The sequence below is a fragment of the Cyprinus carpio genome, chromosome A9 (genome assembly GCF_018340385.1).
Source record: "Cyprinus carpio isolate SPL01 chromosome A9, ASM1834038v1, whole genome shotgun sequence".
Taxonomy (NCBI): Eukaryota; Metazoa; Chordata; class Actinopteri; order Cypriniformes; family Cyprinidae; genus Cyprinus; species Cyprinus carpio.
The window spans coordinates 31,279,624-31,351,712 of record NC_056580.1 but is presented as its reverse complement, the minus strand read 5'-3'; the positions used below and the strand labels follow the sequence as shown (position 1 = coordinate 31,351,712).

General features: G+C 36.8%; 1 protein-coding gene, 1 long non-coding RNA gene and 1 pseudogene across 2 annotated transcripts; 2 read left to right on the top strand and 1 right to left on the bottom strand.

Annotated features, from left to right (window-relative positions):
- The first annotated feature begins 15,517 nt into the window (after positions 1-15,517).
- On the top strand, positions 15,518-36,593 carry LOC109103172 (fibrous sheath CABYR-binding protein-like). Its single transcript, XM_042764481.1, has 17 exons — positions 15,518-15,523; positions 15,782-16,115; positions 17,629-17,655; positions 17,744-17,779; positions 19,304-19,357; positions 20,631-20,654; positions 20,745-20,777; positions 21,308-21,373; positions 22,750-22,782; positions 23,535-23,585; positions 23,681-23,716; positions 24,381-24,407; positions 24,572-24,622; positions 25,149-25,181; positions 31,513-31,629; positions 33,866-33,913; positions 35,977-36,593. Exons 1-17 carry the CDS (start codon positions 15,518-15,520, stop codon positions 36,036-36,038), a joined length of 1,038 nt encoding a protein of 345 aa, XP_042620415.1. The 3' UTR covers positions 36,039-36,593.
- A 1,336-nt stretch (positions 36,594-37,929) lies between these two features.
- LOC122146184 lies at positions 37,930-42,228 on the top strand. Its single transcript, XR_006160881.1, has 5 exons — positions 37,930-38,058; positions 38,254-38,354; positions 38,524-38,667; positions 39,635-39,755; positions 41,945-42,228. It is a non-coding gene; the product is annotated as an uncharacterized LOC122146184 (long non-coding RNA).
- Positions 42,229-61,602: 19,374 nt separating this feature from the next.
- Positions 61,603-67,027, bottom strand: LOC109068467 (annotated as a pseudogene).
- Positions 67,028-72,089: the final 5,062 nt, after the last annotated feature.

The following is a 72,089-nucleotide window of genomic DNA, read 5'->3' as shown; positions in this document are numbered from 1 at the left end:
CACCAAACACAACCTCCCTGCCGTCAATCCAAAGCAGGGATTGAAACACACATCGCCGAGCCGGTCAGACGCTGATCTGATGAAACACACTCTTATAGAGAAATGACTTATCCTGCACCAAGATGCATTCAAATGAAATTGTGTGCATAAATGCCACCCACTTTTTCAGCAGCATTGGTTCTGTATTTTGCACGTAGGGATTTAAAAAAAGTCTTCATTAAAGCACTATAAGCCATGAATCAAACCAACCAGCTACGAGGAGAATGACAATATTACAAACTTTGATTTAAAGAAAGTAAATGAAAATCGGACAAAGATACAATATTAAAAACTTAGCGGCTTTAACTCTCTGGTGCCACTCACGTGATGATCAAAAATTATTGCAATGAAATGATTATACCACATTTTAGTTCAAAAATGTTTCTTGTTTAATATTTTGTATTTTTAGGTGATTTATGCTACTAGACTATATTTATGGAATAGTTATGATGCATTTATTAACGGTTAATCACTTTTAGAGCATAAACCTGAAAACAACATTTCAACTTTATCGTAACTCTTGAACGCTTTGGAGTACAGACTTAAGTTTGGTCTCTTTTTAAAGAAGACACTTGCCAGATTATTGCTGAAGTGAAAAAAGAAAAAAAAATATTATGATAATTGTGCAAAAATACTAGTTTTAAATTTTTTATAAAATATATACTGTATATTCCTAAAACATATTTTTTTCTCTAAAACTGCATGAAAATCAAAGCCATAAATCTAAGCAAGTTGTGTTCCGAATTTGAGGTTGATATCACAAAAAATTTTACATTTTGTTTGGACGCATTACCAAATGTTTCCACTAGACGAAATTCACTTCCCAATGATTTGGAAATGCAGTTATTTTTGACGCTGAAGAGTACAGGTGGCCAAGCCTTTACATGGGTTTTGTGCAGTTCTATTTTTGAAAAATTAAAAAAAATGGCCAAACAGCAACAGATGGTTAATTTGGGAAAGAACTAGGCCTACAATTCCATGAAGCCTGAGAACGACAGTAATGAAATTAATTAATAATTTAAAGTAGTTGTTTTTAATCTATAGAAACAATTTATTTTAGTTCATTGCGAAAATATGCACATACTCAACAAAACATTTAAGAATTTCAACAAATATTTACTTAATTACACCATTTGGAGTGGGCGGAGCTAAAGATCTCTTTTGGCATGCCTTGCTTTTTTTTTGGCATAATGGTTGAGCTTTGTGTCATGCACTCTTAAAAATAAAGGTTCTTTATTGGCATCAATGGTTCCCTTTATAGTGGAAAAAGGTTATTAAAATGTTCTTTACACTAAACTGTTCACTGAAAGGTTCTTTGGGAAACTAAAATACGGCATCACTGAAGAAACACTTTAATTTCATGAGTGCATGAGTGAAGCATTGATATTTTCTGTTCCACATGACAATAATAACATAAACATAGTCCATTATACCTGTGTATTATATTTCCTGAAGAACACAATAGCTCTGTGTGAGGGACAACCTGAATTTAAGCCGTCATGTCCTCAAATACTGTAAAGCCAGATTTATGACACCAGGGGGCCTAAAATGTAACGTTACATGGACTACTTTTATGACACTTTTCATTTCTAGAATAAATTATGATTTGTGAATTTACGGTTACATTTATGTGCATGTTATATATATTTAAAATATGATAAAACATATTGAGGTAAAAGTCACTTGCATATTTTGGATCATTGAAACTTGTGAAACTAACCGATTGCAAGGCTTTCCTAATCCTCTGAGTTGAGATGAGAATGTATAGCACAATTACATTTTTATGGAAGCACGTTTCCACTGTGATTAAAAAAAAATGAAAAATCATAATTGTGACTCTTAATCTTGCAGTGTTTAAGTTTTATATTTAGTAAATCTGGCTTTTTTTTTTTTTTTAGAATTCTGAATTTACATCTTGCTATCCTGTTTTTTTTTCTGCAATGGAATAAATAAAGTAATTGAAACACAAAGCTGAGTTTTTTCGTTGTGCAATTTGCTAGTTTTATATTTACAAATTTGCCCTTTCTTCTTCAGAATTGCAAGAAAAAAAACATAATTATTTTCTTATAAATTTGCAATTATTTTTTTTAAATCCCATGACGGCTTTCGTACATTTTAGTGATGCACGACCTACAGCAATGCTTCCTTTACAACACTGCATTGATGGCACAAATACAGATGTTTTCATATATAGTCTTAAAAAGCATTGCCATTAAAGTGTTGCTTTCTGTAAGGGACTGAATGAAGGAACTGTGATCAAGTGAACTTCCCAGACATGCCCATCCAAAAACCTGTTGAGCGTGACAGAACAGACGGGCAGGCAGTGGACTAACAGGAGCGTTTGATATGATTTGTCTGGATGTTCCTTCTTCAGTCTTTCAGTGTGACACTTAATTCTACTGTCTGTTCCCATTCCAACCCACTCCCAGAATGACAATGTAACCATTCACAACTAAGATCCATTCTGCCTTTTGGGCATGGTTTTTGTTCTTAATTAATACACAAATCAGCACATCTCACTCAAAAGACTTTTGACATCTGCATGAATAAATTGGCCCAGATTACAATGTCTATGGTTCTGGTGTAAATGCGTAAGTGACTGATGATAATTTAAGGCGTAGAAAATGCCATTTTCCTCGTGAACCCTGCTTGAGATGAGTTTCAACAATCCTCCTCAAACACACTGCAGTGGCAATTTGCATATCTGCCCTTGGGTTCTCCTTCACAAGCCATATATGGCCATTTTAAACCATATAGAGCGTGAAATGTGTATGGTTTCACTTCGAGAGCTGCCATTCGATAGCTCATTAACCGAGAGATTAAAGGATTCAATTAAGACAGCAAGGGTAATATTAAAAGAGAGTGTTGTTTAAGTAACACTCTACAGGGAAGCAGGAAAACCATTACCCTCAGGTCCCAGAGGCTTGGCAAGAATGGAATAATGCTTTTAAACAAGTTCAAAGAGCACAGACTGCATAAACTGCTGCATAAAGCTGCGGTCCCAGTGTCTCAGTCTCTCCTCAGCTCAGCTGAACGTTATTGCCACAAAAGTGCAAAAAATGCGTGCTAAAAAACAACGGCAACTGTAAACATTGGCTATCAATGAATCAAGTATTAAATCTTCTTTACAGTAGACTGCATCTAATAAACAGTTCGTTTATTTCCTAAAAACCTTCGTGCATGATTATGCTGTTTTGTTTGCGTCCGACTTTTGTTTAACTAGTCACTTGGTCAACAATGGAATCTGCGTTTTAAATGCTTGGGAATTTAAATTTGGCTATTCCTTCACTTTTAATGCGACGCGAATGTAAATCTATTAAACGCATGAGAGCGTTAGATGTAATTTTTTAATAACCATAACATAACGTTCCCAGAACGTGTCATGAAGAACCAAAACGGATTGAACATCTAACCGATTCCCGATGTTCTTCGCGACTTCGCGGGCAGATGCGCGCTATAATGGATGAAAACGAACGGACGCATAACTCACATAATGATGATTTCTATCCACGGTTGTTTTACGAAGATAAACGTGTGAATGAAGGGCATGCGGGACGCACTTACCGGGGTCACCCTGACGTCTTCCGCGGATCGCAGCTTCGGTCTCCAAATTCAAATGCCGTGATCACAGTCCACGTCTCTGCATATATACCACAGTATCACGTACAGGATGAGCAAAATGGCAAAAATAAACAGAGCTACAAGGATAGCCTTAGTCACTGGTGAGATGAGAGACTGACCATTTCAGCAGCCGGCGGGCACGAGCACCAGCTTCATCTTCGCAACAGTCTCGCCGAGGCGCATGGATGCTTCGACCGCCCCGCTCGCATCCCTCACCATCCTAACCAGGACCTTCGGCTTTTGGAGCTGGATTCTCCCGCAAATCTCCAGCGGATTATTCACACGGTTCCGTCGTTTCGTGGTGGGAGAAGCATCATGAGCGGTCCTCTGGAGAAAGCCGGCTGGCTTGCGACCGGGGGTGCTCGGATTGGAGAGCAGACGCTCGCGGCTCTGTCTCTGGTGTGGAACCGGTTCGTATATCGCCTTTTTTTCACGTCATCAAGCAGTGTAAAGGTCCATTGTAAGCCCTTGTGTGAAGGGGGGAGACCACAGAGTGTTTACCCTCATTGATAGAACTGAACAAACCAAATGAGCACAAGACTTACGTTTATTGAAGTGTAAACTAACTCACATGTGTCCACACACAACACGAGCGAGCATAAATACGCTTATATTTAAACTTCTTTGAGTATTAGTACTAACTCTGGCCACTGATATAGCTATAACTTTCAAAGGGTTAATAATTGTATGTTTTTGAATCTTTATTCATTTTTTTTTTTTTTTTTTGTGGCAGAATCCAGTTAGCCAACATGTTTATCTTTAACAAATACTGACATTCTTAGCTAGTTTTTATATAGTAAAACTAAGTGTCGAATATTGCACTTTCCTTACGTCCATCCGATTATTGTAAAGCGCTCCGTGAGTACTGTTGCTAGCTATGGTTACCCTCCTCATGTGATAGCAATTCCAGCTTGTTTGACGCCATGCTGAGAAATTTTGATGCGTCGCTGTACAAACCCGCACTGACTGTTTGGATATCCAGTTTGTGGTAACTAACACTATACCAGTGTCCAACTAGTGCCACATTTGTTGTTAATGTGTTAGCAGATTATAGCGCTCAAGTCACATTACGGTTGCTATGGTTAACTCTTCAAGCCATAGCAATAGCTTGTTTGATGGCATGTAAAAAATTGGTGTACTGAAAAAAACTTGTTACTGACTTTTTGTGATAAATAACACTATGACAGTGTCAAATAACGGCCACTTTTTTGTTAACATTTATGCCGATAAATCGCTCACGTCAAATACTGTGGCTATGGTTACCTCTGTCAGCGCTGACAAAATTGCTCATTTTGCGTAGAGCCTGTTTGATGCCAGGTAAAATTATGTTCGCTCTGACTCTAACTTGTACTGACTTGTTTGCTAGATATGTGATAAATAACAATATACACAGGTCAAAACTAAAGGTTATGTTTTGTTAACTGTTTTAGCCGATCAAACGCTCAACGCGCGTAACTGTTTAATCCCAGGTCAAATTATCCGCCCTGACGGACTGCTGTACGTGACTTTCTGAGATAACGTTTAGGATAGATTAAAACGATAAATTGTCATATATCACACACTGTTTTTGTCAGAGTTACACCCGATGATGACACTTTCATAAAGCGCTACAGACTGGGTACTGTTGCTCTGGTTCTACCTCCTGAGAGATTGCAAATTCTGTTTGCTAGCTTAACAATAATGCCAGGTGAAACACACACCCCTCGACTTTCTATTTGAGATAAGTTTTTATATAAGTAAGAACTATAAAGTGTCAAATATTTGTCACCTGTTGATGATGCGATAGTAAAGCCACTCAAAGTCATATACCGTTGCTAGGGTGACCTCTGGCTCACGCATATGCATTTAGCGCCAGTTTAAATTGTAATGTGATAAAATACTGATTAATGAAAGTTTGTCTTATCGAGCAAGTCATACTTCTGTGTAACATCAAAAGATTTCAACTTTTAGTCTATTTAATGGGTACTTTAGTTTTCTTTGTAGTTAGTTGGTGGAATGTTACTAAAAGTAAAGCTTGTTTTCTGTTGCTGCCAGTGTACGCTTTTTAGTGCTTTTACGTAAAAAAAAGAAAAGAACCTCGAACTGTTTGTGTACTAAAGTTGGGCAGCTCACAGCCTCAATAGCGTCAACGCGCCCCTTCTGATAAGTTACCCGTGCTAAACAAATAATTAGCACAGTTGTAGCGTTTCTGAGCGACGAAAACCTGCCTGCAGACAGATATGACATTCAGCTCCTGAGCCCGATCTGCAGTGCGTGCTGCTGACGTTCTATAGTTTGAAATTTTTCCTGAACGTGACAGAGGGATAGTTCCCCAGCAGGTCCGAAACGGCGATGACTGGCGACTGCATTGCTCTCACAAGCCCGAGCACCTTCTGGCATAGTTGGGTTTTCTAGCAAACTGAAAAACCACATGCTGAGAGCCCCAACCGCTTTCCTAAAAAAGAAGCCAGCTTGCTTGGTTTTTCAAAAACCAACTCGTTCAATTTGCGTTCCGTCCCGCTCTGGTTACGTTCAACGTATTAGGAAACCTTCGAGCCCGCATTCGGGGGACTGGGTGGGTGTTTCACGCCTGCTAACATCGTCAGGAGGTCAAGAAACCGCTATGAATTTTAAACGCACCGATTCTTAAGGAAAAACAAGAATGAATCAAGTAACAGTAACGTCATGCAACGAGCTAAATAGCGTGGAAACCCGATGTGCACAGGTGCGCGCTTTTGTTCAAACCCCAAGAAGCGTCGGGCGGGGGTAGGGACGCTCGTGAGTCATCCGTGTGCACGCCTTCAGTGAGAAACAGCGAGACAGACCTGCAATTGGATACCAAGTCAATCCCACATGTGGGTGGGCCGGTGGATTCAGAGCTGCACACCCAAGTAAAGTTGTGCAAAAAAAAACAGAAAGGTTGCTGGGAAAGTGCGCACGAACACGAGTTCACCCTACACCGAATTACATGCGCCTAAAAGCGATTCAAGCAAGCTGCCTTTAACCACGACGATGAGCTTCAGTTTCATTCAAGCCACAATGAGGTCATACTTGTGGATTTTCGTACTTGTGAAGTTTAATCGTGGACTGGAGTGACGATGCAAGGTAAGAGTGTATTAAGATAGTTCTAGTTTAAAATATACCAACAATCACACGAAAGTTTTTTTTTTTTCTACACTTGTTAAGTGTTACAAATGCAATTTTATATAAATTAACAGAGAATTCTGGATGAAATGGGAAGCATGCATCCTTTTTTTTTTTTTTTTTTTGGATAGGGTGAGTCGGGATATCAGCTCACTAAGATCACATGTTTTGGAACAAAAGCGCAATTATTATACTTGCGATGATTGAAATTCAAGCATTCTGAGTTTTGTGGTGTTGGTCAATTAAATAAGACCCCTCAGGAAGTGCCCTGTGGAAGCTGAAACACCTTACCCAGCTCGGGCCAGCAGCACAGCTCACTGCATTTCCCTCTTTGTACATTGTGTTCTTGACTAACAGCGTCGGGCTGCTCAGAGTATCAATGACTTCATCCAAAAAAGTTTCCCACTTCTAAAACGTTTACAGGATGTAAACCCAATGTTCAGGATCGGGAGAGACGGAGTCGTTTAAAGTTTACGTCTGCTATTAAAAATCCCATTCCTGAACTCCTGAATGCACAGGCTGTTATGCTTAATTCTATCTTTTATTATTTGCTTAGCGATTGGCATTCATCCAGAGATAGTAGAGAGTGAAACATGCATTTTTAGTTCACATCTGTAAACTGAGGAAAGGAATGAGGTGTAGTCTCAGAATTCAATCCAGTCCCGGATTAAGACCACATCCTATAGGAGCGAATATAGTGGAAGGGTTACGAAAAGGATGACATTCTGAACACACCCGGAGGGAGTTTGTGTATCTCTGTCCTGGTAAATGAGGAAACGCAGCGAGGAGTCACTATGCATGTGCCCACAGCTTGGGATTTTTTGTATTGTGTTGGACATGGGATTGCGCAGTGAGAGGCGCTCTTGTTCTGTGTTTGTGTGGACAGGTGTGTTGCCAGTGTCCTCGTCTCTTCTGCTCTAGAGCAAACCTCCTTGTGTCTCCCCCCCCCCCCCCCCCCGTTCACTGCCAACTAACTGCGCCAGCCACGACAAATAAAAGGCCGGCTGTGGAAATTAAAAGCTTGAGGGAGAAAAATCGTTAGCATTTGTGCAAATACAAGTAGGATTTCACTCGAAAGCTGCTGAAACGTGCCGGCTGTGGAAATTAAAAGCTAAGTTACATATAATGGATCTGTGTCATTTTACAACACAAAAAGCATAGGAAGACTTGAAGCAGGAAGCATTAGATGTCCACCGAGCGAGCTGACTAATAAAGCAAACAAACGTCATGTACCACTTCATTTGCATTAAAACCGAAGAGACATCTGTTCAAGAAAAATCAAAGATAATTTCAAAACATATCGCAGAAGTTTGGACGCATCTGTGATGGTTTTTCCACATTTTAGAAAAAATAACAGTAAATGGAGATGCAATGAAATCAAAAATTTTTATTTTTTATGTTATTGCTTTCATGTTATTGCAGCTTTTATAACCAATAAATAGCAAATATTAAACTGTTTTATTGTTCCATTTCTGATATAAAATGAAAAAACAAAAAACACTAACAAACTTAAATCAGTAGTTTTAAATGCACATGACTTCTATGTGAACTTTCAGATATGATTTTTATTTTGGTATACTATGATTGTTTATTTAATATTTTTTTACTTTTTATTTTATTTTATTTTTTACATTTTCTGCTTTAATGTTAAACTTGTAGTAATTTTGTTGTGTGTTTTAGTCATTTCTATTAGTTTAGTTGTTTTTAAATATTTTTAAATTTGATTTCATTTTAGTTATTTTAGTACATGTAATACAATAAAAAAACAATAAAAATTAAATGGTTCCTTTGACACATGTAGAAATAAAATGCATTTAAGTTGCTATTTTATAGCAATGTTTTTATGGGTTTCGTTTTAGGACATATAATAACCCTGTTCTTTACTGTAGTGCATCAAAGATACGTAAAGGTAAAAAATAGGGGAAAAATGAGCATGAACACGTAAATAAACCCATACAGTAGAAATATTACTGTACATCTATATAGACAGTCATGAATCAAACCGACGAACGTGTGACTGGGTTTCTGAATAAACAGAATTGATGAACATACGGTAGGTTAAATCTCACGTTATAACCGTCTTTGTTTGGTTTTTCAGACGATGGAGTGGATAGGCGCAGACAAGAGGTCAGTTTGCTGTAAAACACTATGAACACACCCTTCTTGCTGGCAAAATTCCTCTGTGACGTGCCAAAGCAATAAAACTGCGCGATTGCAAGCTTTTACGGCTCGCCACATTCGGGGCTTATTTTTTACAGTTCCTCTTAACAGTGACCTCACCTGTTCACGTGTGGTCCAGTCACCACCGTGTCCGCCTTTTTGGTGTCCCTGATGATAAAATGATGATAAACGTGGCTCTTGCTAACTCACCTTTTATCTCCATATGCAGATTCTCCGGCAGATAGTTGAGTCGCTCCAGGGGAAGGACCTCAACCGTGTCCTGCTGCAAGTGATGATAAGCTTCATATGTCCCGCGTGCAGTTGAATTCCACAGCAGTGGATCTTGACGCTAAATTGCAAAATAGCAAAAACCCATGGCATAATTAGGATAAAAAGTAAACTGAAGAACCACTCGTACTTCAACGCTGACGTCAGAAACTGTGGATGTTGTTTTTACACAAATGTAGTCAAATTGACACAGGTGTTGAATGCCCTCAATGCTCCAAAACCATCAACAAAACACTAAGCAGAGTAATATCGACCCGGACGAAAGTAAATATGGGGTTTGGTATTTGCCGTTACTCGAATATCCAACATAAAATCTGAGCCCTGAAAGCAAAAAAAGCAGTTGAGAAGCAGTGGATGTACATACGTAAACTAGCAGCAAGAGATCAATTTTCATGGCAGAATCTGGGGGTGTGATTGGATTTCACAGGAACATCACTGTTGTGTTTCGGTTCCTCACCAACCTTTGTTGTTTATAGGATTTACTGTAGATCTCTTTCTGTATGAGTAGAAATAATGAAACCTACACAATCCAGCTGACAAGGAACATTCTCACAACTTTCACCGAAGTTATATTAATGTGAGGACAAAACGTCTTAATGTAATATTTATGGAACGTTCTTATAATTTTTGTCAATATTTTGATATGCATTCTCACATGATGCGAATGATGAAAATGGCCTTATGATGTTATTGTGTACTTGATGAACGTTCTCATAATGTTGAAGAGAAAACGCTTCTTAGAATATTAATGGATAAAGGTTCAAGGGAACATTTTAGTCTTGGGTGGACAAACGTTTTAGGAGGAACTTTCTAAAAGAAAACTGGACATTTTAGACATTCCTGATAACATTAAATATAAACATTCAAATTACATTTTTGGGTGAAAATAAAGTTCAGTAGGAATGTTTTTAGAAAAAACGCTTTTTGTTAATCTTTAAATAAAAAAAAAAAAAAAAAAAAAAAAAGTTTCCACACAACTAATAAAATACGTTTCATTGAAATGCAGGTAGAGGAACCTCATTTGTTAGTATTTGCACAAATTTTTCAAGTAGAAAAAAACATTAATTAAAACCGACGGCCTTGGAGGGGATTACTCTGATCTATTATTTAGATCCAAATGAACAGGCAATACACACACTTGTTAACTGTAACCTTATTTTCAGATGTAAATTTTAATAAAGTGATCATTGATTTATCACTTGGTAATTAGTGCACTCATTGCTCACATGATTAAAATGTGATCTAAACACTCCATGCAAGCACAAAACACCATCATAACCACAGAACCGAAATTATTCAAAGTCAACTAACAGCAGCTCTCTCACCGTCACTAAACACACATCAGATAACACTTAACTTCAACATTTACTCGCATCATCCAGAGGCCCTATGCAAGCATGCTGGGAACGTTAAAATCCACTGACACAGTTTTCAAAGTTACAAGTTCATTAAGTTACTAAAACTACTTTGTTTTGTACTACTACTTACTAAAAAAATAACAATAAAAAAAATAAAAATACCAATAAATGAATGCGAGAAATTTCAGTGTTAAATAACACTTTAAATTGCACAACATTAAGTTGATGTAACAATCAACCATTATTTGTTAATCAGAACTCATCAAAATGAACTTAAATGTCATTCTAATTGAAGATTTAAGTTTTATTAAAACGATGCATTTATTGAACGTTGTGGTAGTAAGCTCCCCATTTTTTTTTGAGAGCGCAGAGAAACCTTCAGGGCAATCTCTCAGAAATATAAAGTCTTAAAAATAAAGCTTGTTTATTGGCATCAATGGTTCCATTCTTCCTCTGCATAAAAAGGGCACTTTATAGTAGAAAAAAAAAGTTCTTTATATTAAGAAAATAACGGTGTTTTTAAGGAACTGTTTTCCACGGAGGTTTCTTTGGAGGAGCAAAAAATGGTTCTTATATGGCAGTTTACCTTTATGTTCAATTGGTGTTGTGATCATGAAACTCTTCTTGAGTTTTGTTCAGGCGTATGGCTAGAAACAGGAATGTCATTTTCCTGCTGCCGGTCGCCGGTGATGTTGACCAGATCACGTCAGAAGCTATACTTTTATCTTTTAGAGCACAGAAATTATTCTGAACGCCAAAACCGTACAAACTGGTGTTTTGTGTGGCGTCCAAACGAGTCATGTAAGTGACTCCTTCATCAGCTGTCAGACGCAGACGCACAAGTTTTCATCGAGTTCACTGAAGAATCCTGTGTGAGTTGTGTATTTCTTCCCCGCAGAAATTCAACAGGTGTTTGGAGCCCAAAGCACATGGAAAATTACTGCGTCACAAACACAATCCGTGAGAAAGAGATATCCTCTTATCTCACAGCCCACAACAGGAGATTACAACAGTACACTAGAAATAATAATATTAAAAATGACCGGAAAGGAAATAACAGTACATAACCACAGGTCAAAATGTAAATAAAAAAAATAAATAAAAAAATATTGAAAGATTTTTAAGAATGATTTTATTTATTAATATTATTTTTATTTTTTTTGGAACACGTTATGACACTAACCATTCTCAACTTTATAATAAGAAAGATAAAAAAATAGTAAATACATTTAAATGTTACAAAGGATTTCTATGTCAAAGAAATGCGGTTCTTCTGAACTTGCTATTCATTTTCTGAATCCTGAAAATACTAAATGTATCCATTTTCCACAAAAAACAACTATGGTGGCAGGCACACACGGTGTTCAACATTGATACTAACAAAATGTTTTTCTTCTTGAGCAGCAAATCCATCCATATTAGACTGAGTGTCTGAAGATCATGTGACAACGAAGACTGGAGTCAATGATGCTGAAATTACCGCTGCAACTCAGCAGAAAATAGATTACACGTATTACCAGAGCTGCACACAGAAAACAGCTCTGTTTTACAGTCAGAATAATATTTCACAGTTTTTAACGAAAGTGTTTGATCAAATAAATGCCTGCCTTGGTGATAGAAGAGAAACTTTGTTTTCTTTAACATGTGCCTCCAAAAGCAATTGCAATCGAGAGGACCGAGAATGAGTTTTTTTAGAACTGGGCCCTTATCATTATAAATCCCCACCATTTCTAACCGTTGGCATGATTTTTTTGGCGTTCCTTCACTCCCCGAATGTACAAGCATTGAAACAGGTTTTTGTGATTCTGTGCTTCGTGAATGCAATGTTCTCAACTTTCATTCTTTGTTCAGCGCATATGATGAAAGTGGAACTTTTTGTCAAAACTGGCTTGTAAAAGGCACCGATTCAGAAGTTTTCGTGTAGGATTTAGACACCAGTTAAGTGTCCGTCTGCCTTCCATTGGCTGTTTCTTCTAATTGCAGTGCATGAGTAATGATATCTGTCAGACCTGTAAACAGACGCGCAAGATCAACACGACTCCATTACACACCTGCATTGTTAACTGTATTCACATCAGATAGAGTTTCCCCCCAAGTTTAAAGGAAATAGTTCCTACATATCAGATTTTTCCATCACTTTTTGTCTCGCCGCATGTCTGTCCAAACCTGTATGACTGGAATTTCTTCCCTATAAAAACAAAAATGCGAGATGCATGTCATGAAGCTTTTGTCCTTGTAAAAAAGCTAAAAAAGCATACATTACAGGCCCATCTGAGAGCATGAGAAGCCAAACACTGATGTGATTTTCATGTGTCCTGTGGAAACAAACCTGCATTTGGGAATTTGTGAGGACGATTTATCCCAGTGATAGCATCTTAAAGTGAATTCAGTTATCCACACGAAGCAATCATGCAACTTCGTTAGCACTTGGATTTGTTTGGATCATGAAAGTAGAGTATACGCCCATGACGATTGAGTAAACGACCATTGTTTTTAAACTATTCATAGTTTTTACAGTGATTTTGTGTTGCTATGAGTAAGTGGCTGTTTTTATCCCGGGTTAACTAAAAACGAACACTATTAAAAAATCATTTTGTATAAAATGTAAAAAAGATAATACGGAAGAGGATGAGGGCCAAGCAATAATAAAAAGATAAAACCATCTCGAGGATTAAAGTCATTTATAGTGCGAGATTAAACTCGTTAAATTTCGAGACTAAAGTCTTTGTGTTTTCGAGAAAAAAAGTGCGAAATGAAATGTATAGAGAAATAACGCATTAGATCATTGTTCAGTGGCATAGCCTATATCTTCAGTAACAAATAAATACTATCAGCTTTATCTAATTATGGAAACAATAATACATTAGCACACGACCTTGAAGTGAAGTCTGCAGAGCGCTTAGGTCTTTTTAGAAGAAAAAAATCGGTTCCAATTTGCGCGATGTGCTAATCGCATTTTTGTCCAACAGGAAAGAGGACAACCAGAGGACCAAAGCAAGGTTATCGCTGGCTTCAAACCCAAATGCACTCGGGCACTTGGACCGTTTATTGATAAATTAAAAACCGTACGGGCATTTGCATTAATGGCGTTGTTAATGTAATGAAGTTTTATTCCTCAAGTTTGTATTTCGACTTTTTTTTTTCTCGCAAATTTAACGAGTTTAATATCTCGAAAACACAACGGAATGTATTCTCGTATATTTCATGAGTTGATTCTCAAGATTTGATTTTGACTTTGTTTTCTCGAAATTTAACGAGTTTAATCTCGCAATACTATAATGACTTTAATGCTCGAGATGGTTTTTTTTTTTTATTATTGCTTGGCCCTAATCCTCTTCCGTTAAAAGAAGCAAAAACGAAACTAAAATGAAACTATAATTTGAAGAAAAAAGAAAAAGAAAGAAAAAATTTCAGTTGACACACTAAAGTTAGTAACTGGAAATAAAATAAAACTAAAAGTATACAAAAAAAAAAAAAAAAAAAAAAAACCTTCCTAAAACAATTGAAATGTCTAATTGCCTTGTCGGTTGGTGAGTAGAAACATTATGTTTAAAAAGGGTATAAAAACGTTTGCCTAAATGCTCTAATGATTTTATGTTTTACCTAACAAATTAAGGTTTTTAAACAGTTAGTTTTGGTATATGATTGTGAAAACATTTTAAAATGCCCACTGTTTAGTTATGATTATCACATTAATCTAAAACGTTACAAAAACTTGTCTTTGAACGTTTATACTAGATTTAGCTTATTCCAAAATAGAACGTGTATGTGAATGTGTATTTTTAATATTCTAAGAACGTTAAAATGTCCAGATTTCTTGTTGTGATTAGAATATTATTTAAAGGTTACAAAATGGTTTCTTAAACTGATCTGCTAATTTTAATTTCACAAAAATGAATGTTATTTGAACGTTTTTTTTATTCTAAAAACTATTACAACATTATTTAAAGATTACACAAAAGTTTCCTAAACGTTGTACAGTATTAATTTACTTAGCATTTAACATTATTTGAACATTTATTTTTGTTATTTTCTAAACATTAAAATGTAGTTTTTGTTGTGACTATAACGTTGTTTAAAGGTTACAAAAACGTTTCTTAAATGTTGTACTTTTTTTTTTTTTTTACTATTTTTACCACAGAAAAGTATAACGTTATTTGAATGTTTATTTCTAATATTCTAAGAATGTTAAAATGTCCAATTTTCTTGTTGGTACCACAGAAAAGTATAACGTAAAGGTTTAACAAAAATAATTGTCCTTAACATGAATCTGCTATACTTTAGATCTGCTAACTTTAATTTCATACAAAAAAAATCTTATTTGAACGTTTATTTTTAAAATTCTAAAAACATTTGTTTTGATTGCAACATTATTTAAAGGTTACAAAAATGTTTTGTATTTTTTTTTTTTAATTTTTTTTATTATTTGAACATTTATTTTTGTTACTTTATAAACGGTTAAAACATCCATTTTTTTTGCTTCCTATAATTTAGGTTGTAAAGGTTACAAACCACGTTTCTTAAACGGTGTTCCTCATTTTGTTTCCGCCCCAGAAAAAAAGTTTAACGTTTATTTGAATGTTTATTTTTTACTATTCTAAGAATGTTAAAATGTCCAGATTTCTTGTCGTGATTGTAACATTATTTAAAGGGTTACAAAAACATTTCCTAGATGTTCATCACGTACAAATAACATCATAAGGACATTATGAGAATTTCTCAATGTTGTCAAATATTCATAAAGTTCCATAAACAGTACTTTGAGAATGTTTTGTCCTAACATTGATATAACGTTTAAAAAATGTTCCCTGTTAGCTGTGATGTCATTTTGTCCTAACATTGATGGAAACAAACCTGTATTTGTACGTATTGTCATGTTAAGGCAGTGTCATCCAGTCCTAGTAATGAACAGCTCTTGTAAAGCCGATATGAGGGTCTGGAACAGGTCTGTTCTTGATAGACTCCCTCACTGGATGTTTCTGATGTTACAGTAGATAGAAGTGCAGCAACTGTCGCGACACGTACCATAATAATCTTATATCTATACGCTGAAAACAGCGCCGCGGGAGATTTACTGCTGGATTCCAGCGAGGCGACGGAGACTGTGCGTGTGTTTTATGGTTGTGTGGTTGGGTTGAGGTTGAGGTTGAGTTTCAGGTTCAGGACGAGAGAGGAGCGTGTTAGACAGATAGGATCTGACAGCCGCTGATGCTCCTGATGCTGACAGGAACAAATCTGTGGGATGGTGTCACCTGTCTGATTGTGAGATCTCTGTTACAGCTGCAGACGCTGAAGAACCAGCTAAAGAACCATCACCTGAAGAAACATCACCTGAAGAAATATCACCGGAAGAAACATCACCGGAAGAAACATCACCTGAAGAAATATCACCGGAAGAACCAGCACCTGAAGAACCAGCACCCGAAGAACCAGCACCTGAAGAACCAGCACCTGGAGAAATATCACCTGAAAAAACACCTGAAGACCCAGCGGAGGATGCTGTGGATGAGGCAGCAGCTACTGCAGGTTAAACAAACACAGACATTAACATTAAAGCACTTTACACTGATTTTACCACGAGTGAGAGACGTTTACTAAATTAAAGCTATTACAAATCTAAATAAGATGAAATAAAATAAAATATAAATATTGGATGAAAAAACTTAAGGTTGCCTTGGCAACTAAATTAAATAATTTGACATACTAAAGTTTACTTGGCTATATAATTTTAATAATAAAAACTAAAACTAAAGCCAGGGTTATTATAGTTAACTAAATCTACAATTAAACATATATATATATATATGGGTCAAATACGAAAAAGGGTTTAATTATAAAAACAATAAGTGTAATACTGCTTTAAATTGTTGTTGCCCCCCCCCCCCCCACAAAAAAAAAATTAAAAAGTTTTCTGTTTGATTTAATTGCAATTTTGCTTTTGTTTTTCTGAGCAAAAAATAAATATCATACATTTTCCCCTGATTTGCAGAAGACACCCAGTAAAATGTCATTCAGTGTAACAGTCTTGTCAGGCATATTTACAACAAAAATCAATTTATGACATATTAAAGGACTTATTACTTTCACCCCAAATACTAATTAGTTGTAATTTTACATTTTTAAAATTTCTCACTATCCTAGGTTTTGCTCATTTGTCAGTAAGATTTTTTTACTCATTTAAAACACAATAAAATTTAATACGCTCCATTATTTATATATATATATATTAATATGTACAAGTCAGAATAAGCATGTTGTTTGAATTTTTACATAAACATTGTGTTACACTGAATGACCATGTAACATGAATTTTTACATAAATACTGTGTTACACTCCCAAAACTTATTTGAAACCTTAAAACTAGACATTTACTTACATTTAATGTGCTTTCTATATAAAATCAATTTTGTAAATTTCTTTAAATGCGGACATCTTATCGTCTTTGACCCATATATATTACTTGAAATAAAATCATATATCAAAAAAACATTTTATTTCAGTTAACTGCCAAGACAACATCATTTTCATTTAAGTTGATGTACTAAAATAACTAAAACTAAAACTGAAAAAAAAACAGAAATATAGAAATATAATAAAAATTACAAAACACAACAGAATTACTAAAATTAAAATTAAAACAGAAAATGCAAAAATAAAACTTATTCAAACTGTTGATAAAAAAAATAACACTTAACTAACACTATTAAAAATGATTTAATGGATTAAAACAATCCAGTAATTGAAATTAAGCTGAAATAAAATAAAATCTAAATATTAGATGAAAAGCATCTATAATAATGATTCTTAGGCACAATCCAAACAGCCCTTGTTTGCTGTGGTAAAATCACTGTAACGCACGGCTTCAACTGGCCTAATGCAGTTTGACATCAGTGTTCAATATACATTTTACATATATCAGAATAAACTGTTCTGTTAGTCAGTGCATTAATATAGACTGTGCATCCTATAGATGTGTATTCATCAGCAACTGTGTATAGTAATAAAGAATGACATGTGTTGTTTTTTGTGTGTTAACAGAGCCTGAAGACACCAACCCTGAGTCAGGTACACCTCATTTAACACAGGTGTTCAGTTCTGCTCACAAAACAACATGCTTTAGCTGATGTTTAAGAACTGATGTGTGTTTCCTCAGACGCTGCGATAGAAGAGGCTGAAGAAACACCAGCAGGTGATCTGAACACATATAGCTCTGAAATAAAGCCGTCACACACCACAAACAACACACAAAGCCGAGGCATACTGTATAGACATATATACACATATATTATGGATATTAAAAACAGCCATAAAAAACCTGACATTTTAAGAAGGGAATGTAAAAGTCATGGGTCTTTCTAAAAGATAATGTGTCCCAGTTATTCTCAGCCCTAAAATATTTCATAGCCAGAAGCTGCTCTTTCTGAACGCAATCTTTAATAAAATGATTTTTTAAAATCCTTCAAATATCCTGTAACCGTGAAGGCCTGGAAAAGTCATAGAAATTCATCAGATGGTGGGCTGGGAAGCCTGTAATAATCATGTGGTTTTGACTATGACATATTTTCCTCTCTATTGCGTTCTGCTGAGAAAACAGACGCAACAGATCAGACATGCTGGCTTGGCAACTCGACGAGTTTAAGATGAAACACTAAATTACTAACTGGAAATAAAATAAAAGCTAAACATTTAACTAAATAATATTAAAAATCATTCAGTATTTTATAAAAGCTCAAATAAAATAAAATATAAATATTTAAAACTTAAACTAAACAAAAATTAGAAATGTTGCCTTGGCAACTAACTGAAATAAATTAAATAATATATTAAAACTGAAGCATTAAAAATACAAACTGAAACTGAACTGAAACTAAAATTATTTAAAAATATTATTTTATTTTATTTTATTTTTTATTTTATTTTATTTTATTTTATTTTATTTTATTTTATTTTATTTTATTTATTTTATTTTATTTTATTTTATTTTATTTTATTTTATTTTTTTTTTATTTTTTTTTTTTTTATTTAGACATGCAATATTATTTTTTTTTTTTTTTTTATTTTATTTTATTAAAAATAAAAAAAATAGACATGCAATATTTATTTTATTTTATTTTATTTATTTATTTTATTTTATTTTATTTTATTTTATTTTATTTTATTTTATTTCAAACCAAAAACCATAAATGATGCTTTGGCAATTAAAAAATAATTTGTTGAAATAAGTTTGTTAAAGAATTAAAGTTACTAACTGGGGGGAATAAAAAACTAAAACTGAACTAAAACTAAAATTATATATACATATAAATAAAATCATTGCAGTAATTGAAATAAAGCTGAAATAAAATATAAATATTAGATAAAAAACCTTGGAAACAAACTGAAATAAGTTTAAGCTGAAGCACAAAAATTACTAAGAAATTAATAAAAACTAAAATAAAAATGAAAATAAGTAGAAATACAAAAAACCTAATAAAAATTGCAATAGCACAACAAAAATAAAACTGCAATTCTAATGGAAACTGAAGTAATGAAAGTAAAAATGCAGATGCAGTGTTTAACAAGCACTTGCTGGACGTTCACACAGACAGTCAGACTGATGTTATCACACACACACACACACACGCACACACACACACACACACACACACACACACACACACACACACACACACACAGACTGCTGACTCCTGCTTCAATGCGTTTGCTCCTTCAGCTGAAGAGAAACCTGCTGAAGCAGAAGCAGAAGAAGCAGCGGCTCCTGAAGCAGGTAGAGATACGAGACGTCTCTGATATCTTCACACTTGTGGCATTTTCAAATGACTTTCTCAAAAAGCTATTCAGGACATTCTCTTCCCAAACTCATCCTTATTTCACTTTCCTAAGCTTATAATGGGATAGAAAGTCATACTGCAGCGCTTTCTGTGCTCGCTGGACTGTAAAGAGCTCAGTTCATCATCAAATAATTGGCTGAATATGAGTTGCTTTTATCTAAAGAAACTTACACTGCATTCAATTGAAATATGAGTCTTGTGGTCATTTATATTTGAAACTAACTCCAAAAGCATTTAAAAAATATTTTAAAGATTTCTGTATTTGAATTGCATGTAAAATTTCAACTTATTTGGATTACACAGCTTTAACATAAACTTTAATGTGATACATAAATGAAACCGGTCAGATTTCTGTAATTGTTTTAAATGCACGACAACAACGTTTACATATTTATCACCACTTTGTTTAAATTTCATATATTTATCTAATTGATTATTGCGTGTTCCACAGTTACAGTCATATTTTAACCAGTTTCAAACCTTTAAACTGAATAAATGTAATAGTTTTCCCACTTAACAGATTTATGCTGATTCAGAGCCATTTGAATAAATGCATTATTTTGAATAATATGGTTATTTAAATTAAATCAAATAGATGCAAATAGCTAATAATAAACTATAGCATGGTTTCTGAGTGAAATCTGATGCGTTTCATTTATGTATCTGTGTTATTTTAGTATTATTGAGATACTAGTATAGTCTTTGTTAATATTTTGAATAAGATTTCATGTTAATTTTAGTTTAAGTTTTAGTCATTTTCTCTGGCATTTTTTTTTATACATTTTTGTTGTTTTAAAATATGTCTATATAGTTTTTATTCATTTTTATTTCATTTTTAGTTATAGTACATCAAGATAAACTAAATGAAAATAAGAAATATTGCCAACTGAGTTTAAGTTTTATATATTTTACTTCATTTCAGTTAACATTTATTTTATTTAAGATAAGATTTTTTAAAAATGGTTTTAATTTTAGTTTAGTTAACTACAATAACAGTGTTATGCATGACTGACAAATATGCATCGCATCAACTTTATTAGTTTATGTTAAAACTTAGTTTATGTTATCCAGATGCATGGAGATTTTATATGCAATTCAAACACATAAATCTGAAATTTAGGCCTAAATATTTTGTGCACACCTGTATATAACAGCCTGTATTCATGCAAACATGTGATATTGATCAGTGTTTGTTGATTGTGGTTCTAGATGACGCCGATGCAACTAAAACAGGTACGCAGCTCACTTTCTTTTCAGTTTATATATATCATGCTGTTTTAAGATTATCTGAAGGTTACAGACACGGAATACTTTGACTTTCAGAAGCCGATCCACCTGCTGAAGATCCTGAACAAGGTGAAACACAGATTTACTGTCTGCTTTATCTCACAGCTTGATCTTCACAATCTGACCTCATCTATAAAATCTGCTTTGCTTTCGTTGCATAGAAACAACAGATTTTTATGAACAGCCTTTTATTGCCACAGTTAAACTCTAACGAAGTCAACATGTTATTATGGCGTTCTATAAATATTCTTATATCACTCTTTAAAAAAAACAGATTTTATTAAATATAGACGACATCTCTGACTTCATATGAAAACTATTTAATCTTATACTCATGTTACAGTTCTGCATGTTTGCTTTAGTAATTTTACGACACATTAAATGACGTTCATAGTCCAAACACGAGACCCAGAGCCGTATTTAATGTCTTCAGGGTTGTGTTTCTTGTCTCTCGTGGTTTTGAGGATCTGTTGAATAATGTCTCAGTTCGATAGGTTTCTACCACGTGACGGATAGAAATGCATCAAACCACCTTTCTACAATACCAAAATGTATATTACTCTTTCCAGAAGAGATCTAGAAAATCTTTGTTTTGTCAGAAATCAAGCCCGAAGAAGCTCCAGATGATGCAGAAACAGAGGAAGCACAAGAGGAAGCAGAAGGAGGTAAAATGACTAAATTCTGAAGCAGAATCGCATCTATCCTTTGACAAATTGAATAAATTGTTAATAAAAAAGGTAATTTATTAAATATGCAAATTAAGAATAAGAATGCAATTCAATCAAATGGATTAATTTACCCAATTTCTGCGTTATCTATTTCTATGCGTGTTTTAGTATTGACCCTTTTCACAGACTAATGCCATGTGTGCACAGTTATTACTATTGTAAATCAAGCGAGGCTTCATATATTATCATTTCTATCATCACGTTGTGTTCCGGTCATTCTGACCCAGAAAAGATTTAGTTTTTCCCAGAAATAGTGAGTTAATGTTATCGCGTTGGACTAAACCCGACTTAACTCACACGGAGTAGAACAACTTACCAAAAAATAAAATAAATTGGATAATTTTTGTACTTTTGGGGGATTTTTTGGTTACACTTTTACACTAAAAATAGCTTGTAAATCTCTCATTATGCTGTATTATGACCATATCTTGGGTTAAATCTTTTTATCAGCTTGTTTTCTTTCAATCAGCGCAGGTTTTGTGTTTCTTTTAGGAGCTGATTGATCGTAGTCCTCATTGATCTGGGCTCATGCACCTCAGATTTTTAGTTGAAAAAAAAAAACATTATTTGTGCATAATTTTGGTTCATGCAAAAACTGAGATCAAAGAAACACAAAACCTGTGTTAATCAAAAGAAAACAAGTTGATAAAACCCCTGAATGCGACATTTGGTAATAATACAGCATAATAACAGATTTTACAAGCAATTTTTGAAACAACAGTGACTTATAACTAAATTATGTAAAGGATTTTCAGCACAGAAAAGGGGTTAAAAATGTAATTTAGATTTGTAACACTATACTTTGTGTTGTATTACCTTTTGCATGAAATTACAGAAAAACAGTGTTTCTTAACAGAACAGCGAATCTGACATCTTTCTTTATTCTGACCGACGCAATCAACATATTTACTTCCTCTTTTGGAAAGTCATAGAAACACTTTTGCTATTGGAGTGCAAAAAATATATTAGTTTCCGTTCACCGCTACAGAAGTTTACCCAACTGTGACTGTTTCTGAGAAGCCCAGAAATGTGAAAAGAGTTTTCTATGTTGATAACGCAGTGACACGTTTTAAACACTGAACTCTATTGAAATCACTTGAGCATCAAATCCTCTTTTTTCTGAGTCATTCCTGTGGAGAAAAGAATCAAATCACTGACTGTTTAAGGCTCCTGTTGGGATGCTGCTTCAGTCGGTGCACATGAAGGTTTAGAAACAGAGCTCAGATCAGCGCGGGGTTTCTGGTGTCCAGTGAAATGAGTTTGTTTGTTTGTTTGTTTGTTTGTTTGTTTGTTTGCATGTGTGGCGTCTGCAGGGGAAGCAGAAGCAGGTGCAGAGACTGAAGCAGGTGCGTTTCTCCTCTGTAACTGAAACAATGTCAAATGTGAACATGGTCAATATAAAACTTATTCCAGGAACAACAGAAACTTAGATCAGCGTTTGCTTTAATCCAGCATGTTTTAGAAAATACACACTGAAACAAAGACATATTATCTACTTTGGGCGAATCTTACAAAACCCGTCAATGCCTGGGTCACATCATCCTATAATCAAAAGAAAGAAATTGGATATTGTATTTATCATAAAAAAATGAAGCATGTTAAATTTTTTTATACACTTTTGTTGCATTTGTATTTTATATTTACATTATTTTTGTGATGCATTAAGCACATATTCCCTAACTATTTCCCTTTCTATTTTTTATCTACTACTACAAAAAAATAAATAAAAATAAAATAAATTAAATTAAATTATTTATTTTATTTATTTTGAGGGATTTGTACATTGTTGTTCTGTCATTTATGTTTGTTGATTTTTTTAAAAACAAAAATCATTGTATTACAGTAATTAGAATCTAAAAGATAAATCTTTAAACAAATAAGAATTATAATAATTATTATAATAATAGGAATTAAAATCTTGTGAGTGCATACTACAGTAATGAGAATTTGAGTTACTAATTAGCTTTGTAGTCATGAAAATAAATATATATTAAAATGATTTTGTTGTGAAATGTGACTTGGGCATGTTTTGATGAGATTCACCTTATTTTGGCCTTGTTTTCTGGACTAAACGTCACAAATGTTGGTGTTTTTCTAGACTTTACTGCTGTACCAGAGGAACCTGTGGACCCTGAAGGGGCTGTGGAAGGTCTGACGCTGGACTATCTGTCATTAATTAGACTGCTGTTTTACTGTCTGTCACGTTCAGCTTTGTGTTTACATGTGCTTCTGTGTTTTCTCCAGATATGTCTGCAGAATTCGATCTTTCTGATGCGTTCGGTAAGAGATCATCACAAAGCTTTAGGGCGTTTGTGTTTGTTTTGGTTGTTCCAGCAGCAGCTGATTTAAATCTGGAATTACAGCAGAACATAAAATGATCCCGTGCTATTACAGTTAATACTGTCAGTAGATTAATAATGAATTATACTTACATTTTTGAAATTATACTTACAAAATTTGAAATTTTGGTATTATGGCATAAAATTTCATAATTATTAAATAAGAAGCCTAAACCGTGAATTGAATTGGATGTTGTAAAACAAACCTTTTTTGTTAAAAAAGTCAAAATTATGAGATAAAAATAAAAAAATCTATCTGTGCAATGACTTTGCACATACGAGGCGTCACACAGCACTGAACATAGAATAAAGCGCTGTGTCTTGGCAGTTTGATTGCATTTCAGGTGCTCACATAATGCATGACTGAACTGGAACAGAATGTAGTGGCGTGTGTCTGATTACCTGCACTCAGTTACTTGTTGGTAATCACACACTTCATTTATTTGCTGCTCCTAGTTTGGAAAGTGAAAACTGTCAATTAAAAGAGATGATTAGTATTTCAGCACAAAATATATGCAGTGAATCAGACAGTGTGTGCTAATAAATAATAATAAATAAACACTAGCAGCAGACTGTTCATATGTCATTTATCATTTACTTTACAGAAGAGAAAGCACAACCACAGGATCCAGGTAATTATTTTATTCAAATTTTAGCATGGCCATAAACATGCAATATTTTTTTCTAAACCTGCTGTACAAATTCAACTTGATTCTAAATGAATGAAGTTTCCATATTCAGTATAGAATCAATACATTTATAATGCAATATATGTTAATTATATGCTTGCTTACAGTAAAGACAAAAATGGGAGATGCAGACCAGCACAGCGCAGGTCAAGGCAGAGGTGCAGCACTTTTGTTTTATGTCATTTGGTCATATTTACATTATGTTTTGCAGTGTGTACTTTAATCTTAACGCCTTTAATATTATTATGTATTATTCTCAGGTTTGATAAAGTAAGTTGAGTCTGGCCTGAATTATAAAAAAAAAAAAAAAAACTTGCTCAAGGTCTTAAAACACTCAAAATGAAAACCTCAGTAGTTTTTGTAAACAATTAAAAATTGTATATATTGTGAGTATATTAAATAGTATACATAATATAGGTATATATACAATAATCACGGTTTGAATAAAAGGTGTAATCAGGTCTGGGCTTCTAGGCATCAGAGATACTAATGCATAAAGCATTTCATGAAAATAAATAATAATAAAATATTGTAAGCGATTGATTATTTTCAGTACACTGGCTTAATATGTGCAGCAAAAAGCATCTAAAATAAACAAGGAAGTAATTGTATATTTTAAATATTACATAGCTACGGTTTTGCCAATATCTGTGTTTAATCCTGTTTGGTTCTCTCTGATTACAGCTCGCAGTGCTGGAGCAGTTTCTGAGCCGAACGGTATCATATTCTCCACTTCTTACATGTTACATGTTTGTGAGAAAAGGCAAAGTGCTTGAGTGTTCTGGGTGGATTCTTGTTGTTAGGGGATCGGGTGTGGTTACTAGGGTGTTGCTAGGAGTCATTAGAGGGTTCTGGGTGGTTGCTAGGTAGTTCTTAGGGGATTCGAGGTGGTTATTAGGGTGTTGCTAGGGGTCATTAGAGGGTTCTGGGTGGTTGCTATGTAGTACTTAGGGGATTCGGGGTGGTTACTAGGGTGTTGCTAGGAGTCATTAGAGGGTTCTGGGTGGATTCTTCTTGTTAGGGGATTTGGGGTGGTTACTAGGGTGTTGCTAGGAGTCATTAGAGGGTTCTGGGTGGATTCTTCTTGTTAGGGGTTTGGGGTGGTTACTAGGGTGTTGCTAGGAGTCATTAGAGGGTTTTGGGTGGTTGCTAGGTAGTTCTTAGGGGATTCAAGGTGGTTACTAGGGTGTAGCTAGGAGTCATTAGAGGGTTCTGGGTGGATACTTCTTGTTAGTGGTTTGGGGTGGTTACTAGGGTGTTGCTAGGAGTCATTAGAGGGTTCTGGGTGGATTCTTCTTGTTAGGGGTTTGGGGTGGTTACTAGGGTGTTGCTAGGAGTCATTAGAGGGTTCTGGGTGGTTCCTATGTAGTTCTTAGGGGATTTGGGGGGTGGTTACTAGGGTGTTGCTAGGTTTCATTAGAGGGTTCTTGGTGTTTGCTAGGTACTTCTTAGGGGATTTGGGGTGGTTACTAGGGTGTTGCTAGGAGACATTAGATGGTTCTGGGTGGTTGCTATGTAGTTCTTAGGGGGTTTGGGGTGGTTACTAGGGTGTTGCTAGGGGACATTAGATGGTTCTGGGTGGTTGCTATGTAGTTCTTAGGAGGTTCTGGGTGGTTACTAGGGTGTTGCTAGGAGTCATTAGAGGGTTCTGGGTGGTTCCTATGTAGTTCTTAGGGGATTTGGGGTGGTTACTAGGGTGTTGCTAGGTTTCATTAGAGGGTTCTTGGTGGTTGCTAGGTACTTCTTAGGGGATTTGGGGTGGTTACTAGGGTGTTGCTAGGAGACATTAGATGGTTCTGGGTGGTTGCTATGTAGTTCTTAGGGGGTTTGGGGTGGTTACTAGGGTGTTGCTAGGGGACATTAGATGGTTCTGGGTGGTTGCTATGTAGTTCTTAGGAGGTTCTGGGTGGTTACTAGGGTGTTGCTAGGAGTCATTAGAGGGTTCTGGGGGGTTGCTATGTAGTTCTTAAGGGATTCGGGGTGGTAATTAGGGTGTTGCTAGGGGTCATTAGAGGGTTCTGGGTGGTTGCTATGTAGTTCTTAGGGGATTCGGGGTGGTTACTAGGGTGTTGCTAGGAGTCATTAGAGGGTTCTGGGTGGATTCTTCTTGTTAGGGGATTCGGGGGTGGTTACTAGGGTGTTGCTAGGAGTCATTAGAGGGTTCTGGGTGGATTCTTCTTGTTAGGGGTTTGGGGTGGTTACTAGGGTGTTGCTAGGAGTCATTAGAGGGTTTTGGGTGGTTGCTAGGTAGTTCTTAGGGGATTCAAGGTGGTTACTAGGGTGTAGCTAGGAGTCATTAGAGGGCTAGGATAGGATACTTCTTGTTAGTGGTTTGGGGTGGTTACTAGGGTGTTGCTAGGAGTCATTAGAGGGTTCTGGGTGGATTCTTCTTGTTAGGGGTTTTGGGGTGGTTACTAGGGTGTTGCTAGGAGTCATTAGAGGGTTCTGGGTGGTTCCTATGTAGTTCTTAGGGGATTTGGGGTGGTTACTAGGGTGTTGCTAGGTTTCATTAGAGGGTTCTTGGTGGTTGCTAGGTACTTCTTAGGGGATTTGGGGTGGTTACTAGGGTGTTGCTAGGAGACATTAGATGGTTCTGGGTGGTTGCTATGTAGTTCTTAGGGGGTTTGGGGTGGTTACTAGGGTGTTGCTAGGGGACATTAGATGGTTCTGGGTGGTTGCTATGTAGTTCTTAGGGGGTTCTGGGTGGTTACTAGGTTGTTGCTAGGAGTCATTAGAGGGTTCTGGGGGGTTGCTATGTAGTTTCTTAAGGGATTCGGGGTGGTAATTAGGGTGTTGCTAGGGGTCATTAGAGTGGTTCTGGGTGGTTGCTATGTAGTTCTTAGGGGATTCGGGGTGGTTACTAGGGTGTTGCTAGGAGTCATTAGAGGGTTCTGGGTGGATTCTTCTTGTTAGGGGATTCGGGGTGGTTACTAAGGTGTTGCTAGGAGTCATTAGAGGGTTCTGGGTGGATTCTTCTTGTTAGGGGATTCGGGGTGGTTACTAGGGTGTTGCTAGGAGTCATTAGAGGGTTCTGGGTGGATTCTTCTTGTTAGGGGTTTGGGGTGGTTACTAGGGTGTTGCTTGGAGTCATTAGAGGGTTCTGGGTGGATTCTTCTTGTTAGGGGTTTGGGGTGGTTACTAGGGTGTTGCTTGGAGTCATTAGAGGGTTCTGGGTGGATTCTTCTTGTTAGGGGTTTGGGGTGGTTACTAGGGTGTTGCTAGGAGTCATTAGAGGGTTCTGGGTGGTTGCTATGTAGTTCTTAGGGGATTTGGGGTGGTTACTAGGGTGTTGCTAGGTTTCATTAGAGGGTTCTTGGTGGTTGCTAGGTACTTCTTAGGGGATTTGGGGTGGTTACTAGGGTGTTGCTAGGAGACATTAGATGGTTCTGGGTGGTTGTTAGGTACTTCTTAGGGGATTTGGGGTGGTTACTAGGGTGTTGCTAGGAGACATTAGATGGTTCTGGGTGGTTGCTATGTAGTTCTTAGGGGGTTCTGGGTGGTAACTAGGGTGTTGCTAGGAGACATTAGATGGTTCTGGGTGGTTGCTATGTAGTTCTTAGGGGGTTCTGGGTGGTTACTAGGGTGTTGCTAGGAGTCATTAGGAGGGTTCTGGGGGGGTTGCTATGTAGTTCTTAAGGGATTCGGGGTGGTAATTAGGGTGTTGCTAGGGGTCATTAGAGGGTTCTGGGTGGTTGCTATGTAGTTCTTAAGGGATTCGGGGTGGTAATTAGGGTGTTGCTAGGGGTCATTAGAGGGTTCTGGGTGGTTGCTATGTAGTTCTTAGGGGATTCGGGGTGGTTACTAGGGTGTTGCTAGGAGACATTAGATGGTTTTGGGTGGTTGCTATATAGTTCTTAGGGGGTTCTGGGTGGTTACTAGGGTGTTGCTAGAAGTCATTAGATGGTTCTGGGTGGATTTTTGTTGTTAGCGGTTCGGGGTGGTTACTAGGGTGTTGCTTGGGGTCATTAGAGGGTTCTGCGTAGTTGCTAGGTAGCTGTTAGGGAGTTCTAGGTACTTCACCCCTCACAACACTCTTATCTTCAGGTCTGTAGATGTGGCTCGGTTCCCTCCTTCAAAGTAAGCCTGTGAGATTTTTTTAAACCCATTTTTTTTTTGTCCAGCAGGTGAAAATATTTAGGGTCACTTATAAGTACTAATGCTTAGTGTTTTGAACAAACTCCTAGCACTGAGCACTAGTAACAGTGATGCTTGACTTAAAAAAAAAAAAGTAATAACACGATCATCATTTCCAGCATGAGTTGATCATCTGTAATACCTGCCGTCCCACCCAGTCTAACAGACACAAAAGATCTGCTCATTCCTTCTTCTGCTTCATGTGTTCAGAACAAATAGTGATCAGCTGCTAAACACGTCACGTTTGCTTTCTACGCAGGCAGGAAGCAGTGATGTGAAACTGCCACCATGCCATTTTATGGATTGACGTAATAAAGCACAAACATTCTGACATGATCATCTAACATGTTTCATGGAAGAAAGAAATTAATATGGTTTGGAGTGACACGTTGAAATAAAAAAAATCATAATGATGACAAAACCAGACAAAATTACCAGATAAAATGTAAAAAAGTCATAATTATGGATAAAAAAGTAAACATTTTGGAATTATGGCATAAAATATAATTATTAAATAATAAGTCTAAATCATGAATAGAATTGATGTTATAAAACAAACTTTTTTGTTGAAAAGTCAAAATTATTACAAAATTAAAATTATGAGGTTTAAATTAGTAGATAAAAGTCAAAATTATAACAAAATGTCAACTATAAGAGAAGTAAAAAATGTAATTATGAGAAATCGAAATTATGACAAAAACATCATCATGAGATGAAAAAGTTGACAAAATGTCATAATCATTAAAAAAAAAAGTCTAAATGATGAAAATAATATGGGTTTGCGACATGTCATAATAAAAGTTTAAAATATAGGTTAAAAAATCTCAAAGTAAGACTTTTTTTAGAGGAAAAAAAAATCTAGATTGAAATAATAAAAAAATTCGAAATTATGACAAAATGTCAGTTATGAGATTAAGAAAAACAAAATATGACATTTAAAAAGTCATAATTTTGAGAAAAAGTAGAAATCTCAAATCAAAATTATGACATAAAATGCCATAATTATGAAACATAAAGTCTTAATTATGAAACATGCTTTTAGAGATTAACATTATAAAACAAACATTCTGACTAATATCAGCTAACATGTTTTATGAAAGAAAGGACATAAGAGTAATTTAGATTAGATCAAACTTTATTGTCATTGCGTTAAATCTAATCTAATCTAAATTACCCTTATCATTTCCTTTCTTCCATAAAGCATGTTAGATAGAATATATGGTGAATATTGTTGGCTCTTTTGTTCCTCTTTAAAGTCACTTTAAATCTGCTAAATGTAGAAATGTGAATGGAGGGACATGAGTGAGTAAATGATGACAGGATAATCATGGGTCAGTTTTTCCAAGCGATGTCTCCTCTCATGGTTCTTATGTGTCACTAAGTAAATAAACTCCTGTTGAGCGTCTTTTGTTCTGCGGGCAGCACTTTCGCTCTCTTTCATCCCCTGCAGGATCTGTAAGTCAGGTTCAGTCTTGCCTGTCGCCTGTCGCCTCCGTAGTATGTCATAATATTGACTTTTTTGTCATAATTGACTACTTAAACTCAGTTATGACTTAGTATTCCATAATTTAGACTTTTATCTCATAATTGTATTTCATTTATTTAATTTAAACAATTTTAAAGATTATTTTGTCAATTATGATTTATCAAATTATTATAATTATTATTATTATTATTATTTTTTTTTTTATGTGGCAGAAATAGGCTCCAATATAAACCTGAAGTGGTTCCAGTATAATACTGCCATCTAGTGGACCGTTATCTGAATCTCTTGTTTCTTCTTATTCACTGATATTATAAAAAATAAACAGGGATTTTAACAACTGATATGTGTTTGTTGACTTTAGTGAACACATGAAGCAGAATGAGGAATGAGCAGATCTTTGTGTCTGATTGTGTTATCACTGGTGCTTGTTAAGTCAAGCATCACTGTTACTAGTGCTCAGTGTTAGTGGTTTGTTCAAAACACTAAGCATAAATATTAATAAGTGACCCAAATATTTTCACCTGCTGGACAATAAAACAGGTTAAAAAATCCCACAGACTTGCTTTCAAGGAGGGGACCCGAGCCACATCTACAGACCTGAAGATCAGAGAGACATGGGGGAAATCTAACAACATGAAGTGCAATAAACGTTACATCGTGTCAAGGTTTCCCAATGCATATAATTATCTATATGTGTTTTCTGAATGTATATAAGTGGTAGGCTATTTTAAAAATGAATTTAAAAGATAAAGAAAAAAAGAAATAGGGAGAATACATAAATTATGAAGATTAATTGCAATTATGTGAATAATTTTTTAATCATATAATCAACAAAAAAGTAACTGTAGTCTAATTACGAGTAATTTATAATGCAATCTAATTACAAGTAATTTTAATTTTTGGAATCTGATTACGTAATCCAGATTACTACCCCGCACTGCTTGCAACTACCTATGAACTTCCTAGAAACCACCCAGAACTCCCTAGCATCTCCCTAGCAACCACCCAGAACTCCCTAGCATATCCCTAGGAACCACCCAGAACTCCCTAACAACTCCCTAGCAACCACCCAGAACTCCCTAGCAACCACTCAGAACTCCCTAGCAACCACCTAGAACTCCCTAACAACTTTCTAGCAACCACTCAAAACTCACTAGCAATTCCCTAGTAACCACACAGAACTACCTAACAGCTCCCTGGCAACCACCCAGAACTCCCTAACAACTCCCTAGCAACCACCCAGAACTCCCTAGCAACTCCCTAATAACCACACAGAACTCCCTAACAACTCCCTGGCAACCACTCAGAACTCCCTAACAACTCCCTAGCAACCACCCAGAACACTCGAGTGACCATATAGCCACATAGTGACACGACTGTGAATACCTGCTTTGACTTGTTGACCTGGTGTGGGTGGTTCTGTTGCAGACAGTGGATCTGGTACGGTTGTTGGTGTTGTTTGTGGGATTGCAGTAGCAGCTGTTGGTGCCATAATCGGATACTTCACCTACCAGAAGAAGAAACTGTGCTTCAAGGTCCAGAGAGGTGTGTGGCTCTGCATGCTCTAGAACACATTCAGATGTGAATCAGTAAAACACAGTCATAGTTACATGTGCTGACACATGATTTATATATATGAAATCTAAAACACTAACAGTCTAAAACACAACAGGAGAGTTGTGCTGTTTCTGGGCCATCAAATGTCTTTTTCTACTTGGTCTCAACATAACATTTGCTTAACCAATAATGTGGAGTTTGGAGCAGGTCTAATAGTTAAGGAAACCTGTTTGAAAACAGTCATACTGTATGTTCATGCATCACACACTCTGAATGAAATCATTATCTTTGTTATTTTGTTTGGTGCCACTAGTGGCTAGGGATGGGGACTCTTTCCAAAATATCATATCATGATCATAACATCAATTACACTTAATTATCCACTTAAGACATAACTGACACCCTTTATGTAAATACAAACCCGATTCCAAAAAAGTTGGGACACTGTACAAATTGTGAGTAAAAAAGGAATGGAATAATTTAAAAATCTCATAAACTTATATTTTATTCACAATAGAATACAGATAACATATCAAATGTTGGAAGTGAGACATTTTGAAATGTCATGCCAAATATTGGCTCATTTTGGATTTCATGAGAGCTACACATTCCAAAAAAGTTGGGACAGGTAGCAAGAAGAGGCCGGAAAAGTTAAATGTACATATAAGAAACAGCTGGAGGACCAACTTGCAACTTATTAGGTCAATTGGCAACATGATTGGGTATAAAAAGAGCCTCTCAGAGTGGCAGTGTCTCTCAGAAGTCAAGATGGGCAGAGGATCACCAATTCCCCCAATGCTGCGGCGAAAAATAGTGGAGCAATATCAGAAAGGAGTTTCTCAGAGAAAAATTGCAAAGAGTTTGAAGTTATCATCATCTACAGTGCATAATGTAGGAATGCTACTGTAATGGAAATCACAACATGGGCTCAGGAATACTTCCAGAAAACATTGTTGGTGAACACAATCCAACATGCCATTCGCCGTTGCCGGTTTAAACTCTATAGGTCAAAAAATAAGCCATATCTAAACATGATCCAGAAGCGCAGGCGTTTTCTCTGGGCCAAGGCTCATTTAAAATGGATTGTGGCAAAGTGAAAAACTGTTCTGTGGTCAGACGAATCAAAATTTGAAGTTCTTTTTGGAAAACTGGGACGTCATGTCATCCGGACTAAAGATGATAAGGACAGCCCAAGTTGTTATCAGTGCTCAGTTCAGAAGCCTGCATCTCTGATGGTATGGGGTTGCATGAGTGCGTGTGGCATGGGCAGCTTACACATCTGGAAAGGCACCATCAATGCTGAAAGGTATATCCAAGTTCTAGAACAAAATATGCTCCCATCCAGACGTCATCTCTTTCAGGGAAGACCTTGCATTTTCCAACATGACAATGCCAGACCACATAGTGCATCAATTACAGCATCATGGCTGTGTAGAAGAAGGATCCGGGTACTGAAATGGCCAGCCTGCAGTCCAGATCTTTCACCCATAGAAAACATTTGGTGCATCATAAAGAGGAAGATGCCACAAAGAAGACCTAAGACAGTTGAGCAACTAGAAGCCTGTATTAGACAAGAATGGGACAACATTCCTATTCCTAAACTTGAGAGACTTGTCTCCTCAGTCCCCAGACGTTTGCAGACTGTTATAAAAAGAAGAGGGGATGCCACACAGTGGTAAACATGGCCTTGTCCCAACTTTTTTGAGATGTGTTGATGCCGTGAAATTTAAAATCAACTTATTTTTCCCTTAAAATGATACATTTTCTCAGTTTAAACATTTGATATGTCATCTATGTTGTATTCTGAATAAAATATTGAAATTTGAATCTTCCACATCATTGCATTCTGTTCTTATTCACAATTTGTACAGTGTCCCAACTTTTTTGGAATCGGGTTTGTACTTGCCCAGACGCACATTTTGAGATTTTTGTGTATATTTGACCATTTATGCATGTACAGTGGGTATAGAAAAGAATCAGCCCCCTTAAAAATAATCACATTTTGTTGCTTTGCAGCCTGAAACGAAGACGGACACAGTTTTTTTTTTATATCCAGCAATATTTTCTCAATGCAACTTATAAGATCCAAGTGAAAGATATAACACCAGTGTGTCAGAAAAAAAATAAACAAACAGATAAAGTCACCAAATATAACCAAGTAAAAGTCATAGATAAAGCAGCTAGTATGGTAACTGTTGAATGAGAACATATGCTTTGTCTTCAGGTGATCCAGAGAGTGCCAAAGAAGAGAACGGCACACAGAACCCTGAGGGTGAGCCATTCACTGCTCGTTTTCACCTTGAAATCATGGTTTTCATTGATATTTATGTATTTGTATGGCACTTGATGGACTTTGTATGGCCATAAACAGGTGCTTCTCAACTGGTGGGTCTCAGATCTGCTCAGCAAGGAGAAACTGTGATGAAAGCAAATAATGAAATACAACTATTTCTGCAGAATTTGGACAACAAAATAGACTTACAAATTCTTAAAAGGGAGAAATTACATTCTGTTGTATGCATTCTTAGAAGGGAAACACTGTCCATATCTTTTGCTGCTGATGTCACCTCTAACTACCCAGCAACCACCCAGAACCCCTTAGCAATTACCTAGCAACACCCTAGTAACTACTCAGAACCTCCAACAACTACCTAGCAACCACCCAGGACCTTTTAATGATTACCTAGCAACACCCTAGTAACCACTCAGAACCCCCAACAACTACCTAGCAACCACCCAGAACCCCTTAATGATTACCTAACAACACCCTAGTAACCACACAGAACAACACCCTAGTAACCACTCAAAAACTCCAACAACTACCTAGTGACCACCCAGAACCCCTTAATGATTACCTAGCAACACCCTAGTAACCACACAGAACCTCCAACAACTACCTAGCAACCACCCAGAACCCCTTAATGATTACCTAGCAACACCATAGTGACCACTCAGAACCCCCTAATCTATCTAGCAAACACAAAATAACCCATTAGCAACTACCTAGCAACACCCTAGCAACCAACCAGAACCCCTTGACAACTATTTAGTAATCATCCAAAACCCTGTAATGACTTCCTAGCAGCCACCTAGTAACACATCCTCTAACAACTTTGTAAAGACCACTCAGAAACCTCTAATGACTACCTAGCAACACCCTAGTAACCACTCAGAACCTCCAACAACTACCTAGCAACCACCCAGAACCCCTTGACAACTATTTAGTACTCACCCAAAACCCTGTAATGACTACCTAGCAGCCACCTAGAAACACACCCTCTAACAACTACGTAAAGACCACTCAGAAACTTCTAATGACTACCTAGCAACACCCTAGTAACCACTCAGAACCTCCAACAACACTCTAGCAACCAACCAGAACCCCTTGACAACTATTTAGTAATCACCCAAAACCCCGTAATGACTACCTAGCAGCCACCTAGAAACACACTCTCTAACAACTTTGTAAAGACCACTCAGAACCCTCTAATGACTACCTATCAACACCCTAGTAACCACTCAGAACCTCCAACAACTACCTAGCAACCACCCAGAACCCCTTGACAACTATTTAGTACTCACCCAAATCCCTGTAATGACTACCTAGCAGCCACCTAGAAACACACCCTCTAACAACTACGTAAAGACCACTCAGAAACCTCTAATGACTACCTAGCAACACCCTAGTAACCTCCAACAACACTCTAGCAACCAACCAGAACCCCTTGACAACTATTTAGTAATCACCCAAAACCCCGTAATGACTACCTAGCAGCCACCTAGAAACACAACCTCTAACAACTACGTAAAGACCACTCAGAAACCTCTAATGACTACCTAGCAACACCCTAATAACCACCAACAACACCCTAGCAACCAACCAGAACTCCTTGAGAACTATTTAGTAATCACCCAAAACCCTGTAATGACTACCTAGCAACACCCTAGTAACCACTCAGAACCTCCAACAACTACCTAGCAACCACCCTGAACCCCTTAACGATTACCTAGCAACACCCTATTAACCACTCAGAACCTCCAACAACACCCTAGCAACCAACCAGAACCCCAACCATGTCTGATCTCTCACCTAAAAAACAAGGCCTGTTCAGTTCGTGATAATATTAACAGAATTCAGTGCTTGATTATAAAGACATCTTGTTTATTTTTATACAACGAATAAACAATTCCAGTACTGTGCTGGTCGACATGTGATGTCCAGCCGTGTCCTGAAGGGAAACCAGAAGCACAGTCATAAACTACAGTCACATGATACTGATGTAAACGTCTTACTGTATTTTTGACATGGATGTTTATTTGGTTTTTCATATGCAGTTTTAAGCACCCTCCTGAAGTCATCTGAACACGCCCCTGCAGCCGGCAGTGAACTTGCGTGAAGCTACTGTGAACTGCTTTACATGGGAGCAGGACGTTGTAACTACCCACATCTTGAGAACCGGATGAACTTCACAAACACATTCACAGTACAGAAAGTCAGCACAAATATCATTTCTACACTCACTCTGAGTTCCTGACGCACATTAAGTCCTTTTTCATAATATCTCATCTTCCTACTGCTTCGACTACAGTTCTAAACTAGCACATAGGACTGTTAATAATACATGTTTTGAATGTAATTTCACATCGTTTGAGTGGAACGGGATGTGTGCGTGTATGCATGTGTAATTCGACAGCCTTTTGGTAGAGGCATTTCATTTCGTTACTTTAAAAAATGTCGTTTGGTTTCATTACTGTGTCATTGATCGCAGTTTTGTTTGATGTCAAATTGTTGCCTCTGATTCATAAAAGAGCAAATCTCACAATGTGGAATGATTCAAATTGTATTGTCTGACCAAACAGAATTCATAGGAATTTTTCTTTCTATTTTTTGTTTTGTTTTAAAATTCTGTAAATAATTGTTGCGTTTGAATAAAGAGTGGTTACATTTAAAAGACGTTACACATTTAATTGCACAGTTTCATAATGCAACGAAAAAAAAAAAACAGAATTGCAAATAAATTAAACAAGCTAATCATGCTAGAACCATGCTAACAAGATGGTAGCAAAATGCTAATCATGCTAGAAACATGCTAGCATCAATATATCTATTCTATCTATCTAAATTTTCCAACTTCAATCTTTTACAACTGCTTTAAACTTTCAGGCTTGATTTTCTCAAGCCAACCTAAAGTTTGTCTTCATGGATTTGTAGTTTTAGCTGTACATAATCAAACAATATAATATATATTGAATATGAATGTACATAAATATATAATAATGCTATTAATAATACTAATAATAATAACAAATAATTTACATTGTGATATAATACAAAATTATATTATTCCATGATACAGCGCAATATATATATATATTATATATATATATATATATATATATATATATATATATATATATATATATATATATATATATATATATATATATAAATCATACATTTATACAATAATGATTGTTGTTTTTAATTTAATTAATAACAAAAACATTCATTTTAATGCATAATATTATATTAAATGATACAGAGCACATTTAATTATATACTTATAATAACAATAATTGGTCTAGTAGTAATGATTATTTTATTAAATTATTCAAAAACAATATATATATACATTTATATTTAGATTATAACAATATAATATTTTATTAAATATAAATTAATATATATATATATATATATAATATATATATATATATATATATATATAATGTAAATTATTATTATTATTACTGTTGTTATTACTTCTAATAATTTGCATTGCGGTATAATAATATTAATAATAATATTAATAAATGTTCAAGAGAAATATTCATTAAATATTTGTGCAAATAATCATTGCACACGTTTAAACGGACGTTTGAGTTGTGCAGAAGCAGCTTTTCCAGGCAAACAAACTGTAGAAACAGATACAAATGACTCTTTGTTTGAATCTACCGTAGAGTCTCTGCTGTACGCGGACGCGCTTTAATAAACACACTCTGCTTGAAATAAAACAACCAAACATTCAACCACACAGACCAGTGTCGGACCAAATGTGTTGATTCTCTTCAAATCAGACAATAACACACACACAGAGTGAGCTGGTTTGGCTCGGTAATTAATATAAATATATATAATGTAAATTATTATTATTACTGCTGTTATTACTTCTAATAACATTAATTTATATTGTGGTATAAGAATAATAACAATTATAATTATTATTATTAAATGTTAAAGAGCAATATTAATATTTGTGCATAAATGATCATTGCACACGTGCGTCTGTACGTGAGTGTTCACGGTAAGCGCGCTCACAGCAGGTACAGTAGGAATGTGGATATTATCCCGTCAGCAGAGGGACAGTGAATGGGAGTCCTGTCGCGAATCGGGGGAAACGGATACTTTAGGGAAAGGTAAGCACATAAAACAAGCCCCAAAAAGAGAGTTTGAGCTGATCTGCGGGCTTCTGCAGAGAGGCGGAGCGAGAGAGAGAGAGAGAGAGAGAGAGAGAGAGAGAGAGCAGCAGCACTGCGCTTGCGTCTGTGATCCTGCTGATAATAAATCAATCACTGAATCAGCTGAGGGTCAAACTCCTCTGGTTCCCACAGCACGAGCCACTTCCGTGTTTTCCTGCTTCTTCACATCTGGACATGTTAATCATCTCACTTGCGCTTCAGAGGAACATGCTGCTGGAAAACAGGAGCTTGAGGTCGGTGTATCTGCAGATTTCATAACCGATATTAACATGACAGCAGCTACAGAAACTAACAAGTTTAATGCAGGCTGGAGGAGTGGGCGTGGCGAACGATTCGGGGGCGTGGATAAAGGTCTTTCTGATTGGTTAGGGTTACTTATCCAGGTCTGCTGTGCTTGTGCAGGTTCTTCGCTGGTTTGCTGGTTCTCCTTCAGTCCAGTTCATATGTGACCGGAGCTGATCATGATTCCAGACCCAACTTCGTCCTGATGATGGTGGACGATCTGGGCATTGGAGACATCGGTTGCTATGGAAACGACACCATCAGGTGAATCACTGACACCTAAAATAATAATTGATTTTAACATGAAGATCCTGTTACCCTCGTGTTGTTTCAGACCCGTATTGAACATGAAAGGAGAATTTCTGAAGAAACTTCATGCAACTAGAGATTTCTACAAATATATATATTTTTTATTATTATTATTATTATATTTTTTTTTTGGTGCAAGTGCCAAATTACCTTTAAGGAAAACTGGTTATTAAGTACAGTTATATTGTTGCTTTTCGACAAAATAAAAACCGCCAAATAATTAGATTTTAAAAATTAAGTAATATGCATTATGCATATTTTAGTGTCATATTAATAAAATGCAATGTGTTGCTTTTCATGCAACTCTTTTCTAGAAAACAACATTTATAGTTTTTTATGGATGCAGAGCATTTTTAAGTTAAGGAAATAAGCTATTAAATATAGTTTTATTTTTGCTTTTTGACAAAATAATAAATGTAAATTAATTAGATTGATAAATTTAAAAATGACAAATTCTGATTATAATACTAATAAAATACAATAGAATAAATTGCTGTAAAAATTGAATAATTGTGCAAACAATATGCAAAGTAAGTTATTTACTTTACCTGTTAACACAGTAGTGCTGATCTGTTATTTATCAGCCCTGTTATGAAAAGAAAAAACAAGGGTCAGATTGATTATTAAACAAATCTCTGCTCTTTTCTATTCAGCCATTCATAGTGACCAAGTCTGTCAAACTCCTAAGAGGACAGAAAAACATTTACATTTATGCATTTGACTTTTAACCAAAGTGACTTTTGATTGACATTTGATCGGTTCATGCATTCCCTGGGAATCGAACCCATGACCTCGGTGTTGCAAACGCCATAATCTGCTGTATGAGCTTCTGGAAAAAATCCTCTTAGATAAATGCCAGCACACGGGTCTGAAAGAGGCTCAGCTGCTGGATTAATCAGTGACCGTCCCTCTGTGTTTGAAGACACCAAACATCGATGGTCTGGCGGCAGACGGAGTGAGACTGACTCAGCACCTCGCCGCCGCTCCTCTCTGTACTCCCAGCAGAACCGCCTTCATGACGGGACGCTACGCTCTGCGCGCCGGTGAGACTTCATCCAGTCCCTCTCTCAAACACAGCACCGGATGGATGAAAAATGACATGCAATGCAGTACTTACAGTGCTTCTGTCTCCTGTCTTGTTCTCCAGTACAAATATCTAAACATTTCATATACAAATATTATTAAAACCTTATGTCAGTTCATATTTTAGTGAAGTATTGCATCAAAAAAACAATTAGAGTGTAAATGTGTACTTCTCAAAAGATATAATGTAATTGTATGAACCTTTATCCAATATATCTTTGAATATCATTTTTTTTTTTGACAATATATGTGTGGGCAGTTTTTGTCAATACACTACAAAAAAAATAAAAAATAATAATAATAATTCATGCTCTTCCTCAGTATTTCTGTCTTGTTTTCCAGTACAAAGCTTAAACATTTTTAAATCAAGACATTTACTGGAGAAGCACAATGACTTAAAGTCTTGAACATCTTTGAAAATTGTAATTTTAAAAAAAATTAAGTGAGTCTTATAGTATCTGCATATGGAGTCAGAAATATAAATGTATCATTTTTCGCATTTGTTCTTATTTTAAGCAAAAACTCACTTCATTTTGATACTTTTTTTCAGAAAACAAGACTCAGTTTCTTAATGTGATTTTCCTTCTCCAGTAAATGTGTCTTGATTTGAAAATGTTTAAATATTTGTACCAGAAAACAAGACAAAAACATTGAGGAAGAACTTTTTTTTTTTTTGTAGTCTGTCTGTCCAAAAAAGACAAAAACTGCCCAAAAATATAAGAAAAAAAAATTAGAAATGCGTTATATATATATTGGATATAGGTTCATAAAATAATATTATATTATATCCAGCAGTAAGAGTATACACTGAAATTAAATATTTTTATGCAATATTCATGCAAAATTCACTAAAATACTTAAGAACTGACATAAGATAAAGACACTTTCACACTAAGCATGACAGCTATTCATTTTTTTATATATTTTTAAATTAATAGTAAGTCCACAATGATAACGACCATCTGAATGAATGAAGGATAAAAACACTGACAGTGAATCAGAATCCTCCGGCTTTATAAAGCTTGAGCGTTTAAAGAGGCAGATTGCACTTACACTGCCGGTGCAAACGATTGGGATCTGTATGATTTTTATTTCTTTTCAAAGAAGTCTCTTCTGCTCAGGAAGGCTGCATTTATTTGATCAAAAATACTGAAAAAAACTGTCAAATTGTGAAATATTATTGCAATTTAAAATAACAGTGTTCTATTTTAATACACTTTAAAATATAATTTATTTCTGTGATGTGCAGCTGTATTTTCAGCATCATTACTCCAGTCTTCAGTGTCACATGATCTTCAGAAATCATTCTAATATGATTAATTTTTTGTGTTGTGAAGATTTTTTTTTGGCTTTTTTTTTTTGGTATTCAGTGTCACATGACAGGATTCTTTGATGAATAAAAAGTTAAAAAAGAAACAGCATTTATTCAAAATAGAAATCTTTTTTGTAACAATGTTAGTCTTTAATGTCACTTTTTATCAGTTTAACACATCTTTGCTGAATTAAAGTAATAATTTATTTCAAAAATAGAAAGAAAAAAATCAGCTGACCCCAAATTTCTAAACAGTAGTGTATATTGTTAGAAAAGATGTTTCCTTTTTGAATAAATGCTGTTCTTTTTAACTTTTTATTCATCAAAAAATCCTGGAAAAAAATATCACAGGTTCCAAAAAAAATATTAAGCAGCAAAAATGGTTTCTAACACTGATAATAAATCATCATATTAGAATGATTTCTGAAGATCATGTATCACTGAAGACTGGAGTAATGATGCTGAAAATACAGCTGCGCATCACAGAAATAAATTACACTTTAACAGAGATTCACACAGAAAACAGCTGTTTTAAATTGCAATAATATTTCACAATTTTACAGTATTTCTGTATTTTTGATCAAGACTTGGTGAGCAGAAGAGACTTCTTTTAAAAACATTACCGATCTCAAACTTTTAAACAGTAGTGTATAATAAACAGATTGTTATGGTCCACTGGTGTGGATGCCGATATATTAATCCTGATCGTGTTTTGGTGTGGACGGGCCTTTAATGTCTATCACCAGGCCAATAAATCTGAGATGATAAGCGCTTGTCTGCTGTGTTCGTCTCTGTTTTTATCAGTCTGTGTCTGTGTCTGTGTCTGTGGATGTGAAGGTCTGGGCAGCACAGGCAGAGTTCAGGTGATTCTGTTTCTTGCTGGATCTGGAGGACTTCTACCGAATGAAACCACCTTCGCCCAAACTTCTGCAGAAGCAGGGTTACACCACCGGCATTGTGGGTAAGACTGAATCAGTCACAGAGATGTACAGTCAAGTCACGCTTTATACAATACAGATCATTCTGAAGCAGCTTCACAGTGATGAACAGGAGAATCAAACACGAGACTGATTCAAATTCTGCTGTAAAGCTCGAGTCAGAAATGTTAGAAATGATAGCATGCATAAAGAAAACCACTGAAGGGACAGATCACTCAAAAACGATCATATACTCACCCCGCATGTTGTTCCAAACCTGAGTGACATTTGAAGAACTTTGGGAACCAAACTCTGGGACACTGGAGCTTACTGACTGTCAAAAAAAACAAAAAATATTTCTTAAAATATATTCTTTGGTGTTCCACAGATGAAAGTGTGTTATTTTAATTTCATGGATATACTATTAGAGGTTTTATTCATATTTTTATTTTACTTTATTTATTTCCACAGATAAAAAGTGTGTTATTTTAATATCATAAATATACTGTTGTAGTTTTTATTGATATTTTACATTTTTATTTATTTGTTTTTTAATTAACATTTTTTATTATTATCTTTATGTTAATTTTAGTTACAATTTTGGTAACTTTGTTTTTTTCCCCAAAGTTTTTTTTTTTAAATGTCTGTATTATTTGTATTTATTTCTGTTTAAGTTATTGTAGTACTTTAAGTTAAACTAAATGAAAATGAGCATTTTTAAATATTTTTAATGTTAACATTAAATAATAATATGTTTTTTTTGTATTATTTTTTTTAGATTTAATTAAAACAATAATAACCCTGAAAGAAAGTCAGTTGGTTTGGAACGACACAAGGGAGAGTAAATTTATGCCCAGAATGCTAATTTTTAAGGTGAACGATCTATTAAAGATATTTGCATTGAGACATTATTTTCCATGCAAATAAGCACATTTCTCCCTCCCGCATTCATACAGCGTTATTTTAGGAGTTATTGTCTTCATTTGGTTTTATGACTCTTCTATATTAAAATCATGCTTCCTCCTTTGGAAAAACTACTCCATCGACTGCTGTTAATTTCAGTCAAGCAGGAGGAGGTGAAAATATATAATGCATCGTATTTTTCACAGTGTGGGTCTGGATTTATTCTCCATTTCTTTTTTTATTTGTTTTTTGCTTTTAGAGCAGTACGATTAGACAAACTCTTAGGAAGACGGACACTTTAAACGTACACAACCCAAAATTTGTTGAAAACAACAAAATAATTAAAACACACACAAAAAAAATAGGTTTTGACACAAGATTATGCGAAGTGGCTGGGGCATGTATGTATGGGTAAATCTATATTTAGAGATTATAATTTTTGAAGAAGGGAGAGATTAGAAGAAAAAGAAATTATATTATAACGAGGGAAAATAAAAGCAAAAAAAATTTCAAAAAATTTTTTAATAATAATAAAACAGCGGAAATAAGAAATAATAAAAAGAAAGAAAGTAGAGAAATCAAAAAAGGAAGGGGCTTACGGGCGTAAAAGAAAGAAGGGAAAAAATGAACAAATAAAATATGCACCGAAAATAATAAATAAATTAATTTTAATAAGACACACATAAAAAATAAATAAATAACACTAACTATAAGTAAAATACACTAACTAAATAAAACACATTAATAAATAAATAAATAAAACATGCATAAATAAATAATAAATCACACAGAAATAAAAAAATACATGTGTTCCTCTTCAGGTAGTGCATCTGGGTGTGAACTGTGAGAGCAGGACGATCACTGCCATAACCCAACAATCACAGGGTCTTCGACTTCTTCTACGGGCTTCCCTTCACCAACTTCAATGACTGAAGCCCGGAGCAGGGGAAAGGAGTCTTGGGGTGGATGTGCGGGACGCTGTTTGGGGCAGATTTCTGTGCTGGCTGACGCTGGCTCTCTCACGCTGCTGCGGCCGAGCCTGGGTCTGCTGCGGGTAGCTCGGACGCTAGTGGCGTTTCTGGCCCGCTAGTCTCTTTTGCTGAGCTTTCGCAGCGTGGTCGTGCCGTTGAACCCTGCGGACCTGGAACTGCCACAATCAGTCATGAGAACGGCGAGGTGTGGAGCAGCCCCTGAAGCTGGAGACGTGAACGCCAGGCTGCTGAGCGGAAGCGAGCGTTTCGTGGACGAGGTCAGTCCTAAAAAGACACCAGAACAGCAGATTACTTTGACGTCCTCTTACGTCTGTTGAATTTGTGCACGTGTTATGATGAGATTCCCCGTTGATTATGCATGCATGCTGCTCCAATGTTGGTAATACAGAAAATATTACACATATAACACATCAACGGCACATGCACAATTCAACAGAAGAGAAAGAAGCAATTATAGTTGATGAAGAAATGAAGCTTTATTAATTAATTTATATGAGAGTGACAACAAATCGTTTTTTTTTCTACACCTTTTTAAAATTTTTGTAAAGACCGTTGGATCAACTACGGTTGTGTTTAAATCATGCACTATAAATCAAAATTGCCTTGCCTTGTCCCTGACAAATCAGCTTTAGTCCCATGAGTCCAAGCACTCATCTCTTGTGCCTGCGGCGGGACACTTCTTGGTTTCGGTTTAAGATGAGTAATAAATCATGCTGATTTAGTGTCAGACACAAAAGACGGGCCGTTCCTGCTTTCCTGGCATTGGCAATGTGCCACACGCCTCGTCTTTGTGTCGAGGGCTTTACTGGAAAAAAAGCAAAAATGGGCTGTATGGGACAACGTGAAGAAGTGGAATGGATGGTTGGTAAGTGATGGGAAAGGAAGAAGCTATCGCATAATGAATCAAATGTAACAATTAAAAGGACATTCACCCAAAATGTAATTGCAGTGAATTGACTCATCCTAGGCGATCATATAGGGTGGTGACTTTTCGGATTCAGTGGAACTGTAAAGAAGATTTTAAGCTGAACCGTTGGGCATATAAGTCAATGACTACCGTAACTTTAAGAGTCAAAAAGCACATCAGGCAACTCAAAATTACTCCCGCAGCTCCTGACGCTATATTGAGGTCTTCTGAAGCGAATTCAATCAGTTCTTGTGCAGAAACTGAACATATTTACAACAATATCCACCATGTAATGCAGAGTCCCTCAGGAAACTGTTCTTTTTAGTGAAACTAGAGAACCGGTTCATTCAAATCGGGACTGAAGCAGTTCTGAAACAAGACTCAATCCAAACTCCTGACAGCACTGCGACCCAAAATAAGCCAAAAATATGGTGTTAGTGGATCATATGATGAATGAATATTCAGGCCTTCAGTCCTTCTAAAAAACCACTGGAACTGAAAAAAACAGGTTTGACTCGGACTGAAGAACGAGAGCCGCTGACATTAATGCTCACCTCATGTCAATGACAGGAATTCTCAACAAGAATGTTGACAAAATGGATTCACAAGCGGAGCAAGTACACACGCATAAAATGCAGACATGCAGCTTTTGGATATCTGTAATCAGAGAGTGATGACTGGATAATTCAAGTCTTACAAGGCATTGCAAAATCACGCCTTGAGGAAATAAAAGCGGTGGACGACAGTCTCCAAAATTCCTGAAAGGAGGGAGGAGGGGGCTTTAACTTATAATCGTTTAGCTGGAAAAAGCTTGGCCCTGACCACTGAATTATTTGTTTGTATGAACTTCAGGTCTGCATTAAAAATGACCACCAGATTTATTCACATAGGAGTAATTTTTTTTGACGCTGAACTTAAAATAAAAGTTACCTACTCTAGGTCGATGGATCTTGGTTTTTTTGACCGCCCGATTGCCGATTTGGGAAAGCAAGGGGGCAGATAGCCGATTATAATTAAAAAAAAAAACACGATTATCTTTCATTCTGCCGCTTTTTTTGCGAGAGAGATACTACATCCCATCCAAACAAATACACATTCCATTGCAGAAGATCCCAGAGAAACTCAGACAACGACATATAACAGATCCAGAAGCAGACTGCTGCTGTCATTTACAAAAATAATCAACGGAATTCATTATAGTAAAATATAAAAAATCATAAATTGTGGTTTAGGGGATGCTACAGCTGTACTGAAAAATGACCTCTTGATTTAGTGTTTCCTCACCTTGATGTGTTCCAGCTGTTGTCTCAAGACTGCTCCTTTCATTTTTTCTCTCCTTTTCTAAGTTTCTTCTGTAAGGACTTCATTGCTGTATTGAGCTCCTCCTAGAATTGAATAAAAATACATAAAAAACACCAGATAACAGTGAAGAGAAGAGATACAGTGATCATACAGTGCTGTGTGTTTGTGTGTATACTCACTAAATTGTTTCAGAAATTAAAAGTAAACATAAATCAAACACAATCTGAGTAAAAACAAAATACACTTTAACAGAGCTTTTTCAACAGTATGAATTTGATCACTTACCCAGTGACTATACTTTAGTACACAAACACAGAACAAATCAGAGCAGAGTTTATGTCATATGAAGTTGAGTAAAACAGCAGAGAGAAATACTGAGTGCATGAATGTGATGATATCTGTGTTTATGACTAATTGTTCTTTACATATGAAATAAGAAACATTTGTCCTACCTTATATGAAGGAACAACTTCACTGATGGGTCTGAATGTGTGACTGACGTGTTTCTGTGAAGTAAAGCACACTAAACACACCGGCTGTTTGTCCTCCAGACAGAAGAGTTTGAGTTTCTCACTGTGTAAACTGCAGATCTCATCAGATCCTGATGAATGCCTACCTCATTTCTCTCCTTCAGGAACACTTCACACAAGTATTTGTAATGCCAGATTATATGGAGGTGATCTCTTGAGGGATCTTCTCCTGCAGACAGGTGCACATCCTGAGTCTTTCTTGGTTCCCAGAACTGTTGAAGACACTCTTTACAGACACTGTGACTACATGAAAAATATAACAGGAGTCTGGAAGATTCACAGCACACGGGCCACAGTTATAGTCATTATTCAGTGCTGATGAAGCCATTTTCACTGTTTGAGCTCCAGCAACCTAAACTTTACTTTCACTTTCTGGACGACGGTTTCAAAACATGGCATACCACGAGAATCACAAAGATCTGCTGTCTGTTCAGAAACAAATGTCTTCAAAAAATGCTTCTTCAAAGTCTATCTCTTCGTTGTCCATTGATGGCTGATTCTTTTTTGCTTTTGTCAAAGAGAAGAAGAAATCAGTGACAGAAAGGAGAAATAACAAGTCTTGTCTCCCTTCCTGGTAAGTTTTTGTAAGAGGGTAGGAGTTTTCTGATCATCAACAACAGTCTGATGACGACAGCCAGGCGATTTCTTCAGTTACACTTTTTCAATAAAATGCATTAAAGATTCTACTTGCACTGAAAATTTAAGTATAATTGCTAGGAAAACTTAAACCAACCCAAGAGAACAACATGAAAAACACAAATATTTGATCATTATGTTTTAGTTATTGCTCAGCTATATTATGTTCGTACAGACCAGTTCTTCCAGGGTCCTGTCATGTCCAGATCGATTTCGGGTCAACACATGCTGAGAATTAGGGAAGAGGAAGCGCCAAAAGAGGCCAAAACTTGAAATTTTATAAACGCACAAAAAAAACACCACAGTTAGAGAATGCTCGCCGTTGTTTACGTGTATTGAATGCGTAATTTCAATGTGCGTTTAAATAACTATTGTTGCTTGTGGGTGCAAAAATCAGTGCATTAGATATGCATATTCAACACGTATATAACGTGTTAAATATGCATTAAAAATCAGTTCGAACGGGTCAGTGTCATTGACTGCTGAAGACTTGGGTCAAATAATTTCTGTGAGTTTAGGGGGGTGTACCATTCATAGACTAGGCCAGTGGTTCTCAACTCCAGTCCTTGGGACCCACCGCCTTGAACATTTTTTATGTCTCCCTTATTTAACACACCTGATTCAGATCATCAGCTCGTTAGGAAAGAGAGCCATCAACTGAACTGAGTGTGTCAGATTCAGAAACATACAAAATGTGCAGAGCAGTGGGTCCCCAGGACTGGAGTTGAGAACCACTGGACTAGGCTACCACCATTTAACATGTTATAGGCAAGGCAAGGCAAGTTTATTTATATAGCACATTTCGTACACAATGGTAATCACAAGTGCTTTGACATAAAAGAAAGTAAAATCACATGTACAGAAAAATGATAACAAAATAAAACAAGCAATTTTAAAACATTTGGAAATTATTTAAAATTGACACATATTTAAAATGAATTTAAAACAGTTTAAAAATAGAAAATGATTTTACATAAAACTATACGTGTATACGGTACGTAAACTATACAAGTGCAATCAGCTTCGGCAACATTTGCAAAGTGCTCACTTCAATAAAATGCACAGCTAAACAGATGAGGTTTTGAGTCTTAGATTTTAAATGTGACTAATATTTTAGCACATCTGATCTCTTCTGGAAGTGATTCCACCTGTGTGCAGCATAGTACTAAAGGCGGACTCCCCTTGTTTTGTACGTGAACCCTTGGTATTTCTAAATCTGACCCGATCCTAATGATCTGAAGTGGTCCGTCAGGTTCTATTATTCATTGAGCATTATCTATAATATTTTGGTCGACGAGGTACAATCTTGAGTGATTTATAAACGAGTGAAAAACGGGTACTTTAAAATCAATCGGCTATAAACTAGTAACTGGGTTAGCGGCGTGGGTGGTGTAAGACCTAACCGGGGACTGGTGTGTGATATGCTCACAGATTTTTCTGGTTTCTAGTCAGAATCCTGGCAGCAGCACGTTCTGGATGAGCTGCAGCTGTCTAATGGTCTTTTGGTAAGGCCAGGTTTTTCGGCGTGAGAGAGACCATTACAGTAGTATGTCCACCCTGCTGGTGATAAAGGCAAAATGAACAAGGTTTCCAAGGTCTTGACTGGAAAACAAACATTTAATCCTTGCCAATGTTTTTTAGAGTGATGGCATGCTGATTTTGTTACTACTGTTGACCATGACTACTGAACTAAGGTATTGTCTCCAGAATCACACCAAGATTCTGACTTGATTTTTAGGTTGTTTGTCCCCTAGAGTCAAGGTTATGCATTCACCTTGAAAAACTTCATCTTTGTTTCCAAATGCAATAACTTCAGTTTTTTTTTTCCTTGTTTAACTGAAAAGAAAGTTCTGGCACATCCAACTATTAATTTTCATCGCAAATGCATTGGCAGAGGGAGTCAATGGGGCTGTAGTCATTTGGTGATAAAGCTAGGTAAATCTGTGATGTATCATCAGCATAGCCTGTGAATAGGGCGCAAATATTTGGGATTCTTTTTCACTCATTATTTGACTTAGTGGGAGCATATACAGGCTAAACAAGAGCGGTGCAAGGATTGAGCCTTGTGGGACTCCGCATGTCATGGACGTCCACTTAGAGTTATGCTCTCCTAGACTCACATAATAGCCTCTCCCTTCTAAGTATGATCTGAACCATTTGAGTACCATCCCAGAAAGCCCGACCCAGTTTTCCAGTCTCTCTAGTAGTATGTTATGATCGACAGTGTCAAACGTAGCACTGAGATCTAGCAATACCAGCACTGATATTTTGCCACAGTCAGAATTTATAGATCATCTTATTCAGCCTATTTATTCTGTCCTTTTTTTTCTTTATTTTTGTATAGCATATTGAAATAATATATTTCAATAGCAGTTTTATGAAAAATTTGATAAAAGTAAAATTGCCAAATTTTTCTCCACTCATGCTTTTTTTGTAAATAAACACATTAGTGGGCATTCTAGATTTAACAGTGATCAAACTTAAGTTAGCATCAAAGCATTATCATCTGTTTGGGGAAATCAGTTACAGTGGAGGTAAGCAAAAAATGCAGATTTAAGATACAGACCATTGTAATCAATATCGGTCTTTGGAAAACAACGTGAGCTTTTATTGTGCTTGCATTTACAGCTATCACCAGCAGGTGGCACTTATTGAAACCTCTTTTTGTTCAGAGATTATGCACTCATCAGACAAACAGTAATACACAGGTGATGTTATCCATTTAAATGTATTTAAAGACTTACCATATTTAAAGGATTTAAATATGGTAATTAAGATCTTATATAAGAATTTCAGGATGTTGTTCTGGATCCAGACTGAAGCTTGTGTAAATCCTGTGGCAAAACAGAGAAACAAATTGAGACATAATTAGCATAGCTGCTCTTCCAACCAAGTAAAATTAATTAGTTTAACCCATGCTAAAGAATCATAATGCACATTTGATCAGATATATCTGCAGTCCAAAATTATGAGATGCATTATTTGAATGCTTGGCCAAAGAGATGTGTTTTTAATCTAGATTTAAACAGAGAGAGTGTGTCTGAACCCCGAACATTATCAGGAAGGCTGATTCCAGAGTTTGGGAGCCAAATGCAAAAAAGCTCAACCTCCTTTGGTGGACTTTGCTATCCTAGGTACTACCAAAAGTCCAGCGTTTTGTGACCTTTGGGAGCGTTATGGATTGTAGTGTGGTAGAAGACTAGTTAGGTACACAGCAGCTAAACCATTAAGGGCCTTATAGGAGAGTAACAATATTTTGTAACTGACACGGAACCAGAGGTGGGTAGTAACGAGTTACATTTACTTCGTTACATTTACTTGAGTAAATTTTCTGGGTAACTAATACTTTTGGAGTATATTTTAAGATGGGTACTTTTACTCTTAAGTAAATTTTTTGGGAAAAATCTGTACTTTTACTTCATTACTGTGGGTGACGTTCCTCTCGTTACTTTATCTTAATGCAATAAAAGTTCCTGGGCAATGAGCGATGCTCATTCGCCAATGATTCAGTCTTTTGAGTCAATTCTATTCAAAGGCTTGATCAAACCAGTTGGCAGACCAGTGAATTTGTTCATGAATCAGTTTGAATGAATCATTCAGTTCCCTTCCACGTGTGCTGAGCCATCTGAAGAGGTTCATTCAGAGTTTTAACAGAAAGTTTAAGAACATCAAGAGCGTTGAAGACGTAGTTTGGATCTGCACTGAATTGAAAGCAAATCAGCAAAGGCCATTGTTTGCTAGCGATGAAGATCTTTATTAGATGAACACCGCGTGTGCTGTCTACGGTTCAACAGGTATAACTTAGGCTACATTCGATTACAGTACACGATACCACTATCACATTAGTTTGTTGTATGTGTAACTTATACATTAAATAAAATATTATTTTTTACATTTAATAAGCTGTCACAGAGTATGAAATAAATATCCTCCAAACCCGCGTTAGCTCTGTTCCAGAAGGAATGCCTTTGCCTAGACACAATTAACATTGATATTTCCACAATATTTACGCTTGCATAAATATACATATGTTTACATTTTGCAGAACAGACAGAAGAAGATCCATCAATGTGCATTTGGTTCGTTATGTTCAGATGTTCGGTATCTTAGCGGTCATGTGAGGAGTTTTCACTCTTCTCTGTGTCAGAGGTTATTTATACATATATAATACATACTTTAAAATAGAATATATTTCATTGATGCAAATCAGAATTTTCATCAGCTGTTACTCCGGTTTACAGAGTCATAATTCTAATATATTGATTTATTACCAGTGTTGGAAACAGTTTTGCTGCTTAATATTTTTGGAACATGTGACATTTTGTTTAGGATTCTTTGATGAATAGAAAGCTAAAGAGAACATCACTGATAGTAAATCAACATATTGGAATGATTTCTGAAGGATTATGTGACACTGAAGACTGGCGTAAAAGCTGATGATATATATATATATATATATACAGTATGTAATGAACAGTCCACTGAAGGCGAGTGTAGATGAACCCAAGTGCAGTTTATTTACAGTGAAATCCAAAATCCAAACAAGATACACATACTTGACATGAACAGACTTGACTCACTGACAGCAGGTTACAACATTACGTTAATAAACGACAAGCGCTAATGACAAAAACATGACTACTTATAACAAACAATACAGGTCACATGACAAGAACAAACCAATGGGAAACAGACATATGACTAAGACAACCAATCGGAACATGACACAAGGAACAAGAGGAACCAATAGCAAGACAACAAGAGGGCAAGGGAAGCATGACACAAACAGCAAAATCAAACAATAACAAAATAAAAGACATGAAAACATGAACATGAAACAAAACCCAAAACAGACATTACAATATTACATTAAAATAGAATTTATTTCATTGATGCAAATCAGAATTTATTATATGTATATATATACACACACACACACACACACACACACACATACACACACACACACACACACACACACACATATACATTAAATACATTTTATCTATATATCCCAATAAAAATAGACTATAGATATTCAGGATATGACCCAAAGTAACTAGTAACTAACTACTTGAGTAGTTTTTTTATCCGATACTTTTTTACTCTTACTCAAGTAACTATTCAGACTAGTACTTTTACTTGAGTAAATATTTCTATAAGTACTTTTACTTTTACTTGAGTACAGTTTTTGAGTACTCTACCCACCTCTGCACGGAACTTAATAGGTAGCCAGTGCAGAGACTGTAGTATTGGGGTAATATGATCATATTTTCTTGACCTGGTAAGGACTCTAGCCGCTGCATTTTGGACTACCTGTAGCTTGTTTATGGAAGATGCAGGACAACCATCTAGCAGTGCATTACAATAGTCCAGTCTAGAGGTCATGAATGCATGAACTAGCTTTTCTGCATCAGGAACAGGTAACATGTTTCGTAGCTTGGCAATGTTTCTAAGATGGAAGAATGCTGTTTTTGTAACGGGAAATATGATTTTCAAAAGACAAGTTACTGTCTAATATAACACCCAGATTTTTGACTGTAGAGGAAGTAACAATACATCCATCTATTTGCAAATTGTAATCTACGAGATTCATCCTTTATTGTCTTGCAATTCTGACTTTTTTTCCTCAGAATTACAAGTTATAAAACTGCAATTGTGAGTTTTTATATATTGCAATTTTGACTTTGGGTTTACATCTCGCGTTTCTGACATTTTCTGATAATCTGAGTTTAAATATAAAGATTGTGACATTTTTCCTCAGAATCGCGAGTTTGTCACAATTGCAAGCTATAAACTCTTAATTGCAAGTTTACATCTTACAATTCTTTTTTCCTCAGAAATTGTGTAAAATTACAATAGTAATCTCAAAATTCAGTCTTTTTCTCAGAATTGTGAGTTTGCGTCACAAAAGCAAGTTTATATATTATCTTATTTCAGAGTTTATATCTCACAATTCAGACTTTTTTTTCTCAGAATTCTGTTTACATATCACAATTTTTTCCCACTTAGAATTGGGAGTTTACATCTTTCAGTTTTTTTTTTCATTAGTTCATTAAATTTATATCTTGCAATCTATTTTCTTCCCCAAATTTTTTAGACTCCTGACTCGAGTTTACATCAGCATATGCAGAATTTTGAGAAAAAGTCAGAATTATGACATTTAATTTAGCATTTCTGAGAAAAACAACTCTGAATTTTGCAATTGGAAGATATAAACTTTCCAGAAAAAAATAGTCTGAGTTGTGAGATATAAACTCACAGTTGTGTTTTTATAATTTTATTCTGTGGTGTAAATAAGCTTCCACACAGAACTGATGCTGATGCAGAGACGATGCTGTTAGTGCTTCAAAAGAAGAGAAGCGTTCTCCTGGTGAACATGATTTAATATGAAGAGCATCAGTCCTGCTGGACAGCATACTGTCAGGCCTTCATCATATCTGTCTGAAAGTACAGGATAAAGTATTAAAGCTTGGAAATATTTCTACATTAAATATTAAACTTTTGAAGAGTGAAATCATTGATTTTCTTTTATCACAGCATCACAATATAATAGAAGACTTCTGTGATGTTCTATGGTTTTAGTTGGTTTGTGTTACTTCAAATGTTTCACCCTGCTTGAAAAAAAAAAAAAAAAAAAAAAAACTTTATAAACACTCTCTTGGTGAATGTGTTCTGTCCAGCAGAGGGCGCTGCAGCTGCAGAGAAACTAAACAGACAAAAATGAGAGACTTGACTGAACAGAAACACCTCTTGAAATCATAATTAAGACTTTCTTGAATCATTTGAGAGTTTTTATTTATTTTTAATTTCTTTTAAGGACCCGCGGAGGCCCTAAGAACATAATTCAGTGCAAACATTTCTGTCATGCATTTGGCAAAAAGGTTTTGTTGACTGTATTTTATCTTTGACATTTGAGGCAAGTGCAGCTCTGACGTCACCGGTGTATCTTTCAGACTTCTTTGTGAGCAGTGATGTAACAGTGATTTAAATTAAAACCTTTTATTATTACGCTTCCAAACAATCCAAACATATTTCTCCTTAAACTTGCTAAAAAGAAAAGCTGTTTACCATCTTGACCGGAAAATATGATTTTCACTGTCAATTGCTCATTTATTTTTTTTCTAATGTTAGAGAATGTTGACATTTGAGTGCACATCCTACTACACTGTAATTAATACGGTCAGAGGTTATTAACATCATAAACTGAGAGCAATCTTTCAGTGACTTACTTAGCAAATGTTGTCAAACTGATCATCCAAGCATAAGATGATCCAGTGGCCGAACTTAAAAACACTGCAGCCGCCAGTTACCCATCTCTTCAACTTCAACTTTATTTATTTGTATAGCACATTTTAACCCAATTTTGTTGCCCAAAAGGCTTCACACCTATAATACAAACCATATATACAAAGGATTAAAACACAATAAAATCTAAGACTTTTTACTAACGTAATTAGTAAGAATGAACCACTTTATGAAACCAGCCATCAGATGAAAACTACCCTTTATCCGGTCATTACACATTGGGGTTGTTCCTCTGTGAAAGGTCTCTACGAAGGTATTTCCTCTGCAAAAGCTAATGTAAAAAGATGAGTTTTCAACTGAGACTTAAAAACTTCTAAGGATGGAGCCTGCCGAATATGAAGTGGAAGACTATTCCACAAAACTAAGAATGGGTTTTAACCTGGAGATCATTCTAAGTTGGTAAAAACTACTTTTTACTACAGACTTTATCTGATTGTCAAAGCTGAGAGTTGAGTCAATTATGATACCCAGGTTTCTTACACTGTTTTTTATAGTTAATTCTAAAGGAGCAATAGTACTGGAAATCATCTCTTTAACTTTTGGTGGACCAAATATAAATAATTAAAAATAGTGCTCGTTCCCGACTTTAAGTGGTAAATATATCTGAGTGTCATCAGCATACATATGACAGGAAATGTCATAGCGACGACATATAGATCCAAGTGGGCACATGTACAATGAAAATAATGTAGGGCCCAGAATAGAACCTTGAGGAAGACCATATTTTTAAAGGAGCACAGAAGATGAAGTATTTGCAAAATTAACAAAAATGTTCTATCATGCAGATATGAGTGACACCGGTTTTAAAGCTGTTCCTTTGATGCCTACGTCACACTCCAAATGTTTTAAAAGGATCGAATGATCAACAGTGTCAAAGACAGCACTGAGGTCCAGCATAATTAAAACAACCCCCAACCCAGAGTTTAGAAATTGGGCGGAAATTATTCAGCTCTGTGGGGTCAAGGCCTGATTTTTTAAGTAAGGGAGAGACCACTGCTTGCTTAAGACAGCGTTGGGACAACACCATTAATTTAAAGAGCTATCACAATAGATAATATATTAGGCCCATCATTTCAAACAGATCCTTTTAAAAAGTGAGGAGGAATAGGATCTAAAGGAGTATGTGACAGTTTCATGTGTTTAACAATGCCCTCCAGAACTGGAAGAGAGACAAAGTCAAAGCAATCAAATATACAAGAACTTGGCATATGGGCTGCTAGAACACTATCTTCTCTGATTGACTCAATCTTTCTTATAAAAAAAGTTAAAAAAATCAGAGTCAATAGGGGATACTATAGCTGGGTTGTTTAGCACAGTGTTTATTGTGCCAAACAAAGCTTTAGGACAGTGAGCAGTTCTATTAATTAAATCAGAAAAAAATATTTTGTTCTAGCAGCTTTAACTGTTACACTGATATTTATTAAGAGATTCCTGTAACATTTCAAAGGAAATTTGTAGTTTGTGTCTCTTCCATCTGCGTTCTGCTTTTCTACAAGCTTGTCTGAGAGCACGTGTCTCATTATTAAACCATGGCTGAGAGAGGGGCTTAGGCATTTTTTGTCTGATTGAAGCAACATCATTAATAATATCCAGACAAACAGAATTAAAAACATCAGTCAACTCCTCTGTGTCCAAGGGGGGTCCAGAAGCCTCGTTGATAGAGGAAACTGGGCTTTTAACATATGCCTCAGCAGAAAATCCTTAATAAAGTCCTTGTTATATTTAGGAGGACGATAGATAAGTGCACAATAAACAGTGTAGGTCAGTTCTAATTTAATCAACTGTAATTCAAAAGTTGAATATTTCTCCACTGATACGGGGCTACATTTAAATCTGTCCTTGTAAAGTGTGGCCACACCCCCACTGCAATTGTGAGTTTTTATATATTGCAATTTTGACTTCAGGGTTTACATCTCGCGTTTCTGACATTTTCTGATAATCTAAGTTTAAATATAAAGATTTTGACATTTTTCCTCAGAATCGTGAGTTTGTCACAATTGCAAGCTATAAACTCTTAATTGCAAGTTTACATCTTTTTTACAATTCTTTTTTCCTCAGAAATTGTGTTGTAAAATTACAATAGTAATCTCAAAATTCAGTCTTTTTCTCTGAGTTTGCGTCACAAAAGCAAGTTATAAACTTATTTCAGAGTTTATATCTCACAATTCAGACTTTTTTTTTTCTCAGAGTTCTGTTTACATATCACAATTTTTTCCCACTTAGAATTGGGAGTTTACATCTTTCAGGTTTTTTTTCATTAGTTCATTAAATTTATATCTTGCAATCTATTTTCTCCCCCAAATTTTTTAGACTCCTGACTCGATCGCATACATATGCAGAATTTTGAGAAAAGTCAGAATTATGACATTTAATTTAGCATTTCTGAGAAAAACAACTCTGAATTTTGCAATTGGAAGATTTATAAACTTCCAGAAAAAAAATAGTCTGAATTGTGAGATATAAACTCACAGTTGTGTTTTTTATAATTTTATTCTGTGGTGGTAAATAAGCTTCCACACAGAGAACTGATGCTGATGCAGAGACGATGTGTGTGAGTGCTTCAAAGAAGAGAAGCGTTCTCCTGGTGGAACATGATTTAATATGAAGAGCATCAGTCCTGCTGGACAGCATACTGTCAGGCCTTCATCATATCTGTCTGAAAGTACAGGATAAAGTATTAAAGCTTGGAAATATTTCTACATTAAATATTAAACAACTTTTGAAGAGTGAAATCATTGTTTTTCTTTTATCACAGCATCACAATACAATAGAAGACTTCTGTGATGTTCTGTGGTTTTAGTTGGTTTGTGTTACTTCAAATGTTTCACCCTGCTTGAAAAAAAAAAAAAAAAAAAAAACTTTATAAACACTCTCTTGGTGATTGTGTTCTGTCCAGCAGAGGACGCTGCAGCTGCAGAGAAACTAAACAGACAAAAATGAGAGACTTGACTGAACAGAAACACTACGGAGCCCCTAAAGGGTCATTGTGGTGGAAAAAAATCAGAGTGAGTGAAAAAATTTGGGGTGGGAGGAAAAAAAAAATGTTTTATTTTTTTGCGTTCCCTCGCAAAACTTTTGCGTTCCCTCGAGAAACTTTTGCGTTCTCTCGCAAAACCAGCTGAGGTCGGACAAACACTTCCTGTTTACTTTACAGCTTGTAGTGGTTTATACAGCTCCATAAGTTCACAATGGAGCGGTTCATAGAGTTTTGTTTTGAACTTGGAGAAATAGTCAGTGCATGCTTACGGCACGGTTTTGGGACATACTAAAATGCTTAATGTAAAACACTGTGTGAGAGCCGTGGGAACGGAGCGAGGCCGGTGGAGCACCTGCGCCATTCACCGGTAACGAGTCCCGCGAAGGAGAACTGAAGGAGGGACTGATGACAGTGTTGGACGATAGAGGACCAGGCTCGGACTTTATTTTGTGTTTTGGTTCTGTTTGTGTGCGACAGTTTTGTTTGAATGTTCGCCGGTTCCCGCCTCATTCTTCCCGTGACTATAACGTTTGTTACACACTGGATGACTAAATTCATTACACGGATTACACACCATATTATTAAAGTAGACAGACAAGCAGAATAGCCCAGAATATGAACGTAACCTGGTAAACTGCACTTTAAGCGTTAGGCTATCCCTCATAGAAAGAAAGAGTTTTATTTTAAACTTGGACTCAAGTTCAAATAGGCTACAGTCAGCTTTGCCTATAGTTTAAGACATGGTTTTGGGACATTTCTAAAACACTTAATGTGGATGTAGCTACTATATTCCGCTTTTTGGGCTGGCGGGTGGATCCTTACATTCCGCTTTTTGGGCTGGCGGGTGGATCTGTAATATTAATAGCCTTATTAATAGCTATCAGCAAAGCAAATAGCCATAATACAACGTTTCTCCCCCATTTAAAACCGTCAGGATATAGAAAGGATCCTTAAGCCGAGTTCAGACTGCACGATTTTCAAAGTAGTCGGGTCACTGTTCTTTTCACACTGCATGACTATCTCGGCCAGCATTCAGTCGCTGCTGTGTTCACATTGCACGAGGATCGGCGACAGAAGGTTTCACACTGCATGACTTTACAATAGGAAGAATCGCCGACACTCTGTCTGGCATGCAAACTACGTTTCACACCCAAAACACACGCGAGATGTGACAAGGGAAACAACGCGATATCAAGCATGCAAAGACCGGAGTTCTCACGTGAGACTGGGCTAGCTCAGATGAAACGTCAAAACCAGACACGGATGCGCCTGCCCAAATGTTTACTAATTTTTCTTCCATTTCTTGGGTCCACATAGCCCGAGAAGGCGGCCTTTTTCTGAAACGATGCCATGCTTGCTGATATTGTGGTATATAACTCCTCCCCGAACTCCCCGCTGCTCTGTATCTTGCTCTCTCATTGGCTGTCAGTCATCGCCGACGTAGTTTTCAGTCAGAACACTTTTTCACACAGCAGGATTTTAAATCGCCGACAGGTCCAGATATTTAGCATGCCAAATATCTCACGGGCATCGGCGACTCGTCGGCGATTCTCTCAGATCGCGTCTTTGCTCATTCACACTGCCTGATTGTCACTCACGTGAACGAGCAACGATTTGCCTGTGATTTCGGGCATTTGTCGGCGATTTCTCAAAACCTGTCGGCGAGCCAAAAACTGGGCTAAAATCGTGCAGTCTGAACGCGGCTTTAAGGGAAGCTGGACAAAGACAGTAGGCTATATAGGCTAAAACCAAAATATGGTAAACAGTTTATTAATAGAATATAGCCTATTGTGCACAGGAAAGCAGACAAGCCCAGAACAGCTAGAAACAAGCCAAAACCTAATGTAAAGCGAAACTGGGCTCACGTACAGCTCTCTTTCATCACAAATCCAAATGTTTCCATATTCGCAATGTATTTGAAGAAAAAATCATAATGAACAAAAATGTGCCGCACTGGAGTTCAAAACAAAACTCATTGTGAACTTATGGAGCTGTATAAACCACTACAAGCTGTAAAGTAAACAGGAAGTGTTTGTCCGAACTCAGCTGGTTTTGCGAGAGAACGCAAAAGTTTTGCGAGGGAACGCAAATAATTTTGCGAGAGAACGCAAAAGTTTTGCGAGGGAACGCAAAAAAATAAAAAATATATTTTTTCCTCCCACCCCAAATTTTTTCACTCACTCTGATTTTTTTCCACCACAATGACCCTTTAGGGGCTCCGTAGAAACACCTCTTGAAATCATAATTAAGACTTTCTTGAATCATTTGAGAGTTTTTATTTATTTCTAATGTCTTTTAAGGACCTGCGGAGACCCTAAGAACATAATTCAGAGCAAACATTTCTGTCATGCATTTGGCAAAAAGGTTTTGTTGACTGTATTTTATCTTTGACATTTGAGGCAAGTGCAGCTCTGACGTCACCGGTGTATCTTTCATACTTCTTTGTGAGCAGTGATATAACAGTGATTTAAATTAAAACCTTTTATTATTACGGTTCCAAACAATCCAAACATATTTCTCCTTAAAAACCATCAATAAAATCTTAAAATCGATACTGTACTGAACTGGTAGGCAATGAAGAGAAGATAAAACTGGAGTAATATGATCCCTTTTTTTTTGTGACTGTCAAAAGCCTGGCTGCAGCATTCTGTATCATTTGCAGACGAGATAGTTGTCGCTGACAGATCCCAACATAAAGAGAATTGCAATAATCCAATCTTGATGTAATAAATGCATGGACAACGGTCTCTAAATCTTTAAAACTAAGAATGGGTTTTAACCTGGAGATCATTCTAAGTTGGTAAAAACTTACTTTTTACTACAGACTTTATCTGATTGTCAAAGCTGAGAGTTGAGTCAATTATGATACCCAGGTTTCTTACACTGTTTTTTATAGTTAATTCTAAAGGAGCAATAGTACTGGAAATCATCTCTTTAACTTTTGGTGGACCAAAAATAATTAACTCGTTTGATCTCTTAAAGAAAGAGTAATCGGGCCTGTAGCGAGTGCTCGTTCCCGACTTTAAATGGTAAATATATCTGAGTGTCATCAGCATACATATGATAGGAAATGTCATAGCGACGACATATAGATCCAAGTGGGCACATGTACAATGAAAATAATGTAGGGCCCAGAATAGAACCTTGAGGGAGACCATATTTTAAAGGAGCCACAGAAGATGAAGTATTTGCAAAATTAACAAAAAATGTTCTATCATGCAGATATGAGTGACACCGTTTTAAAGCTGTTCCTTTGATGCCTACGTCACACTCCAAATGTTTTAAAAGGATCGAATGATCAACAGTGTCAAAGACAGCACTGAGGTCCAGCATAATTAAAACAACCCCCAACCCAGAGTGTTTTGCCGTTGTTAATTTGTTCACAACTTTTACCAAAGCAGTTTCCGTACTGTGACCAGCTCTAAATCCAGATTGGAATTTATCCAGGATATCATAAGGGGTGACTTGAGAAAGAACAACCTTTTCTAAAACTTTAGATAGACACGGTCATTTAGAAATTGGGCGGAAATTATTCAGCTCTGTGGGGTCAAGGCCTGATTTTTTAAGTAAACTGGGCTTTTAACATATGCCTCATCAAAAAATCCTTAATAAAGTCCTTGTTATATTAAGGAGGACGATAGATAAGTGCACAATAAACAGTGTAGGTCAGTTCTAATTGAATCAACTGTAATTCAAAAGTTGAATATTTCTCCACTGATACGTGGCTACATTTAAATCTGTCCTTGTAAAGTGTGGCCACACCCCCACCTTGTCCAGTGACTCTGGGGGTATTTAAAACTTTATAGTTCGCAGGCAACAGCTCAGTAAGAAAACATGTATCCACAGGCTTGAGCCAAGTAAATCTCTGATTTACATCAATGATTAAATTTATCATTTAACCTCTATAACTGAAATAAACAATTATTGGTTTAGTCTCAAACTGATTAAATAATGAAATTGTGATATGGACTGAATATTGGAAACATGATGAGTGTAAAAGATGAAAGCAGGTGGATCCAGAACTACAGGAGTAACATTTACTGACTATTGAACGATAAGATCCTCAGAGAGGAATAATAAGTACAGAAGAAAGGAAAGAGTGTGTGAGTGAAGGTGGTTGTGAATGTGTGTAGATGAGTGTTAGTTACAGGATCAGAGAATGACACTGTTCCTCTGTCATAGTCCAGATACACTCTCACACGCTCAAGCTTCTGTTTAACTGGAAAACCAAACAGATCAAACCATCCTCGCTGCACACTCCAGACATCAGTGTCAAAGAAAGCACCTCTCTTCCTCTGGTTTGATGCTGTAGTTACTCCAAGAATCCAGCCTGAACTCTCTTTAACCTCCACATCCCAGCAGTGTGTTCCTGAGTTAAAACCCTCTGAACCCAGAACACAAGGATAGCAGTCAAATCTCTCTGGATTATCAGGAAGAGGTTGTTTTTTCTCGCTCCATCTCACACTGGTCAGATCATCAGACAGGACGAGACGTGGATCTGCAGTGTTTGGATCCAGAATCACAGGAGCTAATGAGACACAATCAACAGCTGCTTTTATTCTGATGTTCATATAATGATCAAGAGTGAACCACACACAGATTATTATGAATTATGACCAGTGTTCATTTTGACAGGCATTTCTGGTTTAGTCTTAGTCTTTATCTTGAGATGAAAATTCTTAATAGTCTTCGTCACATTTTAGTCATTTGAGTCTTTCTTAGTTTAGTGCATGCATTTTTGTCAACTTTTAGTCAAACTGCAGTCACCAATATTTATTTTGGGAGCTATTTTATCATTAATTCTTCTCTCTTAAGACCAAATCAATTAAGCTTATGAGAAATTTGAATCAAGGATTGAATTTAGAAAAGTTGATGACATTTTCATTTTTGGGTGAACTATTCCTTTAACAGTAGTGAAAAGGGAGAAACTAATAACAATTATAGTTGTTCATATATAATATAGATTATAAAAAAATATAATTTATACATTTTGAAAAAGAAGCACAATATCACAAATACAAAAGAGATACAAATTAAACTCATTTTTCAGATACAGTAGGTTAATTTTTTGCTATTTTAATATACGATTGTGATTTTTTATTTATTTATTTTTTCGCTAACGTATCAGAACACGCTGCTCACGAGCTCAGTGCAGTGTGTCAGCGAAAGCACAATTTACTTGCACTTCATTCACTCCTCTCAATGGACGTGACATTTGTGTCTGTCTTATAACGTGACGTCTATCTGTCTGTCTTCAAAATCCTATGAAATCCTTTTTGAAATTTTTTACATTTGGGGGTTATTGTGTTTTTATCTTTTACATGTTTAATGTAGCCTACAGCACTTGATGGTGAACCCGTCGATTGCAATCGGCTGCTAGATCTGAGACTGTTTCTGTAAAATAAAAAATAAAATACATAGGCTAGAAAAATACATTATGCCCGATTAATGTTCAGTTTTTCAAGCACCTCTCTTCTTTGTTATATTTTACATTTAAAATAATAAATAATATTATTTTATTATTCATTTATTTTTCCCTTTCTTTTTTAAAAGAAAATGTACTTTTATTCAGCAGTAATGTTAAATTGATAAGATTTCTATATTTTGAATAATAATCTGCCAGGATTCATCAGTCAATCCTGTAAAAATATCACAGAATAATATTAAGCAGCACAATTGTTTCCGAGGTTGACAATACATTGAAGGATCATGCATCAAAGAAGACTGGAGTAATGATGCTGAGAATTCAGAAATAAATATAAACTATATTAAAATAGAAAACCATTATTTTTAAATTGTAATGATTGTAACAATAAAACAAACTTCACAATCACGGGAAGAAGGAGGCAGGAACCGGCGAACACTCAAATAAAACTTTAATAACCAAAATAACCATAAAACAGCACGACAGCCCCTCACGGGCGACTGCCGCGCACAAACAAAAACCAAACCACAAAATAAAACCCAGGCCTGGTCCTCTCTCGTCCTTCACTGTCGTCGCTCCTCTTTTTTATCCTCCCGATCTCCTCCGTGGGACTCGAGACCGGTGAGTGGAGCAGGGTGTCGCTCATTTCCCAATCACTCCACCGGCCTCGCTCCGTTCCCACGGGCTCTCGGCCCCGCCCCACTCGTCACATACCCCATCGCCCCTCGCAGGCCGGGGGGGTAGCCCACGAGACTGCGCTCTACTCCCCCCCCCCCCCTTCCCTCGGGGGGGGAACCGCTCACGGTGGCTGCGGGGACCTGGGGGTAGGACAGACAGATGAGGCGAGAGTAAAAGGGATGGAAGGATGAGGAGCGACAGAGACGAGAGAGGGGGAGAGATTAATTATGGTTAAAGGAATAAAAAAAAAATTCCAGTTCCCAGACACGCTGCCGCTCGGCCCTCCACCAGCTGGGTGAACTCTTCCGCGGTGCCTGGCGGCGGCAGCGTGCATGGACGGCCCTCGGTGGACGGCACGACACTCCTCCGCCGCACGGTGGACGGCGACGGCTCCTCCCGCCGCACGGTGGACGGCGGAGCCCCCGTTCCCTGCTCCTCCCCATTCTCGGCGGATGGCAGCAGGCTCCGGCCCCCTGGCGAACGGCGGCGACTCCTCCGCTCCCTTACGGACGGCAGCCGCCCCCTCCACATCGCGGGCGGCCGGCAGCGAGTTCGTCCGTCCCCGGCAACTCACTCCAGCCCACCGCCTCGAGCGTCCACGGCGCCAGACTGCTACGCCCAGCTCGATGGCACCGCGGATTCACCCCAGTGGCAAGGGATCTTCGGCAGCGCGTCCCTCCTTCCTCCCGGGTTTCGGCACCAGTGTAACAATAAAACAAACTTCACAATCACGGGAAGAAGGAGGCGGGAACCGGCGAACACTCAAATAAAACTTTAATAACCAAAATAAACATAAAACAGCGCGACAGCCCCTCACGGGCGACTGCCGCGCACAAACAAAAACCAAACACAAAATAAAACCCAGGCCTGGTCCTCTCTCGTCCTTCACTGTCGTCGCTCCTCTTTTGTATCCTCCCGTTCTCCTCCGTGGGACTCGAGACCGGTGAGTGGAGCAGGTGTCGCTCATTTCCCAATCACTCCACCGGCCTCGCTCCGTTCCCACGGCTCTCGGCCCCGCCCCACTCGTCACAATGATATTTCACAATATTAACCAGACCCCACCCCCTTCAATAAATAAATATATAAAACCTTATATAAATATGATTCACCAATTTTATTATATTTATTATCATTTTTTGTCGTGTCCTCGATGATTATCATTGAGAAAACCTAAGATAAGCTTATTTTAAGCTTCATGATCAGTGAATTATGTGTACCAAACAATCAAAGATGAATCAAACAGGCTATATAAGGGTGTGCGATAGAGACAAAAATGATATCTCGATATTTTCTGGGATTTTTAGCTATAAACCATATCAGAGTATATTTTTCTGAGTGTGTTGCGCTGCAGGACTGCCGTGGAGAAGCTGACTCCTGAAGTTATTGATATTCTTCACATTCTGCGTAGTCAGTTCACAGCAGTGATAGAAATTAATATTTTCCAACAAAAGTTATTTTATTTTTCTCCAGACTCACTGTTTTTGGACGATGTCCTGCATCTTCTTCCAGACTCTGAAGGGCAGGTTGCCCAAGTAACGCGGCACATAAATCAAAGCTCCAGAAGGCGTCTGTGGATCCGGCTGTGATGAGATCTGGACTCTGGAAGAACATTCAGGATCAGAACTGCAGTGGCTTTGGATCAGAAGCAGAGAGAGCAGAGACACCAGCAGATCACTCACCTTTCCATCGAGACTGGAAACTCCCTGCAGAACAAACACACCACTGATCATCAAGAACTCAATCAAATCATCAATCAATCAATCAATGGATTGATCGAAATCAGACCTTCAGAAAGCAGACGTCACTGGCTTTCATCATCTCCTCCGTGTCTTTGATTGTGTGTGAAAGAGCTGATTCTGTTCATCTCCTCCAGCTTCTCCTTCATCATCTGCTTCTTCTGCTCCTCTTCCTCTCTCAGTGCAGTGATTGTAGCTTCTTCCTCATCTCTGAGAAACTGATGAAGCTTCTCAAACTGCTGTTTAATCTGATGCTCTGTGTGCTCAGCTTGAGACTGAAATCAAATCACATTCACTTCAATCATCTCCATCAACACATCACATCATTCAGATCCCAGAGAAACTCAGACACCGACATATAACAGATCCAGAAGCAGACTGCTGCTCGTCATTTACAAAAATAATCAACTGGAATCATTATATTAAATATAACACATCATAATTGTGTTTAGTGATGCTACAGCTGTACTGAAAATGACTCTTGATTCTGTTTCCTCACCTTGATGTGTTCAACTGTTTTCTCAAACTCTTCTTTAATGTTTTCAGTGTGTTGAAGTTTCTCCTGTAAGGACTTCAGTGCTGTATTGAGCTCCTCCTAGAATTGAATAAAAATACATAAAACACCAGATTACAGTGAAGAGAAGAGAATACAGTGATCATACAGTGCTGTGTTTTTGTGTATATCTCACACTAAATTGTTTCAGAAATTAAAAGTAAACATAAAACAAACACAACCTGAGTAAAAACAAAATACACTTTAATATAACTTTTTCAACAGTATGAATTTGATCACTTACCCAGTGACTACACTTTAGTACACAAACACAGAACAAATCAGAGCAGAGTTTATGTCATATGAAGTTGAGTAAAACAGCAGAGAGAAATACTGAGTGCATGAATGTGATGATATCTGTGTTTATGATGTTTATTGTTCTTTACATATGAAACAAGAGACATTTGTCCTACCTTATATGAAGGAACAACTTCACTGATGGGTCTGAATTTGTGATTGTCGTGTTGTTCTGAAGTAAAGCACACTACACACACCGGCTGTTTGTCGTCCAGACAGAAGAGTTTGAGTTTCTCACTGTGTAAACTGCAGATCTCCTCAGATCCTGATGAACGCCTCTCATTTCTCTCCTTCAGGAACGACTCACACAAGTTTTGTAATGCCAGATTTAATGGAGGATGATCTTTTGAGGATCTTCTCCTGCAGACAGGACACTCCTGAGTTTTCTTGGTTCTCCAGAACTGTTGAAGACACTCTTTACAGACACTGTGACTACATGATAAAATAACAGGAGTCTTGAAGATTTCACAGCACACGGGACAATTATAGTCATATTCAGCTGATGAAGCCATTTTCACTGTTTGAGCTCCAGCAACCTAAACTTTACTTTCTCTTTCTGAACGACGGTTTCAAACATGAATAACCTCGAGAATCACAAAGATCTGCTGTCTGTTCAGAAATACACTTCTTCAAAGTCTTTCTCTTCGTTGTCCTCTGATGGCTGATTCTTTTTTGCTTTTGTCAAAGAGAAGAAAATCAGTGACAGAAAGGAGAAATAACAAGTCAGTCTCTTCCTGGTAAGTGTTGTAAGAGGGTGGAGTTTCTGATCAGCTTTGTGTGTGTTTAAACAGGTCTGACAACATCAGGATTTCTTCAGGATACATTTCAATAAAATGCATTGAAAAGAAACTTGCATTGAAACTTTCTCAAGTATAATGCTTGAAAACCTTAAACCAAACAGCGAACAATGAAAAACACAAATATTGATCATATGTTTCAGTTATTGCTCTATATTTCTCACAGAGTTCTCCAGTATATTTCATTAGTTATTTTTAAAGTGAGTGACGTGACATTCAGCCAAGTATGGTGACCCATACTCAGAATTAGTGCTCTGCATTTAACCCATCCGAAGTGCACACACACAGAGCAGTGAACACACACACCCACTGTGAACACACACACCCGGAGCAGTGGGCAGCCATTTTATGCTGTGGCGCCGGGGAGCAGTTGGGGGTTCGATGCCTTGCTCAAGGGCACCTAAGTCGTGGTATTGAAGGTGGGGAGAGAGAACTGTACATGCACTCCCCCCACCCACAATTCCTGCCGGCCCGAGACTCGAACTCACAACCCTTCGATTGGGAGTCCGACTCTCTAACCATTAGGCCACGACTCCCCCACAAAGGCTTTCAATGTACTCTTATTAAAAGAAGAACTTTAATAAAGTGTATTACTTCTAACAAATACGTTTTTGCTGTCGATATGTTCGTTTTAGCCTGCGCTTACCGCCACGATCAATAATCCTCCTGAAAATATCACCTTGAAAGTGAGGACCGGAAGAGCAGCAAACATCATTAAGACCAGGAGGATCAAACTCAGTCTAATGTTCACCGCTCACCATATGTTCACTACTGCGGGAACTAGAGAGAGTGGACCGCACTGAGAGTCCGTTCTTAGACAAAGACCACAAAACAACATCTGTGCAACAATTAAACAGCTGATTAAGAAATCTGATGTGGATCATGAAGCAGAAGCCAGAAAGAGGGAACAACACAAATCAGCCTCGATTCTAGATGAATCAGAACGTCATGAATCCAGCACTGGTCTCGGGTCTGTTTCTGAGATTCAGCATAAGTTCAGACGTGTTTTTATGTTGAGAAAATCACAGGAAACATGTGGGTCTCATCTAATTTTCCAAGAATTAAAAAGTGAAGCAGTTGTGAAAGGAGCAGCAGCAGAGGTCAGAGTGTAACTGGCCTGACTCATATATTCTCACTGGAGGTCTAAGATGAGATCAGGACTGAAGCTCACGTCCCTCAACCTTCCCTCCCAAAATCTACTTCTGCTGTGCATAACTACCAATCTAGATCAAGGGCAGTCAAACCAAACCAATGCATTTATTTATTTTCCCAAAGAGCGCAAGGCCAGAAGATGAAACATTATGAATCTATCCATTCACGGTTTCTCTTCCCACTTTCAGTAATAACTGACTGTATCTCAGATCAGATGGTCTGACTGATGAACTCCTGAAGATCTTTGAAGTCTCAGATTGAGCAAAGAAGAATCAGTGAATCTATTGCTGCTGATGGGAATCTCACCACACAGAAGGTCAGTGTAATTAACCAGGGTCTGTCATGTCAGATGATTTCTTCACATGCTGAGAATCACAGATAAACACACATCTGCTGATTGTACTGATCCTCTGTGTTTGGAGACGCGAGCAGAGGCGGATAGAGAAACCAAAAACTATGCTCAAATACAAGTATTTACAGAAATATTTACTCATTTAGAAGTGAAAGTAATAATGCTAAAACTTTTTTGAGTGAAAAAGTAATAAAGTAGCAAATTATTAGACTTCAGATCTGAATCAGAACAAGCGAGATGATGATAATGAATTAATGAAGGCTGTGTTACAATAGAGATTCTATTGAACGTTCACTTTAAGCTATGTATGAGGACAATTCCTGTTTACTCTAGTACTGAAGCCTGATTTGTTAATGTTTGTGTAGCTGCACAAACCAATGGAGCTCTAGCCTGCTAGAATGTGTGGAGCAGACTCTATATAAGTCGGCTCAAGAGCGCCATTTCATCAGAATCTTCTCCTTCAGGAACGAGATCATCTCTTCGCCCCTATGCGAAGAAAAGAGAAGCCAAAATAAAGTGATGTAACATACATCCAGGCATGGTAACCCCTACTCAGAATTGTGTAAGAGACAGATGGGAATCCAATTTTGAATTACCTTGATAATGGTTAGTACTAGCAGGTCAGAAACGGAATTTATCACACATGGTGGTTGCTCAACCGTCTGGAGGCTCTGGGTTGAGAATCAATTCACCAATTAAATCAGATCCCAGCTAAAGAGTTGTCCTTTCGGGGAAACGTACAGTCTCAGTATAATACAAGCTTGGTTCCCTGAGATAAGTGAATGATTGTTGTGTCAACTTGCCATGCCATAAGTACAGACTGTCTGTTTCAGTCGAGTGATTTTGATGAATGGCGCTCTGAGCCGATTTATAGAAAGGTCAGCTCCGCCCATTCTATTGGGCTAGGAGAGCCATTGGTTTTGTGCAGCTTCAAAATGTTAACAAATCAGGGCTTATACCAGACGTAAACAGATGTGGTTGTCTCCAGACGCAACATCATTCCAGCGTATCTCAGGGAACCAACGGTTACATCAGTAACTGGAGCAGTTCTCTCAGTTAGAGCCGGTTCAAAATGTTGCTCTAGGAGTTTTTTAAATAAAGAAATAAAAGCCATTGTTTCTTGGATTATATGAAACTGGCAGTCGTTATTCAGAACAGAGGTTTTAGTATATTCTCAAGTACAGCAGTAGTACGGGATGGACTCTTGAACCCTCGTCGGGGGGAAAAGTAAATACCAGTCAACTAAACTTTTATCTTACAGGTCATCTTCTACAATTATCTTTGACAATTCCACCTCTGAAAACAATTAGAGGCTAATCCTCTGCCTTAGAAATGCAACACAGAATCTGGCACAGCGAGAGAGACAGATATCACCACAATAAGCTCATTTTAAGGAAAATGCAAAATCCTCATAAATAATTACATTCAATTTTTACAACAATTGATGCCCTAAAGCAGATCCACCGACGCAGACCGGGTTTATAAATGTGTACGAAGTATTAAATCCGGGACCCCCAGATAATTCCAAGTTTGGCCGAACCTTAGTCTCACCTTAGACGTAACACCACGGACTTTGGCTAAACGTCTGTTGCAGTTTTTTGTATTAGCGGACACAAAACTGGAAACACTTCAGGAGTGTCAAAGTCATCAGTGGATTGGTGAAGTCTACCAGGATTTCCAGGAGATGTGTTGTGTCACGTTCTTAAAGTTCTGTCCGGAAACAAAGAGGCCTTGTAATGCCAAAAACACCTCACGAAGAAGAAAGCCATAGTGTTTACAACTATGACGATGAGTGCTTATCAGGATCAACAAACATGGGATTCAAAAAGTAGTGACATATTTAAAGTAGTGGCATGTGAAACGATCTTTAACGATCGTTTAATTAAAGTGCTTTGTCGTGTTGGTGGTGTGAACCTCTCTGCAAATGTGAGATTATCAAAAATATATACTTAGTGTTTTAGTATGAGTGTGTCGGAAGTGTAGGCACATCTGGACGCTAAGAATAGTGCGGAAGGTCTGGCAGATCACAGAGTCAGGTCCTCACAGGATGGGAAAAAAGAAAAGAGGAATGCACAACAGAAATTGATAGCGCGAAATCGAAATTTAATTTTACAAAAAAGTATCCATTCCTTATCTTAAGTATACGATTCTGGAATGGAATGATTTTCGATTCCAACCTATTTAGTATCACAAACTGTGGCATTTTCACATTGTTCACAGTGTAGTACAGTTACATTTTGCCTTTTTTCCGTATTATGAAGTTTACATATTGCAGTCTTTTGTCAGAGTTTACAAATAATTTTTTTTCACCTTTTCCTCAACGATGGAGAGTTATAAAATGCAATTGTGGTGTACATCTTTCAGTTTTCTTTTTCAACATTTTCAAGAGTCCTGAAATTTACATCCGTTCAATTCTAAATCTTTTTTTTCGGCATTCTGATTTTACATCTAATTGCAATTTGAAAACTGCGAGTAATATAAAACTGTTAATTGTGGGTTCACACTTGCAATTGATGGGTTTCCTCAAAATTTTTAGACTCCTGACTTGATCGCATGTGTAGAATTTTGAGGAAAAAGTCAGAATTATGAGATGTAATATTGCATTTCTGAGAAAAACAACTATGAATTTTGCTATTGTGAGATATATAGTCTTTTTAAAAAATTTATCTGTGCTCGTGCAGAACTCATGCTGATGGCCGAGATGATGCTGTTAGTCCGTCAAACAGAATGGCATCAGGGAAGGAGAATCGTTCTCCTGGTGAACATGAATTTTTTTGATTTTTTGTTTTTTTAAAATAGGAAGAGGACCAGTCCTGATGTACAGCATACTATCCGGCCCTTTCATTATACACTCCCCGGCCCACTTTATTATGCACCACCTATCACTTGCTTTGGTCACACACATTGACTAATCAGCCAAATCACATGGCCAGCAACTGCATGTAGGCATCTAGATGTGGGTTGAAGCCCACTTGCCGTTCAAAACCGCGCAGCCGAATGTGAGCAAGCACCGGGATTGTAGTGGCTTTGGAATGTGGAATTGTTGTTGGCGAAAGACGGGGAAAAAAAATTGGGGGTTCTGAGCATTTCAAAATAACTGCTGATTATTACTGGGACTTTTCACACACAACCCATCTCTAGGGTTTACAGAGAGATAGGGTCGAAAAAGAGAAAAAATATTCCAGGTGAGTGGCCAGTTGTGTGGACAAAAAATGCCTTGTTTGATGTCAGAGGTCAGGAGGAGTAATGCGGCCCAGACCTGGTTAGAGATGATAGAAAGCAACAGTTACTCAAAATAACCACTCGTTACACCTAAGGTCTGCAAGAATACCATGCGCTGAATCTTGCACAAACACTTCGAAACCATGAAGCAGATGGGCTACAGCAGCCTAGAAGAGCCAAACCGGGTGCTGCGATCCTGTACAGCTAAGACACAGGGAAACAGAGGGGCTACAATTCACAACAGACTGACACAAAATTGGACAATTAGACGATTGGAAGAAAAACGTTTCAATGGTCT

Coding starts and splice junctions, on each gene's coding strand:
- LOC109103172 (XM_042764481.1), top strand. Junction 17,656..17,743: donor AGACACCAACCCTGAGTCAG/GTACACCTCATT, acceptor GTGTTTCCTCAG/ACGCTGCGATAGAAGAGGCT. Junction 33,914..35,976: donor CGGCACACAGAACCCTGAGG/GTGAGCCATTCA, acceptor TTTCATATGCAG/TTTTAAGCACCCTCCTGAAG.